Source organism: Tasmannia lanceolata, unplaced genomic scaffold (genome assembly GCF_043159265.1).
Source record: "Tasmannia lanceolata isolate RefF3 unplaced genomic scaffold, GAP_Taslan_0.1 ptg000004l, whole genome shotgun sequence".
In the NCBI taxonomy this organism is placed as follows: Eukaryota; Viridiplantae; Streptophyta; class Magnoliopsida; order Canellales; family Winteraceae; genus Tasmannia; species Tasmannia lanceolata.
The window spans coordinates 10,592,380-10,664,468 of record NW_027518681.1 but is presented as its reverse complement, the minus strand read 5'-3'; the positions used below and the strand labels follow the sequence as shown (position 1 = coordinate 10,664,468).

At 38.1% G+C, this 72,089-nt stretch overlaps 2 protein-coding genes, 1 long non-coding RNA gene and 2 pseudogenes across 6 annotated transcripts in view; 2 read left to right on the top strand and 3 right to left on the bottom strand.

The window, feature by feature from the left end:
• LOC143875435 (uncharacterized) overlaps positions 1–2,486 on the top strand; it is a 3,851-nt gene extending 1,365 nt beyond the window's left edge. For 2 of the 3 annotated variants that reach the window (XR_013250062.1, XR_013250061.1), the window contains one exon: positions 1,539–2,485. This is a non-coding gene — a long non-coding RNA (uncharacterized LOC143875435). Of the gene's footprint in view, positions 1–1,538 lie in introns of all 3 variants that reach the window. The other variant, XR_013250063.1, reaches the window with a different exon arrangement.
• Positions 2,487–28,648: 26,162 nt separating this feature from the next.
• On the top strand, positions 28,649–32,161 carry LOC143875909 (serpin-ZX-like; annotated as a pseudogene).
• Positions 32,162–43,523: 11,362 nt separating this feature from the next.
• Positions 43,524–45,731, bottom strand: LOC143875640 (uncharacterized). The gene has a single exon (XM_077377248.1). The coding sequence runs from the start codon at positions 45,342–45,344 to the stop codon at positions 43,524–43,526; it is 1,821 nt and encodes a 606-aa protein (XP_077233363.1). The 5' UTR covers positions 45,345–45,731.
• A 6,562-nt stretch (positions 45,732–52,293) lies between these two features.
• LOC143875639 (uncharacterized) lies at positions 52,294–63,197 on the bottom strand. Its single transcript, XM_077377247.1, has 4 exons — positions 62,690–63,197; positions 62,437–62,534; positions 56,328–56,405; positions 52,294–52,463 (listed from the first exon to the last, which is right to left on the bottom strand). Exons 1-4 carry the CDS (start codon positions 62,773–62,775, stop codon positions 52,294–52,296), a joined length of 432 nt encoding a protein of 143 aa, XP_077233362.1. The 5' UTR covers positions 62,776–63,197.
• Positions 63,198–71,656: 8,459 nt separating this feature from the next.
• The window catches only part of LOC143875638 (disease resistance protein ADR1-like), a 4,916-nt pseudogene continuing 4,483 nt past the window's right edge, over positions 71,657–72,089 (bottom strand). The window contains exon 4 of the transcript XR_013250162.1: positions 71,657–72,089. This exon is cut by the window's right edge and continues 609 nt beyond it. The product of XR_013250162.1 is annotated as a disease resistance protein ADR1-like (transcript).

Here is a 72,089-nt window from a genome sequence, read left to right as displayed (position 1 = left end):
TTGAATATTTTTTAATATTTCTTTTCTTTATTCATCACCATGCTTCTATTTTTGTTCTTATTAGTTTTATACTTACTCCTGGGCGTGAAATCTAACTTTTAGTTTCCCTTCAGGAGTAGAGAGTTTGAAAGAAAACAGTTTGAAAGAAAACAGCAAATGCTTTTTTAACTCATTGTAATGCAAACTCCTAAATATTCATGAATGTTGTATCACTGCCACTATAAAACTAAGGGGCCGTTTGGATACGCGGATTTTAGAATCCAGTTTTTTAGTTTGAAAACAGTGCAAAAGAGGGTCCATGATCAAGCTGCTGTATGCTGTCCTGACAGCGTTTCTTGGATTTTAAGTGAGAAATTCAGGTTTTAAAAATCCTTCCTGCATCCTAAGATTTCTAAAACCTAGAAATATGGGACGATCTGCTACTCTCTTGCTGACGGAAAGAAGGGAGAGAAGTCAAAAATGAGTCAAAAACGACCGCCGGTCTGCTTCTTCTCTCGTCTCTTAGCTACAATTTTGAAGAAATCTCGAATTCTAAAATCTGCGTATCCAAACGGCCCCTAAATGTCTAGACCTCTTTCTAAAGACTTGAATTGCAGATGATTTTTTGCGTCTACTTGCATTTGGTTTTGATTTTGTTTGGATCATTGGATCATCACCTTTTTTATTTTGACACTTTCCTAATCTCTGGGTACTCTTTTTTTTGTACATGAAGTCTTTTTCTTAAGGCAGATTCCTCAATTGTCTCTGCTCATGATCTGATTTTTAAGCCATTTGAAATCAGCCTTGTCCATTTCTAATCGGCCTTCTCCTTTAGTTTTGCCTTTTCATTTCCCCACCCAACACCCCAATCTTCACTTAGGGTCCGTTCCAAATGAAGTAAAACCCAGGTTAAAAAAAACATTTACGCCCTTACTTAATCCTATGGTGTTAAAATATGACAGCAAAGTCACTTTGGCCGAGTGGTAGCTTGTGACTTTCATGGGCTTTTCCACAAGAGGTTGAATCTTTCAGGGTACGAATTAAAGGGTTTATGAGTTAAATTAGCTTTTCTTTGCATTTAGTTTGGAAACCATATTTTAGAGGAAGCAAAAGAATAGAATTGAACTTTTAAGATTTAGTGATTCATTTGTTGACTTCGGCATTTATTCTTGACATTTATCATTTGAAAGAGCGGTACATCTTAATCATGTCCTGAACGAATAGAAAATGTTTTCCTGTAATTACTTAGTTCCATTTTACCACTTATCACCACTCATGATTGGCATTGTCTTGTTTTAGGTAGAATTTAAGTACATCGAATTCTTTAGACCAGGAGGCTTTTGGGTCCTCTCCATTTCACCACTTATCACCACTCATGTATTATGTGCAAATATGCCTTGCCATTTGCCAACTTGTCATTAATGTTTAGATGCACATGCTTATGATGCATGCAATTAATGCATACATGCCTACGCGCATATATGGAAATGATATATTCACCCTCTTCTTCTTACTGCTGCTTTTCTTCCGTGAGTAAACAATTTCAACTCCTTTGTCAGATGGATTTTCATTGAGTGATTGTATGTGCAATCATGACATGTGGCCCATGTGGCCTTGATGTTGAATGTCATATGAGCTTTTCATCAAGTGGGCGCAATGGTTATTCCTTATGGTCATCCATTACCTACGCAGTTATATGGCTGCTGTGGAATGAGAGGAATAATAGAATTTTTCATAATAAACAATAGACATGGCAGCATATCGCATTGGATTCTAAACTCGCGATGATATCTTGGTACAAGGCTAAAGCGAAGAGCCCGTATTCAGCTGGGGATATGCTTCGGAATTGGAATACGATCATCTCGGAACACCCCCTGAGGAAGAGCATTTCACCAAGATGGATGGCACCTCCCGCTGGATGGTTTAAATTGAATTTTGATGGGAGTTCCTTTGGAAATCCTGAACCGGCGGGTATTGGCGGAGTCCTTCGTAATGAGTTAGGGTACGAGATTATGTCCTTTTTTTGGTCCAATCGAGTTAGCGATGCAAATTCTGCGGAGGCCAGAGCACTATTGTTTGGACTTAAATGGTATACAGCTAACAATATGGCACCTCTCATTGTGGAGGGTGATTCGTCTAATGCTTTGGCCTGGGCTGCAAATTGGTCTTCTGGACCATGGCGTATTTCTTGTGTCCTTGATGAGATTCGCGATCTTGTTCGCATCATACCACCAAAACTATGCCATCAACACCGTACGGCCAATTCAAGAGCCGATGAACTTGCAAAGGCGGGGACTAGCTTGTCGGGGACCATTATCTCATATGTTGGTATGGATGGAAATGTGGGAGATTAAGTGATCATATCTTGCTTTGGCTTATCATTGATTAATATCTCCTGTAATCCTTGTAATTTGTTACAGGGACCTCTTGTCCCAGTCTTTGTAATTACTGGATTATTGGAATAAATCTTTGTTCTCTTTCAAAAAAATAAAAAAATCAAGTGATTGTATGTGGAATCATGACATTTGGCCTTGAAGTACAATGTTGTATGCGCTATTCATTCCATATTTTGGTTTTGGTTTGCACTGTGGAGGTCTATGTTGAATACTGTCCCATTTTATTGAATCCGATGCTGCATTGGATGAAATCTTGAAATCCTGTGTCTAGGCTTGTTGATAAGCTCCATCTTGAAAGAAACTGCATCATTGTAGTTAACAAGATTATTGAGACTTGCTACCCTTCTTCCTTTTGTTGCAGGCAGCATCACAAGGACGACTGGTATTTTTCCGCAACAAGTTTTTTTTAAATGATCCTAAGTTTTTACAAAAAATTATCTTGTACAATACCTTAATTCCATCTGCCCACTGCTTCCTTTTCCGCAACAGGTTTTTTTTAAATGGTCCCAAGTTTTTACAAAAAATTATCTTGTAAAATACCGTTGTTTCATCTGCCTACTGGTTCCTTTCAGCAACAGGATTTTTTAAATGATGCCAAGTGTTTTCTAAATTATCTTGTAAAATACCTTAGTTTCGCGTGCGTTCCTTTTACTAGTTAGTTCAAAAGCTTAAGCTGATGCCTTTTACTAGTTACTCCAAAAGCTTAAGCTGATGGAGAAGGTGTTACTTAATCTTTCATACTTTAACACTCCCTCTCATGTGTGGCTCCTCTTTTTAGCGTAGCACATGTGACCCCTCGTTTTCGGTTCGCCATTAGATGTGGGTTTTTAATATCAAGGGAGTTTGAGCTGAGGACCTTGGGCTTTGAAACCATGTGAAACAACCAAGTACTTACTTTAACAACTCCCCTCATTATTTTACGCTTTTCTAATCAGTTGTAAAATCGTATTGACAATTCACGAAAAGCTACCAACAGCCCTTCTCATTGGGGATTTGCTAGGCAATTCCATTTAGCATCTGACTTTTGAAGAAGAGAACAGCCACACAGGCTCACTTTTCAGCAGATTTTGTCTTATTCATTTAATTCATCTGAGGTGGCTGTTCTCTCCTGAAAAAGTCATCCATGAAATGGCTTTCCACAAAATTGCCTAGCAAATCCCTTCTCAGAAAAGTATATAATTGGGTGAGGGTAAGTTGATACCTGAGACTACCATTATCAAAACAACAAAATTTAGATAGTATTCCTCTCCTCATTCTAGGGGTGATATTTGTACCTTTATTTTGGCGCCTTCCACACTTACTCTAATTTAATTTCTTTCATTGGCTCATACAGCTCATTATTTACTTGACCAAAACTCATACCTAAACTGATTAGTTCTCTGAATCATTTCAGTCTCTACTTCTGCTTCCTTGTCATGCAACTCATTTAGTTCTTCTGTCATGTCCGGTGTTGGAAGCCTCCAGTTCCTAGCAGCAGCCACAAACACCTGAAAGAGAGAATTTTCTGTAGTTTATATATCGTAGCTATTTCAGGACCTCTTTGCATGTCTCTTTTTTTGGACGTAAAAAAATTTTACTTCCATTTTTAATTTTAGACCCCATTTCTTTCAACCTAAAAAGCACACAAAACAAATTTTACGCCCATTTTTTTAGGGTAATGATTTCAGCGCTACCATGTTTTGACAAAGATGCACGATGCATCTTGCCGTTTAGTGTTTAAAGGCTTGTAATAGCTTTTTTATAATTGTAATATTCTTCTGATAGCACTTTAAATACTAAACGTTAAGATGCTTCGCGCATCATTATCAAAACATGGTAGCGCTGAAATCATTTCCCTTTTTTTTTTTTTTCCCATTTCTTTCAATGTAAATTGAGCATGAAAAAATTTTTATGTCCATTTTTAAGTGGAAATGGGCATAAATTTTTCTTACACCAATTTTACGTTGAAAGAAACAGAATCTTTACTGAAAAATGACTATTTTCAGGAAAAGAGGAACCAAAGGAGGTAAAAATGTAGTCTTATTTACTAAATGACAAAAAAGAGAGGACAGATATGCTACAGAAGGAGGTGGAACTATAATTTCATTCCGCCTAATCTTATATGCATATGATTTTGAAGTTAAATATGATTATTTGCAAATAATGGTTATAAAAGTTTTAGAAATGGCATAGTCAATGGTTTCCAAATAGACCTTAATGTTGGGTTTGCGAATAAGATTAAATTAAAATAACATAATTAGACACACATATATCAAAGGTACATGTACCTGTAAGATTCGAAGGATTGGGCTTCCTTTCGGGACATTGTGCCAATAAAAAAACTTGCCCATGCATACAAACACAATGGTGAAGAAGAGGGCGATGCTACACACAGTGAAACCCCATTCCCATCCTATGTTGTCGCTGATCCACACCACAAATGTCACGCCTACTGCGGCTCCAATGGTAAGACTAAAGATGAACCAATTGAAGAAGCTTGAAAGAAGGGCGGCCTCCTTGGGGTCCCTCTCGTCAAATTGGTCAACCCCAAGGGAGGGCAGCCCCGCTTTGACACCACTCGTTCCCAGTGCAACCAAGTACAAGCCCAAGTAGAGGATCGCAGATTGGCCGACAGTAGCAACATCACAATGATTAGTGTTGTTTATATTTAATCCTTTGCAACGCCTGGGTCTTAGGGCGTGGAAGTGAGCTTGTAGAGTTAGCAAAAGGTACCCCTAGCAAAAAAAATGTGCACCCATGTGAATAGTTAATAACTTTAGCTCAATCAACTGAGCTTAATGTTTGAATTAAGAATTGTGTTATGAACTAATAAGAAAACCTTTTGTTTGGTCCGACGCTTGTTTGAACAACAAATTAAGTAAAGATTCATAGAGAAAATGACAATCAAGATAAAAGAACAAGTTTAATTCAATTTAATCAATGGTAGTAGTAATTCGATAGTTAATTAAGAGGGTTGAATGGCTAAATATATAAGGTAAGCACTGACTATATGTTCTGCGTGCAATACACTGTCATCTGATCTAGATATGGCTGTGATTGGATCGTGCCTCGTTGATTGATCACCATTAGATCATCATTGAAGAACATGTCAAAAGTTAGGGACAAAGTAAAGCAACATTGGCGAATCCTGACCGTCGAATCACTATGATGACCTACCTATAATTCTTGATTGTCAGTGCAAGGGAATCTTATTTGTATATTCTGTATTCAACCCTTGCTAAACAGTTCTTATGATGTCTGTTTTTGGTCACATAAAGCATTGGGCAGTAGATTAATGTATAGGGTTGTTGCAAGGGGCAAATCATGCCTGGCCCACATTTTAGAGTTTTATGCATGTCGTGTAGTGGAATATGTGCAGATGACCATCCTTAAAAAAAAATGTGAGAATTACTTTATATGTAACAAATTCAAAGAAGCATATGAACGAGGCTAATTTGTGGGAGATTCTCGTGTGAAGTTCAAAGATCCTTTCCCTGTTATAGTCTACTCCTATCTGCTTCAACGCCTAAATGCCCTCTGATCTAGCTTATCAGAAAGAAAAAGAAGATGTTCTTTAATATGGAAAGAAGATCTGGGTACATTTATAAGATCCAACCGTTCATATGGTTGTCACCAAATTTTGATACTCTTTTGGATCTGACTGTTTTCTTTGATGGGTAGCCACTATGAAATTTTGATGGGTAGCCACTATGAAAAAGGACCCCCAAGTTGTTATTACTTAGCAACCCTTTTAGGGGCCATTTGGGTACGTGGATTTTAGAATCTTGGATTTCCTCACAATCCTGGATGGGAGACGAGAAGAAGGAGACCGTCCGTTTGGCTCTTCTTTAGAATCTTGGATTTTAAGTAAGAAATCCAGGTTTTAGAAATCTCTCCCTCATCCTGAGATTTATAAAACCTAGAAACATGGGATGATCTTCTACTCTCTTGGTGATGGAAAGGAGGGCGAGAAATCAGAAAACGATGACCGGTCTCCTTGTTCTCTCATCTCCCATCTACCAATCTATGATTATGAGGAAATCCAAGATTCTAAAATCCACGTATCCAAATATCCCCTAAGGTCTTTAAAACCTCGTATGCAAATTTCAGGAGGAATTGCATAATGCTCTTCATGGATATTTTGTTAGGGATAGCATCTATATATGTGGGCCACACCTTTAGTTGATGCAACCCATTCATCTATTGGGCCCCATGGATTGGCAATATCCCTTATAAGCTAGATAGTCCATGTTCAATTTCAAATTAGGTTTGCTAGAGTCATCGTCGACTGGTACACAGCGTAGGAGGGGGTCGGCCCACTAAGTCAAACTATAGGACCTATTGTTTTTAGAAGACTTGTAGTTAGATAAACTGATCAATGTGCAGTTAGTTAGGAGTTGTGGTTAAATGTGTTAGAAGAATAGAAGTTGCAGTTAGAATAAGACACTGTGTTTTGTTTTATTTGCATGTTTTCTAGATATAGTAATAGGAAAAGGAACCGTCTAGTGGTTAGCTTATTACTTTATTGGTTTTGTTTTTAAGAAAGTGGGGGAGAAGTGCTTGGTTTCAAACTTTCAATCGAGTCTGTTTTTGTTTTTGTTTATATATTGGGAGCGGCAAAAACGTAAGTTATGACTTATGTGAGCGTTTGAGAGATTTTACATGGTGTGGGGCTGTATAGTCTAGTATTTTTCAAAATTAACTTTACTACCACTTCATAGGATGATCCAAACCATTCATTTGTTGGGCCACATCATAAATAGGTGTGTTCCAAAAATAATTTCCGTCTGATATATAGAGGTTTCCATAGCTCTATAAAAAAATGACGCTCGAGGTGGCCCAAATGTTCTTCGTCCTATAAAAGAAAGGATTATTTATCTTCTCTCATCAAAGCTCTAAAACCCCCAGTAGAACGAATGAGGGACTCGTTGAATTTTAGCATCCCTTGGAATACTCATAGAGATGAAGAGTTGCAGATCATCTAACAGCTTAGGCTTTTGGAGTAATTGGTTGCTTCAAATTGTATCAGAGCTATTGCATCGTCCTGAGTTTAAAACCTTACAAGTCCTTAATATTAAAAAATCCACGTATATGACCAATCCATGCTCTCCCCTGAGAGATGAATACCCTCTTACGGTGCTGAGTGGGGGCCCACCTATGTATAGGACTGGGTGGGACCCATCAGAAAGTTGAATGGGCCTTCAAAGTCTGGTTCAAAAACCATATTCCTAAACATGCCCTCACAACCTGGAAGGCTCTAAGCAATGGGCTTAGCACAAAAGATAAGCTCCCATTCCTATCCCCATCAGCAGATCTAAGATGTGTACTGTGTAGAGAAGAACCTGAATCTGTGAACCACCTCTTCTTCACCTGCAGTTACACAAGATGGATTTGGAAATCAGTTCTTTGGAGACTTGGATATCGGAGAAGCCCTGCATCTAGCTTGACCCAAGAAGTTAATTGGCTTGGCACCCACTTCAGGGGTTCTGGCCAGATAACCTCAACTGCCTTCATTTCTTTCGAAGCAGCAATCTTCAGAATCTGGTCTGAAAGGAATTCCTGCTTATTTGATGATTCGATGCACCACACAAAATTCATTTTGGCTGACATTTTAAGCACCACCAGGGCAAAAATTATGGGATTACAGAATAATGATGAGGACAACCCCAGAAACCAAACCATTGCCTTGGTTTCCCTCTTCGCCCGCATTGATCAGAAGATTCAGAACCTCAATTCTGCACCTGGTTAAAGCCGGACCCTGGTATCCTCAAGATCAACACTTATGCTTCCCTTAACCCAGATGGAGGAGGCATTGGTGGAGTTATCAGGGATGAAAATGCAATGGTGGTATCTATGTTCTCTTCCAACGTGGAGCGGGAAGAAATCTTTGAGCTGGAAATTCTCACGATCCTCAAGGGCGTCCATCTTGCAAAGAAGCTGGGAGTTAATTCCATTTGGATCGAAACTGACTCTAAGGTGGCCATGGATGTTATCAATGGCACCTCCCCGACCCCATGGCGCTGCTACAATCGCATCAGAGAAATTCGGAACATCCTCGCCCATTTCCAATCCTGGAATCTGTCTCATATCTGGAGAGAGGGAACAGAGTTGCTGATTTCCTTCCCAAGAGGAGCTGACGTTGTAAGAGATTTCCGATCCCTCCTTTTCTTTCCCCCTGTTCCCTTCTTCTCCTTCTAAATTGTGACAGGGACGGTATGCCCTTCCCAAGGCTGTAATCTCTTTGTTCATTAATATATTCTGGTCGGGGTCCTGCCTAACCCCAGCTTACCAAGCAAAAAAAAAAAGGAACGCCCCTGAGGCCCCCACTCAGGACTGTAACAGCAACATCCTTCGTGTTTTCACAATCAACATTCAATAGTGAAAGAAATGTGGGTGGAAATGTTGTTGTTGGAATTTATGCTTCTTCCCTAGCCAGATAAGAAGCCACTCATCCTCAAGCTGATGGTATTGGAGCTGATATCTTTTCTGTTTTGCTGCCTCATTTTATGAAAACACAGGATAACTGTGTAAATTTTCTATTTTCATTCATATATCTTTAAGGGATATTAATTCTTTTTTTTTTGCCCTTTGTCAGATTGGTGACTTTTAGTTTTATGACTTATGTAGGCTATAGATAAAGAGACTGATTTTTTTCATTATCGTGGTTTTTATCAGACCGAAGAACTTTAGTTTCACCGAAAATTGAAGGATATGCATTTTCTTGAAGCATGATTAGGAAATGGACTTTGGTAAAGTGAAGTGCTTGTAGGACGCTGCAGGGGGGATGACCTCTGGCTGTGTGCAATGGGTGTAGTTGGTTGGTGATTGATAGTATAATCAACTCTCTGTAGTTGGTTAGCGATTAAAGAAGTCGATTCTAAGCTAGTGATTGAGTCTTTACAAAGTGTGTGAACATGGTGATGGAGTCGAACTGCTTGGGTAAATGAGTGGTTAGAGAAAATCAATAATTGGAATCTACACATGTCTGTAGATCAACAACTTGGGATAGGAGACTCAGTGTTACTGCATTGATCCATCTTAGAAGAGTAAGGTGTATGCATTCCCATACTGCAAACTCCAGATTGGGTAGTACAAATCAATGGTATTTAGGAGAAATTGGGAGTGAATGAGGTTCCATCTACTGCCCTGAAAAGATCATGGCGACGACGGACGGGGAGAAGTTGAGTCCTCCATAGTAGAAAGTTATTTCTATCAAGATGAACAAACACTAAATGCATTATGTTCTGGATGAATGGAGGATGGAGGGTTGGTGAAAATAGACCTCTTATTGCTAAGAGGAATAAGAAGGGAAATGATATAGACTATCAGAAGTTATCGACCTTAGGTACCATGTAGAAACTTAGAAAACCAAAGGGAGAGAGAGAGCGAGGGTGAGACTTACAATGGGAAAATGACACAGCGGAAGCTGGAAGAGGGAAGGCGAAGATCACCGCCTTCAACCTGTTTGAACAACAATCCTTGAATCACAAGGAAAAGAAAAAAAAATTTAAACTTGTTTTTCTTATTCAATGAAGATATCAAATCCTGTATTTAGTCATATCAAATCCTTCTTCCCTTTTGAATCCTACTGAAACTCGTTCCCAAATTCTATACAAACTCTACACCTCTGGCCTAACTAAGACTAGGAGTCTAAATATAACCGTGCATCTTTTAAATTAAAAACCAAATTCTAATTAGAGTAGGACAAAGTCTACCCCAAAACAACCAAGAAATCTTAAGAAATAGAAACATCCTACATCATAAAAGAACTGCTCACTTTCATTGGGTGCAAGGTTTCCTATTTACAAGAAAGGGATTTTTGCCAAGGAGTCCGTAAATGGTAGAATATATGCCAATTGGTCATTCAAAATCACATATTATCTAAAGAGTTAGAAATTCAAAGGAGAATTTCTAAAACGTCCCTGAAACCAATTGCCTTCATGTGCTGTTATTTTTTATTATTATATTTGTTATTACAAATTTACTCTCCCTTTAGATTGTAAATTATGGCATGAGTTTTCTTAAGATGTCTTACTGTATCATTCTAAGGGTGGCTGTTTTTTATTATTAACAATTTGGATTTTCATTTAGTTCATCTGAGGTGGCTCTTCTCTCCTTCGAAAGTGAGCCGCGAACTGGCTTTCTGCAAAATTGCCTAGCAAATCCCAACAGATTAGTATTTTTTCCTAAATTTTGGGGTGATTAATTTGGCGAGTTCATGAATAGTGAATGTTTATTCCATTCCTAAATCTTGTAACCACTTCTAGAAGCCTTTCCAATATCAGATTTACAGCATTGATGTTTGTTTATTGCTAAATTTTGTCAACTTCGAGTGCATCCTCTTACTTGAGAATTTTTTTATTGTAATAGAAATTTATTTATGTTGTTTTCGTGTAATCTTATTAATTTTTCAATTTTTTTGTTGAAAAGGAATTTTTTTTTTTTAAATTGACAGAAATTTTCATTGATACTGTGACAGGTACATTGGGGACCAGAGGTCCCATCTAGCATTACATAGTATCAATAAAGCATGGCCAGAAGTATACTTCTGAACCATGAAGATAAAAGATAGCAAATAAGCAGAAAAATTCAGCATTGCCTCAATCAGGATCATGCCCACTTTAACTCCCCTCTTCACTAATCTTCACAACCAACAACTTCTAACATCAACCAATTCACTCCTTTTCTTGAAGTACTAGACCTCCAACACAACAAACAGCTAAAAAAGGCTTCCAGGAAAAAAATGCCTCACTAAGCGAAAAACCGTGGTCTCTCAAGCCATTATGGGTCCCTATCGATTGATTTTCCCCACTAGAATATATTGAAGCTCACCGACTGGACTGTTGTGATGGAAATTCATAAAGGCCTCCTGCCTAATAAGACTACTTCTTAATCTCAGATTCCAAATAATAACTTAAAATGCTTCCAGGAAACAATGCCTAACAGAGCGAAAGACCATGGTCTCTTAAGCCAACATGGCCTCTTTCAATTGATCTACCTGGAAAGCAATGGAGTTCACCGAATGGACCATTGTGATGGAAACATAAAGGCATCCCCGCCTAAGAGAACAACTTCTTAACCTCAAAATTCCAAACTAGAACAGAATACTACCACGCACCATCAATCATCCACCTTCTACAATCCTCTCCTTCTAGACACTTGTTACTTTAAGAAACTAGCAACCACTAATTCTTCCACCCGAAATTCTAAAAAATCGAAAATACCCAGAACCCTCCAACCCTAAACAGCTAAAGACTGATCTTCCAAAGCCTAACTTTACAACTAAAGGCAATTCCAGCCATCCAAACATGGCAAATGACTGAAAAACGGCACAGAAAGACCCCTAAACAAAAAAACTATTGCAAAGGGGGAATAGACTTTTAAATTAATGGGATCAAAAGGGTCTCCCTTGACCCCACGCTGAAATTTACTAACTTCCTCTTCCTTGCTCTGAACTTTAGCCTCCTCTTCCAAGAGCCTCCTCTTTTCCTCTTCTAATTGCTCGTCAACTCCAGTTCCAAGACATTGCCAATAGCCGGAATTTCCTCAGCAGTCATAATGTCCTCCTCAGTTTGATGGCTCCTAGCCTCCCCCTTTTATCCTTCTGCTCAGACTCCCATCGCATTCTCCTTTCCTTCCTTTCTTCTTCTAAAGCCTTTTGAAAATGCGGGAATTTATAAACTGGAATACAAGCTTTCTTAACATATCTCTTTCCTGTTAGACGAAAAAATTCTTCTCCATTCTCTCTAGCCGATTTTTTGAACTCTTTCCACTCTTGCTTTAGAATTTCCATCTCTCTCTCTCTTTTGGCGTTTGAGGACCTTCATAAGTCCTTAACTTCTTGACCTTAGATACATTTTTTACAGTCCTCGGCCTGATCTTCCCATCCTACCTTCCTTTTACCTTTTTAGTCCTCCCCATTTCCTTCACCTGGTGCAGAGATGTCACTAGGCTTATTGAGATTTTCCATTATCTTTCATATTTCTGATACAAACGTTTTTTCCTCTTCTCGGCCCTTATTAAGCTGCCCTGTAACTTCCTTTTAAAGAGGGAAAGACCTCCTTTAGTAGCCCGGAGCGTCGATTGTTTGAAATAATGATTATTTCCTTCGGGATTGAGTTCACATCCATTTCATTTTAGATTGTGACCACTAATTTTGAGTCCAATGATTGATCTGGGGCTCACAATGGGTTGTCACAATCTAAAACGAATAGGGCCTAACCATGTTTTTTCATGTTTGCATTTATCTAGACGTTCTTTTATTATGTGTTTTTTTTACCCATGCAGTATTGAACGAATAGTTTTTTATTATGTTTTTTGAGCCAATGACGTATTAAACTCGATTTTTTCCAATCGTGTTTTATTGGGGTATCACATTTTGCTAACTGTGTCCCAACCCCATAGTCCCCGTTTGTTTTGATCCCAATAATCAGTTTTGGACTCAAAATTGGATGGTCGCTTTATGATAACAGAGAGAAGAAAGCTTCTCCATTACGGCAACTTTTCAGCTTCTGCACTGAAGTGACATGGTTCCTTAGGTTAAGGCACCTGTCAGCCTCACCCTAGGTTAAGGCACTTGTCAGCCTCACCCCTATTATGTTCTCCTAAATCCCTTTTGTAGCTATCTTTACATTTCCTTGAGCCCATCAAAATTCCTGGCGGTTGTGTATACTTACTTATACTTATTTGATTTCTATTGAGCTCCCTTTGAATGCCACATGTCCTAACTATTAATGATCTCTGATTGTCCTTTGGATCAGGTTTTCCTCCTTTTTTTTAGGGCTCGACTTTCGATTCCCTGAGACCTGTGGTTCGATCAGGGATACCCTTCACAATTCAAATTCAAGAGCTTGGTTCAATGACTCTTTTTCATCTTCTTTTTCTTTTTCAGGAAATACTTTTCCTTTAGTATCACGGATTAGTTTTTCCTTTGGCAATTGTTTTTCGGTGCTGTGTTCATCTTCCTCCTCTCGGGGGACAATGATTTCCTCTTCTCTGCGAAAGTTTCCTAGGTGTTGTTTTTCATTGACAGTCACCTCTTCGTCTACCGCCTTAGTACTTATCAGGAAGGTTCTTGTTCCTACCTGAAGGTGATAAATGGAATCTGGTATTTCTAGTCCGAGGTAAGAACTTTAGCCGAGGTAAAAGCCAAATAATGGTCATGATTCCCCCGTCAGCTAGACCTCAATCACCTGCCCAAAGTGTTTCCCAAGGCCTCAATTGTTGAGGGGGTCCAACCGTGTAGCGGGATATCATAAAATCTAATCCATTTAGCTTTTGTACCAGTGTTAAGCTTTGGACTCCAAGTCTGTAGCAAATCTGGTATTTTTAAGCCGCTTAAGGTGAGGAGGCATTTGTAAAAAGTCACAACGTTTCAGTGGTATTTAATTCGATAGGGCGTGGGGGAAACAGGGGCGCAAGGGATGCGACAGAAGCGGAAGGGATGGGAATAGGGTTTGGTTTTATCTCGACGAAGGGGTGCATATGGAGATATCGACAGATAAGGTTGGAGAGGATCTGATTTTAGAAAATCACCCCTTTAACGTTTTTCATTGCCTAACGTTACGGGGGATTTTATAATATCCCAAGAATTTTTAGGACCTGATTTTTAGGGGTTTAAACTGCTTCCATTTAGAAAATAGAGGGTCGTGTAAAAAACTAAATATGGTACCAGAAGTGGCGTATCCAAATAAATATGGTAAAGTAGTAGATTTTTAAGGACCTAATTTTTAGGGGTTTAAACGATTTACATTTAGAAAATAAAGGGACGTGTAAAAGGCTAAATATGGTATAGGAAGGGGCGTATTAAAAGAAATATGGTTGGAATTTCTTCCGCAATCAGGAACTTGGATGTGGTTGCATGATGGTTTTCTCGGACTGGTTTTAACCGGGAAGATTAGTGGGATCTTTTGGCTACTTCGATCGGTGTGTCTAAACAAGGGTTGGGGATCCGGATAGATTACCTCTTGTGGGATTCAAGATGGGATAGGTTGGGTTTTGCAATTTGGAAATTAGGATTGGTGACTTTTGACTATTTCTGTCTTCACGTGAACAAGAAATTACATTGTTGAATTTTTTTTCTGAAATGCCTTGCTTCATTTCTTCCTGGCTTCATTTACCACCACATTTTTTATCCACACGCCATACTCATTTTCCAATCATCTATGTTTGGTTTTTGCAGGTAAGGAAAGCTGCATATAGAGTTGGCAGCTCAAGCAATCCCATAGGCATGGTATTGTGAATCTTGCAGCCCAACAATCATCCTTTGTTGTAATTTTCCAAACAATTTATCAAAGCTTGGGCATCCACAAGATCATATTTGCAGGGGAAATGTGCACATGCCATATAACTCCTCTTAAGGATGGGCCGTGATTTATTTTTTATTTTTGGGTGGGTAAGCTGGGGTTAGGCAATACCCCGGCCAGATTTGAATTTATGAAGTAAGAATTGCAACCGAGTGAAGGGGATTCCAGAAGAATCCCTAATTGCAAGCTGTTTGAGGGGTGATTTGGGTTTTGTTCTATGTTCTTTGTTATAATTTTTTTCCTTCGTTGGGTTGGGTTTTCAATTTTTCGCTTCTATGTTTTCTTATGAATTATAATGCTTCATCTGATAATATTTCTTATGATTAGACTGCTTCATCTTAATGGACTCATCTGATAGTATTTGATATTGGACATTTTCTTTAGTATACACTTTCCTGGAGGAATTTTAATGTGCTGTGTAGTCTTGGAAGCAGAGTTCCCAAATTGCATTTGTGTATATTTTACTTTTGCTATTTCAGTTCAATTTCATGTTTTTGTTTTTAATCTCTATGTTGAACTTGATAGCTTTATATTCAATATTAGATTCCCTGTCAAATGAAGCCATGAATTGGCTTCATGGATGTTCTGTTCTCTACAACTAAAAGCAATGCTCAACTCCTACTATGTGGATACTACAAACCCCCATTGCAACTCTTTTAATGAAACTTATAATCCTAGATGTATATCCGAAGTGTACCCAAAAAACTAAATGCAAGTCAAGTTTATGGGAATGCATGTCATTTGCTCAAAATGTTAGTTACATCTTACAGTTTTCCCTTTTTGACAAGCTAAATATTGTATATTGCTACTATTACAGACACATGCAGTCCACCAGTCTGAGGTTGGAAGAAATGAGGGTGAAAAGGCAAGATTTATAACGATGGATGTCTCACGGCTTGGTTCTTGCTGAGAGCCTGGGGGAGTGAAAATTTGGTGGTCTTTTAAGGAGGAGAATCTATTCCTCTTGACATAGAGCATCTTGCTGTTATTTTTTGTTATGTTTTTTTTGAAGCTCTACTCTTTTTTTGTGTATCACCGCAGTTGATGTAATTTGCGATATTTGGGTACATCTTTGCGCCTTTGTCTTCACATTTAGGATTCTAATAAGATTTATTTCAAAATAGCATTACTTGACTGATTCATTTACATTTTCGCCCTTTTGTGGCTGATTTCATACTAACAATGCCGAGCGTTGCTCCAAGGGCTGCTCTTCGACTAGGGGGACTTTAAGAGCCCAACTATTAGGAGAAATTTTGAGGATGATCTTCCTTTTTGGCATGGGAAAGTTTGAAGGGATCTGTCAGATATAATGTAGCTTTCATGGCACTAAATTTGGCGGTTGATAGATTAGGAACCTCCAATCTATGTGTTGCTGGCCATTCTTTAGGAGCTGGCTTTATCCTCCAAGTGGGTACAGCTTTGACCGAACAAGGGGTGTTTGTGGAGTCTCATCTGTTCAACCCACCATACCAAGGTTAATGATCTCTTTATAGTGCTTGAATAACCAACTGTATGGATCATTATCAGCAAAACAGTATTTCCTTTCGATCATTGTCACTTTTGTCCTAAATGGTATGTATTTTGAAATTTGGATCATAGGAGTTACTTATTTAAAATTTATGCTTATTGATAAAGAAATAAAATCTTCTAATGCTTCCGTAGTTGCATTTCTGCTTTTTGATAAAAAAAAGGAAATCTTCTAATCCTTGAGTTGCGGTTGGAGAGGTCTACTCACAAAGAATGACAGTTGCTTCGGTGGAGTAGAGTGGCAAATTGACGTTTCATCTTATTTCATCACTTACGAACAAGAGACACTGTTCACCACTTGAACTTTCTGTTGATAGTCTGGCTTTGATTTGTTGGCTTAGAAGTTGGGATTTTCATTCTGTTTATGTTTACGAAACTGAATTTGTAATTCCTTCCTCTTTTCAAGAAAATGAATTTGTTATTCTTTCCTCCTCCATTTTCATGTCCATTTTTAAATATATAATTTATAAGAGATATTACTCTTTTGTCACATGTTTTGAGGCAACTAATGCATATTTCTGTCTTTAAAACAATTTTAAGCCAAACTTTTTTTTTTGCCCTTACTAGTAATATCATATCCCAAAATAATTATGTAAAGAAACTGTGAAGATTACACGTGTTATAAATGAGGAGACTAACATTAAAACTCACCTTTGGTCAATCTGGACGGTCACATTGTCATAGGCCCACCTTGGCCTGGAACCATCCAAAAACACATAGAGCGAATGACTCTAACCATCTAATTAAGACCATACAAATGGATGATCAACAAAAGAAAAAAAGCAAAGATCCATATTTAGTTGAAAAAAGTATATTTTTGGCTAGGCAATTTCGCAGAAACCAATTTCGCGGCTGGCTTTTGCATATGAGAAACTCTAATTACTTCAAATTGTAATTTCAAAAGTTGGTTGAAAGTCTAGCAAAACTATTCAAAATTCTGCAATTTCGAAATTACGGAAACTATCCATATTCCATAATTTGAGGCCTATATATCGCACTCAAATCAATACAATTAGATATATAAGAAAATTCCATGAATCCATGTACAATAATAAAATTCAGAACGTTGTATAAGAGAATCCAATCTATGAGAGCATTCCTTCGTCCTTCCAAGAGAGAGTTCCTGCGTTCTTGTGGAGCAGAGTTAAATAACACTTGATCTTTAGAAATTTTCCCCTACTTTTGGATTGTGAACTTTAGAAAAAATAATAATCTTAGGAGTACTGTCACTACAACAATAAGCCCATATTTAGTTATATCTATTAGTGTATTTGCTGCCTTTTGAATAGTAAATTTCCGTTATTACATTAGGAACTGAGGGTGTGTTTGGCAACAATTCTAATTCTGTTTCTTGATTTTAATTTTGTTTTTAATTCTGATTGTGATTTAAAAAAACCGAATCGCGTTTGGTAACTCACATAAAAAAAAATCAATTTGTAACATCTCCTATATCAAGATAGCAGATTTCAGCTGCCATCAACCATGAAAAGTGAAGGTAGAAAAGCTCACTTGCTGAATATTAATTAAAACCCTGACAAAGTTTTTAATCCATACTGAAAAGAAGTTTAACACAAAGGTCTCTATAAGACTTTAATTATGAGAATGTAGCACAGGCCTTATCTCAAACACCTTGAGTGCATATATGAGAGAGCCAGCCACCACATATACTTCTGTAATTGCTGATCAAATGAAAGCCTTAAAATATTTAACTTTGGACCTAATTTTGTCAATCCCATTAAGATTAAAACCCTTAGGTCAAATCAAACAGCCATTTCACCAGCTTTCATGCAGCTAACACACGAGCACAAGTACAGATACCCAAATCAAAATAAGAACTCGAGGAACGGCTTTCCACGAAGTTAGGGTTTCTCCTGCTTCTGACGGCCAGGTCAATTTGGCTCTGAGTCGGAGAAAACGGGGCTGCTTCTTTATGAGAGAGAGGGCGGTGGAGAGCCTTAGATGGAATCAGATGTAGCCAAAAATTTTTTATTAAATTCACGTTGGATAGATAGAATGGTGGGTACAATGATGGATTTTCTATGTTCAATTACATGTCTATTTGGTCAGTTTTATTCAATTAGGCTTAATTCAATAAAGAATGAAAGCATTCTAGAGTTACATATTTGTTGCATCATGAATTTCAGAAACATGGAGATCAAAATCCATGCAAATGGATCTGAGTCTGGATTTTGATGATTCAAGATCACAATCTTTTAGTTATTCATGCAATCACAAATGGCATTAGAACAATTTCGTATGAATGCCGGGCATCACTATACCATCTGAGTCTGCAGAGCCGATGCCGTTTGATTCCATATTCATGCCTCAACTCAATCGATAAGTCACTTTTATTACCATTTGATTCTTATATTACTTTCTTGCCATCAATTACTTCATTTTCGCCATTGATTAGTAAAATCCAAAATGCTAAGCTAGGGAGTAAAATTTTCACTATAGCTGTACAAAGTATGTCTATCATATGTTGTAGTGTGGATAACAACAAAGTCTACAATGAAAGTATGTCTTAGGTGTGGATCTCCACGCTAAGAAAACCATACTAGATAAGGTATGGATATCCACCCTTGTTTTTCAAAATCAACCGTACAGCCCACACCATAGGATGCTCCAAAGTGTCCATTTGATGGGCCACACCGTCAATAGATTGTGTCCCAAAAAATCATTTCCACAGGATGATCCTAGCCCTCCGATCAAATGAGAAACTGCATATTATGGAAATCTCTATAGATCGGAGGGTTGCGATCATCCTATGGAAATGATTTGGGAGCATGACCTATTTACGTTGTGGCCCATCAAATGGACAGCTCAAAACATCCTATGGTATGGACCGTGCACTTCATTTTGAAAAATATGGGTGGGGCCTACAATTGGGCCTTAATGTTACTGCAGGACCCACACCATAGGATGATCTAAGCCCGTCCATTTGATGGGCCACAATAAAAATAGGTTGTGCCCCCAAAATCATTTCCATAGGATGATCGCAACCCTCCACTCTATAGAGGTTTCCATAATATGCCGTTTCTGTTTAGATCGGAGGCTAGGATCATCCTATGGAAATGATATTTTGAGGCGCAACCTATTTATGTTGTGGTCCATCAAATGGACGGTTTGGATCGTCCTATAGTGTGGGCATACAGATCAGTTTGAAAAATATGGGTGGAGCCTACCTTGTTCAAAGATCTCCACAAATTAATTGTTGAGCTGAAGGCCGGTTGGAGTGGTGTCGTACCGGCTGTGGAGTAGAAGCGGGAGGGGTTATATCACTGCCCTATTGATTTGAAAATAACTTTAAGTGAAGATGCATGCATAAATTACTTCCCATAATAAGGACCACTGTCCACCAATCGAGGAGCTCTTCCCACTTGGTAAAGGGACACTTTCGAAGTTATATTCCAGATAAACCCTCCTTTCTTTTTGGCTAATGACAACGGCACTAAAATAAGGGTGCTGATATCCCCCCGCCGGCCCTTGTAGGCTATTTTCCACCCCCCCTTGACGGCTGGCTAACGTTAAAGGTTAGGAAATGTCACTTTCCCACCATTTGACCGGTCTCTCTCTCACTCTCTCCACACACACAACAGGAACAGTTGGTGGGCCCAACAGAAACCGTTGCTGGACGGGTGGGCCCATCTTTAAACAACGTAGGCCCCGCCCATACCACCGTAGGATAATCCAAACTGTCCATTTGATAGGCCATAAATGTAAATAGGTTGCGTCCCAAAATATCATTTCTATAGGTTGATCCTAGCCCTCTGATCTAAATAGAAACTACATCTTATGCAACCTCTATAGATTGTAGGGTTGTGATCATCCTATGGGAATGATTTTTGGGGCACAACCTATTTACATTGTGGCCCATCAAATGAATGGTTTGGATCATTCTATGGAGTTGGTCGTAAAGTAACATTAAGGCCCGTCCACAACATAGGACGATCCAAGCCGTCCATGGTTTGGATAATCATATGGAGTTGGTCGTACAGTAACATTAAGGACCAATTGTAGGCCCCACCAATTTTTTTCAAATGTAAGCGTACCGTCCACAACATAGGATGATCCAAGCCGTCCATGGTTTGGATCCTCCTATGGTGTGGTTCGTACAGTAACATTAAGGCCCAATTTAGGCCCCACCCATATTTTGAAAATGAAGTGTACCGTTCAAACCATAGGATGATCCGAGCCATCCATTTGATGGGCCTTAACGTAAATGGGTTGTGCCCCCAAAAGGGTTGGCCCATCAAATGAATGGTTTGGATCATCCTGTGGTCGTACAGTAACATTAAGGCCCGCCCACAACATAGGATGATCCAAGCCGTCCATGGTTTGGATAATCCTATGGAGTTGGTCGTAAACTAACATTAAGGCCCAATCGTAGGCCCTACCGATATTTTTCAAATTGAAGCGTACCGTCCACAACATAGGATGATCCAAGCCGTCCATGGTTTGGATCATCCTATGGTGTGGTTGTTACCAATTTAGGCCCCACCCATATTTTTGAAAATGAAGTGTACCGTCCAGACCATAGGATGATCCGAGCCGTCCATTTAATGGGCCACAATGTAAATAGGTTGTGCCCCAAAAATCATTTCCGTGGGATGATCACAACCCTACAATCTATAGAGGTTGCATAAGATGTAGTTTCTATTCAGATCGGAGGGCTAGGATCCGCCTATGGAAAAATATTTTGGGACGCAACCTATTTACGTTTATGGCGCATCAAATGGACGGTTTGGATTATCCTATGGAGTGGTATGGGCGGGGCCTACGTTGTTCAAAGATGGGCCCACCATTCCACCAACGGTTTCTGTTGGGCCTACCAACTGTTCCTGTTGTGTGTTTGGAGAGAGAGAGAGAGACCGGTCAAATGGTGGGAATACGTTAGCCAGCCGTCAGGGGAGGAGAAATAGCCTACAAGGGGGGTGGCAATATCAGCAATAATTGCACGAACCGAGCTTGTCTTTTTTAAATGGGCTATGGAGAGCCTTTTGGGAACTGTCGTAACATTTGACAGCTACTTAAATTATAAAAGACAAGGTGAGTTCGTATAATTATCAAACATGATAGTGCCAATATCATTAGTTTTCCTTTTTTCACTCCCTTATTTTCCTTTCAAAAATAGATTGACATACAGGAGAAAGCTAAATACAAAACCTTTTTACTTTGTTTGTAAACCCTCTGAAAATTTCCGGCAATGGATCTAAGAAAATCAGTCGGCAACCAAACAGATTTTTCTCTGAGAATCGCAAAGCACATCCTGCTGAAAGAAGGGACCAATCTCGTGTTTTCTCCATCATCGATCCATATCGTATTGAGTCTGATCTCTGGTGGGTCGAAGGGAAAAACCCTAGAACAGTTGCTTTCCTTTTTAAGATCAGAAAGCAGCGAAGAACTCAACACCCTCTCTTCTCAGCTCGTTGCTCTCATCTTCACTGACGCATCTCAGAGTGGTGGGCCCCGTATCTCTTTCGTTAATGGGTTTGGGTTGAGAAATCTCTCCCTCTCAGACCCTCATTTGCAGAGATCGCTAATAAGCTTTATAAAACAGAAGCTAAGCTAGTAGATTTTCAGACCCAGGTCAGATTTTCTTTCATTTCTCAAACCCTCATTTGAAGAATACCCATATGGCCTTTGTTGTGAATTACTTGATGAAGGGTATAAAAGTAATTTTGCTCTTGAAAGATCTTTTGTTTTAGATTGGTGTTTTCTTCTTGAAACTATTGTTTAATTAGCTGCTTTATGATTATAATATTTGGTGGGCTAGTTCTTTGCTTTGGCTTTGCAAATTTATATTATTGTTTCCTTCTTGAAACTAGTGTTCACTTAGCTGCTTTGGGAGTATATTTAGGTGGGCTGATTCCATGCTTACTGCTTAGGCTTCACTAATTTGGTGTTTTCAAGATTCTAAATGGACTAGAAGTTCTTCGTGCTTTTTGAGTTTATGTTGCTAGTGTTGCATTTTTCTCTTTGTATTAGACGTTCATCTTAGTTCTTTGGGAAGGTTGAGATTTTTGTAGTCTTTAAGGTGTATATATGATCTACTAAAATATTTAACATTAATAATTTAATATCCAAGCAAAATTATGCTACATCTGCTTAGACTAGACTGTCGAACATATACAATTTTAGTAGCACTTATTGTGCTGATATGCTGATGGTACATTATTATTCAGCAGCCCAGGCCCCTGCAATTTACAAAAACTTTACGGCAGTGATCAGATGCTACAAAACAATATCTGGTCAAAGAGTGAACTTTGCCAAATCGGTGGTCATGGGGGTTGTGCTGGGAAATTTCATAGCTATAGTATTAGGCTAAATTATTGGGTTGCAAGATGGGTTCTATCCCTAATACATACTTAGGCCTTCCTCCATGTACATGAAGACTGTCAAAAAGGCTTTGGGAACAGTGATTGAACGCGTTGAAAGGAGACTCTCCTCTTGGTAAAAAAGGATTGTTGTCTTTAGGGGGGAGAATCACCTTACTCAAGGCAGTCTTGGCTAGCCTTCCACTCTATTTTATGTTGACCTCTTCTTTCCGACTTCCATCGATAATATAACTGAACAACTTCAAAGGAATTTTTTATAGATCAATAAGGAAGAAAGTAGGAACTATCATTTGATCAGTGTGTGTACGACTTGTAGGTAGGGAAGGCTTGGGATTAGAAGGCTGAAAGCAATGAACAAGGTGTTAATTGGGAAATGGCTCTAAAATTTTGGCAATGATAGAGATATGCAATGGAGAAGGGTTATTAAGGCAAAATATGGTTCTGGCTCCAGAGAGTAGTCCCCTTTAGATGAGTATAGATCTATCGGGACTACACTATGGAGAGATTATGAAATTCTCAAGTTTCATTCAAAAAGGATTATGATTCAGGATAGGAGATGGGGAAATGATTAGATTTTGGTTCGATAACTTGTGTGGGTATGGAACATTAATGGAGGACTTTCCAACATTATTTAAGGCAGCCTTGCAATGATATTTTGGTGGTTAAATCTCTGTGCAGGGTTAATGATATAGTAGATTGTAATTTCAGATTCAGGAGGAATTTCTTTGAGCAAGAAATGAGAGAATTTACATCCTTTCAATGAAGAATTAACTCAATCTAAATAAAACATGAAGAAAAGAACAAAAGAGTTTGGCAATGGACCTCGATGGGCATGTTGACCTTCAAATCTTTCTATAAACACTTGTTCCTGAGTCATAATTCATCACTACCGCAGCTAGTTTGGGAATTTAAAACCCCTTCAAGAATGAATGTATACTATTAGTCCACTTGTTTTCATAAAATCCTCACTGTGGATCTGCTTCTTAATAGACAAAATATTATAGTTAACCATTCTGCCATTTATCTTTCAGTCGACTCCGTTGACCACTTTCTTCTTCACTATCAATTTACTCGTGAGTTGTGGTAATTTATCGGTGTCTCTTTAGAGTTTATTGGGTTCTCCCATATCATATTGAGTCATGGAGTTTTGCCCCTTGACCCTCCAGATGTAGGACTTTATAAACCCTATTCCTAGATGCCACTTTATGGCTGGTATGGAAGGAAAGAAACATGAGAGTTCTTTAAAGGTACTTCTAGAGGCATGCAAAGTTTACACAGACAAATTTTCTCAGTAATTGTTCGGTGGGCATCAATCCTTTCTATGTTCAGTGGAGTTTTGATAACATCTTTGCATAGGTCATGGGAAGCATTCACTCGAAGCACCCCAAGTCCAATGGACCCCTCGACCTCGTGGGAGGTTAAGACTGTACTTTTGATGGTTCAAGTATTGGTAATGTTGGTCTGACATGCATTGGGGAGCTGTTGAGAAATGCAAACAAAGAAGTAATTTGGGATTCAATATGCTTCTTAGGAGCAGATTCAACATATGATCATTGAAGGAGACTCCCTTAATGTGGTCAAATAGGTGAGAGACGAGATTAACTACCCATGGAGCTTCGTGGATGCCATAGAGGAGATTAGGGATTCTTTGGAAGGACTTGATACTGAGTTACTATGGCTGATTCGCTATTGCGATCGGGGGTTAGCTGAGAGGAGACCCCATTTTCATACAACTTACCAGCTTCAGAGTGTATAGTTTGGTGACAAATAATCTCTTGTAGGTTTTCTTTGTTTTTGGTTACTTCTACCCTCGATCTTTCCTTCTTTTCCTGTTCTCTTTATTATTGGATTGTGCCTTTAAATCATCTCGGTTGTTGGGCTATACATTTCTTCTCTTAATAAAGCATTCACCTTTCTATATTGAAAAAACTAATTGTGTTGATAGGCGACTATGACCTTGTTTTCTTGTATTTGTAGGCAGCCACGCAGGTCCCATAGTATTTTTCTATACTTCACACACAACCTAGAAAGTTGATTGAGAGTGGTGTGGTCGATGATGTATTCTTTACCCTTTGATTATTTAAGGTTGCTAGAAGTACAAGAACTTGAGTTGGTAATGCGGTACGTATAAGTCCAAAGCTGGTTAGTAAAATACTAAAATTAGATAAAATGATACTGTGAAGGAGAAAAGAAGAGAGATACCATCCGACGTGGGGAGAGTGACTCATTAATTTCGAAGATAAGACATACAATGACTTATATACAATACTCTGTAAAATATCTAAAATACTCCTTTGTGGTATTTTTTAACATTCCTCAAGCTGAAATGCTCCTTTGAACATTCTTAGCTTGCTAATCAGGTAATGTCGGTCGGAGTTGCCCCCTTTTGTGAATGCATCGCCAAGCGGATCTTGACTAGATACATTTAAAGGAAGCACTCCACTGCTACCAACTTACTTTTGAACAAGGTGATAGTCAATCTCGATGTATTTGGTTCTAGCACGGAGACTGAGATTTTGGGACATCTTGATTGCACTTTGATTGTTGCACAAAAGAGGTTATATATGCAACTTCCAATGCAGTTTGTGTAGGAGATGTCATATCCATGTAAGTTCAGTTCTGGTTGATGCCATGCACTTATATTCGCCTTTTGCACTGGGACATGCTACAGTTTGGTGCATTCTAGTGCTCAATTATACAATGTGGCCATTCACAAGCACAAAAAAACCAGTTACAAATTGGTGCTTATCGGAGTGACTAGCCCAGCTTGCATCAGTATACCTTTCTACATGAACTTGTTGAGAAGATCAAATGTATGCTTTCTTTGGGTTAAAGCCATTCCTTAATTATTATAATTTTTTTTAATGGTTAATCTTGACACCAGGGAAGTAATTAAGCTAACCCAGAATTTTCATATCAAGCTCTTCGTCTGAGTTTCAGCAATGGCACTTTCAATAATTATAAAATTGTCAACTTAAACTTAAACTAGTATCATACATGAGCTTGTGTACTAAGAAAAGAATGATTGATCACATTTAATGCGCTTGTAATTCTACTATCTAAGTGGTTGATAAGCTTTTCAAACCATCTTTCTCTGAGTTTTATCAATAGCACTTCCAATAGTTATAATATTGTGAACTTAAACTTAAACTAGTACCATACACGAACTTGTGTATTGAGCAAAGCGAATAATCACATTGGCTGCACTTGTAATATCCTAACCCTCTTGACTCTTGTAAGTCTCTAGCCTTGGAGAATAACCTCATGACCATTACGAGTTTTAAACTTTCATCGTCTAATTTCTGCAATGGTCCCAGGCAATTTTTTTGTACAATCAAGGTCATATGAAGAAGGAGCTCCTCACTAGTGCTACTCCAAGGTCGAAGGCCTGCACCCTTGATGCAAAGAAATGGGATGCTGACAACTATATCATTTTTGGATAGCTCTTCGACTCTATGGAGATGTCGCTTACTCAGGTTTATATTTTGTATGACTTCAACTCGAGGTTATAGAACAAAATGGTTGTTGCATTCACACCTAATAAGCATAATCATCGCATTTGTCAACTCGTGCAAGCCATTGCCGCATGTAAGCATGGAGATCCTAGTATAGGAGAGCATTATGGCTCTCTATAGTGTATGTGGGAGGAGCTTAGTCAATATGAGTCCCTATTGGAATTTCTAGTAGACATTACGGCTAATGTAGCCCAATGTACGAAGAGGCATCCGATATACACCTTTCTTGGTGGCCTACGTCTTGAGTCCAAGCAGATGCAGGTGGTTGATTCTATCAACATGGCGTCTTCCTCCCCCAACATTGTATGTCTTTCTTTTTGCTGAGGAAGAGCGTCGCTCTATTATAGTTAGCCTTCTAATGATTCTTGAGATGCATCCAGAGTCCAGAGCGTACTGCATTTGTCTCAGTTACTCACTTTTTCCCTGTTGTTGGTCATGGTAGAGTCACTTGTGGCGAGGGTAGAGGCCCTTGAGGTGGTCGTGGTCGTTGGTGATCCTCATTTACATGTACGTACTATGGTGGGTCAAGATATGAGTATGATTACTGCTACAAGCTCAATGGCTATCATCTTATACCTTGGACCTTTGACAAATCCCTCTGCTCCTTTGATCCAAACTTGGGTTTGGATACTATAGAGTCTAGCGGCTCTTATACCATTGATCTAAGATGCAACAGACAAGATCCCTCTTGTGGACCCATGGGTTATAGGAAAACAAAATACTACTCGGTTTCTGTAGAATCAAGACAACTACAGTAGTTTTGGAGGCAGTTCGCGGCCTGTAGTTGGGAGTGGCTTCAATTTGAGGGTGAATGGTGTTCTTAATTATAGGATCACCCCAAAAATGGATCACGCGCAAAAGTAGCTTACGGTTTTTAACAACCCATAAACTAATATTTTGCATTTCTCCGGTTTTACATAAGGTAAGATAAAGGAAGAGGAGAGAAGCCAATTGACCGTCTCCACCTATTCCTTTCATCATTTAGTTGGCTAATTGACTCTAGCGCGACCAATGATATGAGTGGTGAGTCTGGTAGTCCGTTTTTGTCTTCTCTACCTTTCACACCTACTTGGGTTTGTTTGGCTAATGTTTCTCCAGTCCTATGAAGGTGTTGGAACCATTCTCATATCCTCTTCTTTTTCACTTTCTAGAGTTTTGTGTGTTCCTCATCTCTCCGCTATCCTAGTAGGGGCGATGACTCCCCCTCCCCGGCATAGGATTATGCGCCCCCATTTTCACGTGATTTGACGTCAGTAAGCGTTAAAGTCTGCCACGATTCACGTGAAAGGAGTGGGTGGGGGGGGGGGAGGCGAAAAATCATTGTGTGATGTTTTACCGATTTCAATGCATCTTTTAGGAAATTTTACTATTTTGTTACTGATTTAGGATGTCTTGTTGCTACAACTATTGATTCTACTGCACTGCCTCCAGTTTCTATTTCTTGCTTTTCTTTTCATATTGTAGCTAGTCATGAAACTATTTTGTGGTATGCCATATTGGGGCATATGTAGGATTTCAATCTCTATGTACTGAGATTCCCATATTTAGATTCTTACATAAAATGGTCAGGTTTTATTGCGATACTTTTATGAGTTGTTGAAACATATTCACACTGTTTATCATTTTCAAATGCATAGATGTAGGTCTTCTTTTGGTTTGACTCACTCCGATATGCGTGAATCATCTCCAATCACCTTCTTTGATGATTTTTACTGTTTCTTTTTTTTGACCTTTATCGATTTTTACTCTCGTATGACATGGGTGTATGGAATGAAATCTAAGGATGAAGCATTTTTCATTTTTCATATGGTATATGCCATGATCCATACACAGTATGGGGGCCTTATCAAAGCCCTCTGATGTGGTAAAGACGGCGAGTACACCTCTTGTTCCCTTGCTTAACTTTTGTCAGAACAGAGTATTGCTCATCATTTTCTTGCCCATAAACCCACAGGCTGAGAGCAAGTATAGGCACCTTATAGGTGCTACTCTACCCTCTTACATCTTTTTATACCACTATGGATGTTACTTTTCAGGACACTCCTTTTTGCCCTTTTGCCTGCCTATGATCTTTCAGTGCCTGTGGGTGCTCTACATGTGTCTCTGCCCATTACATGACCTATTGTCTCAGCGCAATCTTCTGCACTTGCACCTCCTACTCCTTCGCCCCAGGGGCTAGTTGCTTATGTTCCTTTGACATCATGATCTTCCCGGTCTTGTTGCTTCCTCTTTCCTCTACGCAAGAAGTTCCTCTAGGTATATCTCTTTCATCTTTACTATATATTCTTGTTGCTTCTACTTACCATCATGTTGTGTTGGACCTTGACTTCCCTGTAGTACCTCACAAAGGGGTGCACCGGTGTGCTTCTGCACATCCTATTGCCCACTTTGTGTCCTACACTCTGTGTTAGCGCTCCTTCCTCACTGTTGTTGATTCTCTCTCTATTCCTTATACTATTAATGTTGCCTCGAGTCATCCTGCATGGAAGGCTGCTATTGTTGAAGAGATGGCGTCACTTCAGCACAACCATACTTCGGTTCTCATCTCTCCTCCTCCTAGGAAGAAATCTGTAGCCTGCAGATGGTCTTTACAGTGAGGCATCGCTATGATGGCATTGTTGGGAGGTATAAGGTGCTTCTTGTTGCTTGGGCATTTACTCATGCGTATGACTTTGATTAAAGTTCCACTTTTGCCCATGCGTTTAAGTTGGCAATGGTTCGGGCGTTCTGGCGATTGCTGCCAACCAGGGTTGGCCTCTTCAACAGCTTTATGTGAAGAATGCCTTCTTGCATAGGACTCACATAGAGGAAGTACACATGACTCCTCCTGGTTCTCTGCTTCAAGGAGAGGATGGAAAGGTGTGTCACCGAGTCTATCTATGACTAGTCACTACGAGCATGGTTTCACCATTTTGACACAATGATTCGCGACAGAGGCTTTCACCAATGCGAATCTGTTCACACGATATTTACTCACGACGACACAATTGGCAGGGCGATAGTTTATGTTGATGCTCACATATTAAGTTCTATCTGCTTGTTGTAATTTTGACATCAAATAGTGTTTGCCACAACTCCCAGACAGATATTTGATTTGATTCTCTTTTTAAGATAAAGTGTATAATCCCAGAAGCTTCAAGATTCAGATCTCATTATATTTATTACTGGAATGAAGGAATAAATCTTGGTAACTAATGTGGAATTCAAGTTGGTAAATAATACATGGAGAAGATTTTGGGGAGATCTTATTTATAATTGTACAGAATATACAAAAGACAACAAAAAAAAAGTCTTTCCTTCTAGATCATTTCTCTTTTCCAAAGCCCACTGCAACCCCTTTCTCGTGCAAGATAGCCTTCCCATAGCCTTCCCATTTCAGCAAATGTACAAAAATCTTAACAAATCTGCCAACTCATGCAAATCTGTAGGATAAGCTTTCCATATAAGAAGATTTTACCAACTTGTATGAATCTTGGTAGTTCATATGCCCACATCATCTAGGCAACAACTAGTTTCAACTAGCTATCAGGAAAAAAAAAAGCCGAAGCACCTTTAAGTAGTGTTTAAAAACTCGTTAACACAACAAGGAACTCGCCGGAGTCGAGAAGGATTTTTCTTGGCCGCGTTCCGTGTTGCACCACATCCACATTCCGCGTTTTGCCATACGGAGTCAATAAAAACTCCTTTGACTCTCCCGAGTTATGACTGCGTAACCGCCTCAACCGCATTCTTGACTGCGTCCGCGCTGAGTCGACAAGGATTTTTCTTCGCCGCATTTTGCATTATATCCGTGTTTTTAAACACTACCTTTAACATCCATTGGCCCTTGCTTGGAAGGTTTCTGAGCTGCATCAAGAACAAATTAGTGTTTGGAAAGGACTTCAGTATCCATCCAGAATAAATATATTTGATCTACAAGACTTGTTGAATAATTGAAGCTGCTTTTTCTTATAGGGTTATGATGCAACTATCATAGCGTTCATCACCAATGATGTATTTAGGTGATGCCATATTAACAAAATTCTTGTTACCTTTAAGAAATGACTTGCTGAATAATAAAGAGGGAGTTGCTATACTTTACGATAAGTCTTAGGACAATCCTCTAGAGCCATAATACTGTATACACGTTTTATTGACACAGATTGCCTAGCACGAGGCATCTATGTCTATATTTACACGGAAAATGGTTTAAATGTCTTTACTACAATGTACTACAATGTGTTGGAGAGAATGTAGGTAATTTGCCATTCAAAAAAGAAATTGTTCAAGATAATTTAAGCAACATAACCAGTTAAGTCTATGCCCATTCTTAGGTTGCATAAAGCAATCTATAATATTTTAAATTTTGCAATAATCTGTTAAACAGGAGCACCTTGTCTGGAACTTTGTGTAGTGATGGAACTTAATTTTGGTCCCCGATTTCATTCAAATTTAATGAATTTCTGAAAAACAAACAGAGGCTTGAAACAAGCACCGCTTCATATGAACATAACGTGTGGTCACCATCATTTGAAGTCCCTTGACATAGAACTTAATCAACTTATCTGAAGTGACCTCAGGAGGATTAGCAGTGTGTATGGTTCAGTCCAACTACCAGATGACACTAAATTGCATTCCTATTTATTTGTTGCAGTGTGCCCCAGAGATAACTAACTTTACCCAGATACCTCATTTTAAATCCTTTACTAATATATTCCTTGAGAGCTTGTCAAAAGCATACACATAATATTGAAGTAAATTCCGAGAAAGATCATCTAACAGAATTATGATTGGTAGGAGTTACCCTAATCCATGTACTTGTTATGCAAACCATCTCTTCATCATCTCTCCATACAGTGAAATCTCGTAATCTGCGCCATTTCTATGAAATGATGATAAACTGCAAGAACTTGTCATCATTAAATGCTGAGCTGTATAGAAATAGATTATTTTGGCCTTTGGGCATGTGTATGCAAAAATAACTAACATGATTTTCCAAATTGATACAGATTAATGTGTTTTAGTTTTAGTTGACGACTCCATTTCCTTTATGTTGGAGGCCTTCTGACATAAAAACTGAGGCATGAACATATGATAATAATTGTACAATTCTTGGTGTGTTTTTCTTAAATGACTTTTCATTCAAGCTTTAGAAACCTCCATTTTTTTCCATTTTTAATGATATAATTCTCTCAAGATTATTTTGGTCTTTAGAATGGTGTTACTGACTATGCTAATGTTGGTGATATGATTTTTATGCATGCATGATTCACATGCCATTGTGTCATTGATATTGTTGATGTTGATGAATTGAATATGTTTGTCGTTGTGTTCTTGAAGGCTGCCCAAGTAGTGAAGTGAACTCATGGGCCGAAAATGAGACCAATGGCCTTATCAAAGATCTTCTTCCTGCCACATCAGTTGACAATTTGACTAAACTAATCTTTGCAAATGCACTCTATTTTAAAGGAGCTTGGAATGAGAAGTTTGATAGCTCTAAAACCAAAGACTTTGACTTCCACCTTCTTGATGGTGGCTCTGTTCAAGTGCCTTTCATGACCAGCAAGAAGAAGCAATTTCTCAGCTCCTTCAATGGGTTCAAACTTTGAAGTCCTTACACTTCCTTGCAAACAAGGCACAGATAAGAGGCAGTTCTCCATGTATTTTTTTTCTTCCTGATGAGAGAGACGGGCTGCAAAATTTCGTAGAGAAGTTGGGTTCTGATTCTGGATTCATAGATCGTCATCTACCAGTCCAAAAAAGTCCAAGTTGGGAAGTTTAAGATTCCAAAGTTCAAATTCTCATTTGGGTTTGAAGTTTCTACAGTTCTGAAGGAATTAGGACTGGCGTTGCCCTTCTCCGATGGAGGTGATCTAACTGAGATGGTGGATTCACATCTGAGCCGGAGCCTATATGTTTCGAGCATTTCCCATAAATCCGTAATCGAAGTAAATGAAGAAGGAACTGAAGCAGCCGCTGCTTCTGCTGCTGTGGTAACCTTGAGGTCTTTTTCTCCCAAAGAGCCCATGGACTTCAGAGCTGATCACCCATTTGTGTTTCTGATCAGAGAAGATATGACTGGAGTGGTTCTTTTCATTGGACATGTTCTCAATCCCCGCCTGGCTAGTTAAGTTATATGGGAGTTGAAGATCAACCTCAGGTAAAGTTATAGTTATCTAATGTTCCACGTTGTTTTGCAATGCTTATCCTGATATTCATAGATTGTATACTCTTCTAAATCTTAAATATGGTGTGATATCCAAGGTCCTTACTATTTTTTTTTGGTCTTTTTTTTTCTTAATGAGCTGCATTAACCAATATGTTGCTATGACAAAAAATTTGCCATTCTCTTGTCTGTAAGAACCTGATTTATTCGCTTTTCAGGCAGTGGGTTTACCTAATATGTAACCCATGAAGAAAACGTTATAGGAACATTGGTTCAATGGGAGAGTGAAATATGTTTGTTTGGTTTGGTAATTGATGTGACTTGTTGTGAGTTGATCCTTTGGCAATTGGTTTTTGTCGAATAAGTAAATCCCACTTTATTCCGATCGAACCCCAATTAGGTTCGGTATGATACTCTTATTAGTTATTGGGAGAACCTAAGGACTCTCTTTCTTATTCATGAAAGCATTCTCAGAGGTCTTTTTCCCTTTAGGAAGATGCAGGAGTGAGTATAGTACACCATATATCTTTTTCATGAAAGCATTCTCAGTGATCTTTTTTAAGGTATTTTTATACTAGGGATAGTTTTGTACTTTCATGAATTAGGGTTTTTCCCTTCATTGTAACGCATCTCAGAACGCCATATAAAAGGGTGTGATATCAGGAGCTACCCGAGAGAAGGTTGTGAGGGCTTTTGTAATCTCTTCTTCAGAATAGTGGAATCGTTGGCTTGTCGCTCTGCCGTGGACATAGCCCATACCATACTGGTTAGGGGAACCTCGTAAATCTGTGTGAATTTTCGTTTATCTTTTTCATATCGTTATTCTGCTGCATTGTTAAATCCCTAACAAATTCCACCAATGGTGAGATTTGCAAGCTGTTAATGGTGTCTGGGCCCTTACCAGGTGGGTCACACCTCTAGACTCCCGTAATTGACTGGATGGTCTTATGCTTTGCTTTATCCTGCTGAATAACTGTTGATTACATTTTCGATAAGGACCAACTATCATTGTCGAAGCTACTAGCTGTTGATTATATTTTTTAAGGACCAACTATCATTGTTGAAGCTATTAAAAGTTGCCAAGGTTTTAAAGAAACTACCAATACACCAAGTTTAAAGGGTAAAAATAACAAATTTCCTTCCTTCTAAAATCTTTTTATTCAAGATTTTAAGGGTTTTTTTTCCTCAGGGAATAAGAAGAAGAAGAAGAAGAAAACAGAAAAAATCATAAAACCCTCATAATAGAACAAGGAGGAGGAAAGAAAGAAGAAAAATAGAAAAAAGGAGAAAATTACAAAAAATACTTTAGTATTGGGAAAGAAGATGAAGAAGAAAATAAGCGAAAAATACAGAAAAAAAAGAATGAAGAGGAGGAAATTAGGGGGGGAAATAGAGGGACAAATAGGCATATACATGGGATAGAATTTAAAACATAGATATAACACTTGTTTCCATTCAAAGATCACATCTAGCATTTTGTAAAGAAAGGTTTGGGTGTTGCCTTGACCAAAATGATTAGGCTTGATATATATTTGAAGATAAAAGTTTGATGATGATTTGACACTGTAAACGAGAGATTAGGTGAGGTGAGAATGCAGGTTCTAATTTTTCAATCAAAACTATTTATTACCTCAAGTGGACTCTTTGTTACCTCAAGCTATTGTGGATTTTCAGATCTACAAGCTGAGATTTGATTTCTCTTTTGAATTTTTTTTCATTGGTAGTGTTACGTGCTTAGATATGTTCCACTTAAGGTAGAATAAATTAGTTTATATTTTTTATAACTTTTGAAATTTTCTCTCTAGCTGTTTGGTATGGATAGGAGACTTAGAGATAAGGGTTATCTAGATTAGCTTGGGTAGGAGTTTTAGAGGAAGTGGTCAACTGGGTTTTCTATAAATAACAACCAGTCTTTTTCAAATGGATGAATAAATTTCTTTTTGAAATTGTGTCTTTGAGTACAAAGGAGGACTGACCCTTCCCTCGAAGTGGGTTAGGAGGAAGACTAACCCTTCCCTCAATGTGGGTCAAGAGGCCGATCTTCCTTATAAGAAGATCAATCACATTGCAAACTAATTTGAGTTCATAACAATTGGTATTAGAGCAACACGATCTTGCGGCCTCAGGTAGAAACAAATCTGAGCAACAATGAATAATTGAGAGGAGACAATGAGAGAGATCAAAAGGCATCTTGCTTTACTAAATGCCAATTGCGATTGAATGGCATCGACATTCTGTCTAACTCTGGAGGAACCTCCATGTTTGAATAAGCTGAGCGAAGAGTTTAATTTATGCACCAAGAGCAATGTCGAGAAGGCTTCCACGAAAAAAAGAAGCAAAAGAAGAAAAGAAAAAAAAGAGAGAGATAAAGAAATCTGATAGAAGAAAAAAGAGAAAAAAACCCACAAAAAAAAGGCGTCGATGATTATCAAGGTTGTCAATTCCGACAATGTCGTCATCGAAAACTCTACTATTTTGCTCAAATTTCTCAACCCCATCAAGAAGATCTTCACCCACAATCATCCGTCCATCGACATTTCAATCATTCCAAAAAAATACAACAGAGAAGCTTTGATAAACGACACAATGAGATCAGTTTAAAAATGGAGATGCCTCAGTTGATGATCATGACATACCAAATGGTGACTAATTGCAAGAAGAAGAGAAGAAGAGGGGAGGGGGATAAGCAAAGGAGAAGAGAGAAGGATTTCAAAAAGTTTTGCACAAGATCTCGTTTTTCACTAATTGGCAAGCTCTTAATCCCCAACCTTGAAGACAATGCTGATTTCGAGGCGGTGGAATGTTACGTGCCTAGATAGGTCTCACTTAGCGTAGAATAAATTATTTTATATTTTTTATAGCTCTTGGAATTTTCTCTCTAGTTGTTTGGTATGAATAGGAGTCCTAGAGATAAGAGTTATCTAGATTGGCTTGGGTAGGAGTTTTAGAGGAAGTGGTCAAGTGGGTTTTCTATAAATAACACGTAAGTACTCTTTCTTAAATAAATAGAGAAATTTATCCCAAAAATTGTGTGTTTAAGCACAAAGGTGGTTTGACCCTTCCCTCAATGTGGGTCAAGAGGTTGATCTTCCCTCTAAGAAGATCAATCACGTTGCGAACTGATTTGAGATCGTAACAGGCAGAATGTTGCTTGTGCACATCATGTAGATAGTTGTAGTGAAATATCTCCTCCATGACCTAAAAGGTAGGCTATTCATTTTGTAGATGAAGGGTGAAGATCACTAGTCCTTATCTCCCTTATCACACACACACACACACACACACCCTTTAACCATGCGGAATGTCTGTCAACGGTGAGGGTGTCAATTTTGGCTCGGGCTCGGAAGCTCGCTTGAGCTCAGCTCGGAAAAAGCTCGGCTTGAATCCTTAACGAGCCGAGCTGAGCCGGCTGGCCCGGCTCGTTAAGCTTAACGAGCCGAGCCCGAGCTAGGCCAGGCTCGGCTCGGCTCAACTCGTTAAGGCTCGTTAAGAATTTAATATATTTAAATTATATATTATATATTAATATATACGCTAAAAGGATTGTCCATGGAGTGAAAGGAGGAGGCAAAATATGTCACTTCTTTTTTGGAACCCCATTTGTTACTTGGACCACCCCCGTAGTGTAAAAAGAGTAGTCAAATTACACTAGATAGGGCTGTCCAGGGAAGATGAGGGGTGTGAAATTAATATAACCCGAGCTCGATAAGGCTCGCGAGCCTGGCCGAGCCTGACCAAGCCTGCATCGAGCCCGAGCCGAGCTTTTGAGCTTAACGAGCCGAGCCGAGCCTGGCCAAGCTCGGCTCGGCTCGGCTCGTTTACACCCCTAGTCAACGGTGACAAATGTTGTTTGCACAACATTAGTCATTCCATCATAACTGTTTTTCTTGCAGTCCAAAGAGGGCCTTAAAGAATCCAAGACAAAAAATACAAGTTTCATCCATTATTTTTTTATCTTAGTTGAGCCAAAAAATAACCTGATTTGCAAAATCTCAATTAATACATTTGAATTACATAAGAAATGATATTGTACAATTAGAGAAAACAAATAATACCTTCTGGCATAACCCATCCAGCAATTTGATTCCAAGCCAAATCCAGCAACTCCAATTCCTTGAATTGGGCAAACAGAGTAGCATTTGGATACCATGCTTCCAGTGCTTCCCCTCTCGCAAATGAAATATCAATTTTAGTCACAAGAGAAGAAGAAGAAGAAGCACATGATATTCCTTTCCATTGACAACAATGCTTTGCAACCCAATCCCCAGTCACAAAATAAGAAGCATTATTTGCATAGTTGATATAATCTTTTAATTGCAAAAGGGCTTTTCTCTCTTCCTCCAAACAAGCTTGGCATCCATAAAAACAGCAACAAACACTCATAATCAGCACCACCACCCCAATACTACATGCACTTAAAATACTCATGATTTTAACACCTTTATGCCCAAACCCAAAACTCCAACTAAAAGATCAACTTTAATTACCCTCCGATCATAACATAAGATATATGTAGAGAAAGAAAGGTGGAATGAGGATCGAAATTTCAAAGTCTTCCACTCGGACTAACTGTCCTCCACTGTCCAAACTTCAAAGAAAAAGCTCAGCTTACACAAAAGAAGAAACCCAACTTTTGTTTGTTTTCCAAACCAATCTCTCTATTACTAGAGACAACTCCCATGGTATTCTAAAATCGTGCGACACAGGGTGTCTTTCGTAACCACACCTCTAAAGTCTTCCGGTGAGGGTGAGAAAGGGAAAGATGATCAACCTTATAATAATTATTTTCTAATATCGTTTCAACACGGGTCAAAGATATCGGCAGGGGATCATTAGTAAACTAAGAGTCAAAAGAGTCGGCAATAAACTCATTACACCCACACGACCCATCTTTGGTAAGTCTAGACCATTAAATTATTGTGGGCCCACCTTGATCTACAACCAAACACTTGCCGGAATTTTTTTGGTTCTTGGGATTTTTGTGGAACAAAAAACTTCCTGGAAGATTGGTGGGAAAAAAAACTCCCTGGAAGTATCCCGGTAAAATAAATTCCCATGTTTGGTTGACCGGACTATCGTAGTAGCTTTGTTTGGTTGCTTGAACTGTTGGGAAGAAAAAAATTCTTCTACAAGCTTATTTTTAGTTCCTGGGATTATTTTGGTTCCTAGGAGTATTTTTTTTCCTTCCTGGGGTTTCGTGCGGGGTTATTTCGGTTCCTAGGATTATTTTGAGCCCACCAACCAAACGTGCGTTTCCTGCAAAAATTCCACAAAAGTCCCAAGACTAAAAAAAATTTCGGCAACCAAACGGGAGTTCAAAGCTTTGTGGTGCCTTGCCTACCTCTCTCTCCTATTCTGATTCTTTGTTCTAAAGAGTCGCTTTGTTCATCCACCATTACAATTTGTCACAACATGAAATGGGCGATTTAGATAGACCTAAGTTGGGACCTACTATGTCCTCGTGGGGCATGCCCCTCGGTCATACAATGAGGTGTGCCCAAATGATGCACATTAACAATATAATTACTCTACTCTATCGTGAATTGAGTATTGGTTTGGTGGCATATTTCTTACTCGGTTTTCTTGCATTTTTTTCCCTTCCTTTTGTTTCCTTTAAAAATCAAACAAAGTTTGGAAATGCAATCGTTTTTAGGAAAAGATAAACGAAAATGGGTGAAAATATTGGAAAAGAATGGAAACAATATCATTTCCCAGATATACTGAAAAGAGGACCCACAATTTCAAGGAAAGGTCATCTCTTAATCTCCATTTCAATTATCCATCTATGCCATGTTATACACTTCAGACGACCATCTGAATCACTACCCACCAAGTTTCCCACCTTACATTCATGGGTGGTGGTCCCACTAATTAGCAATTGTGTATTCCACATTCTCTTTTTGAAGGGAAATGATATCTAGCCCCTTTTTCTTCAGTGGCCACCCCTGTTGAAAAGAGTAGTCATAAATGCACTAGAGGGGTGGCCCGAGGAAGAAAAGGGGACGAATATATCACTTCCCATATAAGGACACTAAAGGTCATTTCCAATCCACCATTTTCATCGCCATCGGACATGAGGCAATGTTGCAGGCATGGGATCCAGAGGAAACTACAAAAGTGGGGTGAATCTCTCATATATACAACACCATCGTCTCAATCACTCATCAGATCGTCATGGGCCCACCTTGATCTACAACCCTGCAAAAAGCACACATCTAATCATCGTAACCATCAGGTCAAGATCCTAGAAATGGATGATCAAGAAAAGAACAGAAGAAATAATGATAAAAAATACATTTGTAGAAATAGTTAAGATTCTTGGTCCAACGGTAAGGTTACTCCCTTGTGACCTAGTGGTCATGGGTTCGAGTCATGGAAACAGTCTCTCTGCAAAGCAGCGGGAGCCTCATGCACTGTGCCGCCTTTTAGAAATAGTTAAGATTATGTGAGTGTATTGATCTGTTACATGGTCTAGATTAAATGATATGGGTGGGACCTACATATCCTGATACATGTAGGTTAATAACACTTCATTTAGGAAAGTACAAGGCAAAGGTAAGTAAATGAAATAAAACTTCACCAAACCCTGCTCAATCGAAAATAAATACGCATGCGAAAGATGACCAACATTAAAACCATGTTTGGATTGCAAGAAAATATTTCCGAATGAAAATATTTTCTTCAATTTTTTTCTTTCTATGACCCTGTTTGGTTAATTTAGAGGGATACTATCATAAATTGAGGGTCCCTACGTAAAAATTGAATAGGGTTGGTTTGTCTAAAAAAAAAGGTTGGAATTTTTTGAAATATTTTTCCTTTCCATACTTTTCCGAAAAATTCTTGCAATCCAAACAGGGCCTAAATGGAAATGGAAAATGCTAAAATGAAAGACACTTTTTATGGGCTGAAACGGTGGGAGACATTAAAACCTATTAATGAGGGAAAGTGGAAATGTTAAGAGGGCTTTTAGGACGGGTGGAGACGTTTCATGTTTATTCTTCCCTACAAAATCTCTCTTTCGATAATAATCTCAAAAAGGGAGAACGACCACTTTCTGGTGAGGTCTCTTCATCTCTATAAAAGCTATCTGTTTTCTTCTCTAGAAACTCCATTGATTCATTTTTGGTTGCATCTTTTATCATCTTTTGTGGCACGGATGGTGATGAGTTCGAGGGATCGTGTCAAACAACCAGTTGCTTCAAAAGCTTAAGCGGTTAGAGAAGGCATTATTTAATCTTTTATACTTTACACCCCCCTCACTTGTGGCCCCTCTTTTAGGGTTGGCCTACATGTTGCACATGTGGCCCCTCTTTTGGATTTGGCCATTGCATATGGATTTTTGTTATCAAGGAGGTTTGAACTAGGGACCCTTGCATCTGATACCATGTCAAACAATTAGTGGTATCAATGGCAGGCCGTGGTAACCCTGGTGTGCCTCCGAGGACGGAAAATCCCTCAGAAAAGATCTCGGTAATCCCGGTATGCCTCTGAGAATGGTAAAATATCCCTCAAGGAAGATCTCGTAGTTCCCGTGTTGTCTCCACAGGGAGGGGGAGATTGTTGGGGGATCCACGTGAAAGAAAAGATCCCACATCGGAAGTGTAATAGATGTGGATGGGCTTTATAAGGGAATGGCCACCCTCCCGTTAATGGCTAGCTTTTAAAGTGAGCTCTACCCGCATCCCTACATATCGATTCTGGAAGAGACCCTTTGGATAGTTGTATCTTGGGAGCTAAACGCCGATTAACCCAGTGCAGAAGGGGGTGCATTGTCTCCAAGGGTAGCGCGTTTTCCGAGGTTTGGGTAGCGTGTTTTCAATTGCTTTGATTTGGAATATCATTCCGGGGCTTGGGTAGCGAGTTGTCCGGGCCGGGTCAGGTTAATTTAGCTGCTTTAGCATAAGCTATCATTATGGAAACATTTCAAAACAGTTTTTTAACATAACTTTTCATTAATCGTGTCTCTTTAATTTTTTGAAATATTCGATCGAAAATACGTAAAAGTTGTTCTAGAATATGTTTGTTCTTTCCCTGCTTCTCTTGTAAAGTTTGCTTCCTTTTCCGTTCTATTTTTTTTATCATGGCAAACATAATCATGTTCTCAAGGCGTCCAGGCTGTGTGAGTGCACAACTCTGAGCGGAGTCGTTGTATCCTGGAGGCATGCATTGGAGATCCCATATATACCGTCGATTTGTCGTTTATGACGGCAATATTTGCCTTATGGATAGCAGATTCAAATTCATGTCTCAACTCATTCGATAAGTCACTTCTTTACCATTTGATTCTTACATTACTTTCTCGTGATCAATTACTTCATTTCCACCATTTATTAGTATAATCCTAACGCCCATGCTCATTTTCAATCACAAGTAGGATCTTATAGGCAGTAAAATTTTCACTATAGGTGTAGAAAGCTATAGTGTGTACAACCACTGAAAATATGTACTATAGTGAATAGTTATACTTAAAATGTTATTAGTATGGATAATCACACCCAAAATTTACGATTGTGTGGACACCCACACTGAGTATTTTATAAAGTGCGGATGGATTCAGTGAAAAAAGCTAAGCTAGTGAGGATGGCTGTCATATGTTCTAGTGTGGATAACTACAATAAAAGTATTTCTTAGGTGTGGATCTCCACACTAACAAAACCATACTGGATAAGGTATGGATAGCCACAATGAAGGAAAGAATACAAGAAGAACAGATGAAAGCAGAGAACAAATTACAAATAAGAGTACAATTTTCCTTCCCTATCTGACTGGATTATTTCCATGAGCATTGGAGAGATGAGGGGAAGAGGGACATCTTCTCCCTTGCATGGGCAACCTCACTTTGAGAGGAAGTCTGCGTCCGAGTTTGCTTCCCTCGACATGTGAGTTATGCACCAGGCTTTCAAAGTGTTGAGGATTTCTCGAATGTAGGTTATCATTAGGATTTTTTTCCACGGGGCTTGAATTTTCACCGTAATTACATCTACTGCAAATAATCAATCGTCTTCAATCCATAGATTTGGGGTTCCCCATTTTTGCACCATTTTCACTCCCACGTAAATGGCTGAGAGTGCTAGTCCAAAAATCTCTTCTTTCATGACTTCAATGGAGAATAAACCAAGAACCATTCCTTTGTTGTCTCGAAGAATTCCACCAATTCCAGCTCCTTCAATTTCAGAGGCATCTGTATTAATCTTGAGCTCTCTTGGACCAGGATTCTGCCATTTGCACTCATTGCTGTTCCTCTGTCTTGGGTGGAAGTTGTACCCAAAATGAGTTACTGCGTTTTAGTTGGTTTGATTTGGAATACCCTTCCAACGATACTGTCTGGTGTTAGAGCGTGTAGCAGTTCTAACCCGTCAACTACTAGCATTAGCTAGCAGACTTACGCCAGTCTTTAGGAAGTGTTGTATTTTTTAGGTGCCTTGAAGTCCTTCTTTGGAATGTATTACACTTGTGTTAGAATATGTGAGATCCATTGGATTGAGGGTAGATCACCATTGGATTTTCTTGAATAATTTGCAATGAAGTAAGAGTGTTTAAATAGAACACTAAAAGGAACATGGAAAGATATAATCACAATCTAATCTACTTTTCTAACAAACCTACGTACATTATTAATATGCAACCAAATCAAATCAAATCTAATATCCAAATTTATTTGGCTTGCCCCATCTAACTTACATACTAATTTAATCTAAGTGCCTCATCTTGGCCAAATTGCCACATTTAACCAACATGCCTAATCTACCACCAAGATGATCCAATGGTGAATCTCAACCCGTTTGGACCGCAAGAAAAACATTTCAGATGGAAAAAACTTTCTTGGAAAATTTTCTCCTTTCCACAATTTAGAAGGAAATGAAATGATTATGGTTAATTTGGAAGGATATTATTATAAATTGTAAGTTCCTCTAAATAAAATTTGAATATTGACGGTTCCAATTAGCTTTTTCATTTGTAAAACAAGTAGGAAATTTTAGAAATATTTTTCCCTTCCAAACTTTTCCACAAAATTATTGCCATCTAAACAGGGCCTAAAGGATTTCAAGCCTGCTAGCAAGAGCTTGAAGTCTTTTGGAAGTTTTAGAAAGCTTTCATAAGCAAGCAAAGGTTATTACTTTCCTTTTTTTTCTTCGGTAGGTAAGCTGGGATTGAACTGCCGACAGGTTATCATGTGCAGTTGTAGATATACTATAACAATTTGACCTCAACCATTTTGGCATATTTTGTGGATTTACTATGGGGTGATGATAAATTCTCACTCCCTGTAGGATGATTCACACCCTTTAACGTGAATTGACGTCAAAAAGCGTTAAAGTCTAACGCTTTTTTATGCTTTTGGACATTTTTTGTTGTCAATTCAGCTTAAAGGGGTGCGAATCATCATGCCGGGGGTGCAAATTTATCATCTCCCTTTTCTATATTCCAATGACTAAGGTAAATGATATATATCTTGATGAGTGTGTACGATGTGCCAGATAATCAGTTGATATATCTGACACATAACATCCACATTGGATGTGGCAATCTGTGGAACATGACGAGAACAAGGTTTATAAAGCCCTATTTTACACATTTATCTTTTCTTCATACTTAGAAAATTTTTATATGAAGAAATTGAGCTATCTTTTCTCAAATATTTGAGAAAAATAATAGCTTTCTTCCTTAGACTATTAAAAGAAAGCATCGAATTTTATTTTTTCAAACTTTCTACTTTAAAACAGAAAAACTAAATGTCAATTGTTTATTGTCTAGGACTAGATCTATGCACCCTTTGGCTGCATATTACTATTTCCTCCTCTTCTTCCACTTCCGGGTTTTATCGTAGTCGGCGGTGCAACGAGCACAATTGCAGGAGATGAAAATATAGAAAAAATTATATGAGAAGAAGAGGACCAAAATGGTGAACTGTGAGACACGCCTCCTAGGTCAATAGTTTTTAAACTACCATTCATACAAAAATTCAAAAACTTTGGGTAATTACTTAGTAAAATGTCTGTATGTCAAAGATATCTCAGCTATCACTCTAGAGAGGATGTTCTAGTCTAAAGAGATTGCTAGGAACATCCAACACAATCTGGAAGATCCTCACAATGCAGGTGATGATTATCTAACAATAACTTAATAAAAGTTCGAGCAGTTGTTTTTTTGTGCCATCCCAACTATATAATTGTTGATATGGAGTGATCGCCACCATTGCTTTGGGTAACCTGGTTTGATCTTTATGGTCATAAGCCATTCATTGCAAAAATAGCAAATTATTGCCTTAAAACTCAAGATAATGCTTATTATTAGTTCCAACAATCATTTTGCATTACAACTAAAGGAAAATTGTACCATTACTTGAAACAACAATTTTTCAAGTAACTATGGAATTCAGAGAGCTTCTTGGTCGACCGGTCAATATATGCATCCATAGCTCTGAAGTATTTATGCCTCCAATTTTTGTTGAGGATGAGAAAGCCGATGACTCCCCAAAATCCCAAAGCATATGACATTGCCACGAATGAGTAGAAAATCACAGGATTATCAAGAACCTTAGAATTTTTTCCCTCATCTCTAGGAGGTTGTGAAGGGATTTTCGAGCAATTTCTTTCTAGTGGTGGTCCACAAAGATCTTGATTTCCCTCATAGCTATCCTTACCAAATGTGGTAAGGTGTTTCTCAAAAGGGATCTTACCGAATAGGTTATTGTAGGCGACAGAGAAAGCACCAAGTGAATCCAGTTGAGACAATTCATAAGGGATTCTCCCAACTAACTTGTTGTGAGAAAGATCCAAACTCTCCAAGCTTTTTAGGTTTTGAAAGGATTGTGGAAGACGGCCAGTTAGCAGGTTGTTGGAAAAATTTAATGAGCGAAGCTCTCCCAAGTCTCCTATTTGGAATGGAATATCACCCTCCAATTGATTCATGGACAAATCAATTCCAGTCATCAAGCTAAAAGGAAGGCCCTCGTAAAAGTAAGTTATACCCTTTGTGGTGAAAGAAGTTGAAGGCCTAGGATCGTAAAGGTTAGTTATGTCTTTTGTGGTGAAAGAAGGCAGAGAGAATGTAAGATTGAATTGAACATCAGAAATTTGGATTTGCTCTGTTTTTTTCCATGAACTTATATTGTTGAGACAAGAAGGTATATTTCCAGAAAAATAATTGTTTGAGAGATCCAAGGTATGGAGGTTACTTAGTTGACACAATTGTATTGGAATATGTCCTCGAAAGAAATTATGCCCTAAAAGAATTGATACCAATTTTGGTAGGGAGAATAACCAACTAGGAATAGTATCGGATAGGGTATTTTTTTGCATATCAAGAATCACCAAGTCAGTGCTATTTAACAGGCTAGATGGAATTATTCCAGTGAAGTTATTATTGCTGACAAGTAAATATTGCAATCGTGTCAAGATAGCATCAATTGGGAGAACGTTTCCTTGCAATCTATTATTTGATACGTTTAGGTAAACCAACTGAGTGCAGTTTTTGCTGAGTTGATGTGGCATTTCCCCTGAAAGGTTGTTGCTAGATAGATCCAATATCTTTAAGTGTTTTATTTCACCCATGGATGATGGGATCCTACCTTGCAAAATATTTTTGGATAGGTTGAAGTAATTCAATTGAGGGAAGAGTGTGCCGATGTTTGTAGGAAGTGGCTCAGACAGATTGTTGTCAGAGATATCTAGAAAAACGACAGATGTTGTAGTGTTGCGGGTAGACTGAGGAATTGAGCCTTCGAACAAGTTACCGCTCAACAACAAGGCCTGACATGATGTATTGTACAATAGCCAAGATGGGATGGTCCCTTTAAGAGAGTTATGACCCAAATTTAAATTGTATAAATTAAGCTGAGTTGAAATGAAGCTAGGAATGGTACGATTGCTCAGTTGGTTGAGGTTGCAATTTTCTAAACTCAAGTAATTGAGTTGAAAAGTAGGAACCCAATGTGGGTGTTGGGTTTCGACCACTAATGGCATATTGTTTGAAAGGTCAACAATTGAAAGCCGGGAGAGGTTGGCAAAACAAGAAAATGAGAACACACCCATGAACTGATTATTTGAAAGATCAATGGAGTTTATCTTCGTTAGGTTGTTGAAAATGAATGAAGGAATCTTCCCTGTAAAACGATTGTCGGAGAGAGAAAGCTCTTGCAGGTTATACATGCCTTCCATACATGGATGAATACCAACCTCAATTGAATTGTTCCTGAGATCCAAGAAACTTAAGCTCCTTAGCTTGCAAATCCCTGTAAGAATAAGAGAGAGAAAATGGTGACAAAATTAGATTGATGTCGCAAAATGATAATGAGGAAGCCCCGTTGTATGATTATGAGGCAAGCTAAAATTCTTCGTTGAAAAATAAGTTTCTCATAAAATTCTTTTTTTCTTTTTTTCCAATTTATTAGTGTAAATGTAAATAGTCATATTTTGGGAAATAATATTCTCACACCTTGACTCAATGTAAGGCCTATCAAATGTATGGACAAGATCAATCAAAGGTGGGACCCTCAAGACCACCAACTTCCTCCGGATGATACCGTCCTACATCAAATCTCCAAGTTGGGGGGGTCCCATTCGCTATTTCTTCCCTTTGTCATTTTTTTGCTTATCTTCCCCATAATTTTTTTTTTATATATTTAGTTGAATGAATTGGATAGCCAAACAATGGACCCCGCCTTACAACGAAGACAATTGACCTATGACCACATTTGGATACCCATGAGATTTAGATTTGGATTTTTCACATTTGCAATTGAGATTTGGAATTGGATCAGATCCTTAGATTTCTAAAATAGCTGCAACAGTGAAAAATTTTGATTTTCAAATCTATTCTGCAAGACTTTATTTGGAAATCAATATTTGTGGCAGTTACCTTCACCCTCGCTACTCCTCGACCTTGCTGGGAGCAGCAGCCACACGTCCCTCCCTCCCTCTCTACTCTCAATCGAATTCATACAGCATAAGCATGAGGATGATTGATGTATTTTGTATCCAAACTCAAATCCAAATCCAAATACAAAAACATGAGGTATCCAAACGTGGCCTAAGTGTATTTGTGTTATTTGACTTTCTTTTTTTTTATAAAGGTAATGAATTTTATTAATACCCAAAACACAACTGCCGGGGACAAGACGTCCCCAAAACACTAAGTATTACAAATTTACTCGATATTCAGGATAATGTTTACAATGTATGATCTCCCACCGGAGCCGCGTCCCCAATAATGGTATGTAGGGAGGTTATCATGCTTTGTCATGTGTGTAACGTTACAGTCATAATTAGTTTTGAAGACAAAAATATACCTCTTGCTAGGAAAATGAAAAAACATTCCCTTATGTTTGAGAAAATTGTGAAAGAATCACTAGAAAGATAGCTAAAAATATACAGTGATACTAACCAATCAAGCCTTGTTTTAAGGATTCTATTGAAAGAAGCTAAAGCTTTGATATTTGTAGGACTTAATCTGACGAATGGGATCTCAGTTAGGCATAAGACTTGGACAATATGGGTTGCCTCATGATGGTCCACTTGATCAACGGTCTTGATTACACCCCTGACCATATGTGGAACTCAATGTTGACCCTAGGCTTGATCCCTAACCATGTGGATTTGATATTTCCACACTCCTTGCTATTAGAGGGGCTAGAGGAAGTTTCTCCAGACCGGTCTGGAGCCAACCATGACCACTCAAAATAATAACATAATTAGTCCTGTAAACATGTGGAGATGATATACCTTATTTTTTATTTAGTAGAGATGATATACCTATAAGATATGGCAGTTATTGTATTGATTGTCTCTGGGTTGTGACCATTGATATCCAAAGATCTTAAAAGAGGGGGTGGGAATATCATTTTCTTTAATAAATCTATAGTTTACTTTTCTTAAAGCGGTTACTATGCAGAAAAATAACAGAATCCTGTCAATAAATACCCCACACATCATCATTTTGGGCGAGGAAAAGCTATTGCCATGTACCTGTTGATATGAATGTCAGATTATTCTCTGATAAATCCAGATCTTCCAGGGAGGAGAGGTTGCCTAGACATGATGGAAGACTTTGATCGTGAAGATTGTTATGGCCAAGATCTAACACCGTGAGTCTCTTCAAGCCACATAAACCTACAAGAAAAATGATCAAGACATAAAAACCCATAACCCATTTCATTTATTGCTAAACAACACATTGCTCTCAATGCAAGGGAGAAATCTCAAAGTTTTATATTACTTATATGAAAAATGCTAAAAAAATCACCCTTAGATATTTTTTTATTTTCTCACCTCAAAGTTTCATAAGATTTCTTTTGTTGGTGTTTTCTTTGTGTTTTTTGTGGCTGCTTGTAATAAATTTTCACTAGTTCAAAAAAAAAAGGTAAAAAGGACAACTTTAGAATAGCATAACAATAATATGTAGGGAGGTTATCATGCTTTGTCATGTGTGTAACGTTACATGGAAATTATGAGATAAGTGAAAGTGAAGAGAAAAACTACTTTAACCATCATCATTTCGTACCTGTTGACATGCCACGTGGATTTCTAAGATTATTATATGATAAATCTAAATCTTCCAGGGACGAAAGGTTTCCTAGACATGATGGAAGACTTCCATCATCAAGTTGGTTAAAGCCGAGATTTAGAGTCTTGAGTCTTTTCAAGCTGCATAAACCTACAAGAAAATGATGAAGACAAAAACATATGAACACATTTCATTTATTACCCAAAAAACAAATTCCTTTCGATGCAAAGGAAAAAAATCGGATTTTTATATTACTTAAAAGAAAAAAGCTAAGAAAGTGATTCTGAGGCCTTGTTTTCTTTTGGATAGACACATTGTGAGATGTTAGGAGTATCCGTTTGGAGTGACACTTGGGTTTTTGGAGAACTAAAGTAATTCTGACGAAGTAAACGGATTAGATCAATCAAAGGTGTGACTCATGACCACCAACCTCCCTGCGATGATGCCTGCATGCATCAAAGCCTCTAAGTTTAACATAAAATGCCTCAATAGTAGATTTTTAATAGCATTGATCTACCAACATATGGGCATGAGTTGAATGACATGGATAGCCAAAAAATGGACCCCACCTTACAACAAAAGTATGGTGTTTTAGCTCAAACCGAATAGACAATTGAAGGAAGGAAAATTTGTTACTTTTGCCAAGAGACATGATACTAGGATCTTTAACCAACCCTCGTTTTAAGGTTCAAAAAAAAAAAGTTAACTTTGTATTATTATATTTTCATAGTTTACGAGAAAAATAGTCATTATCAAATCCTCGTATCAACGAAGACATATCACTTCCTGGGCCCGCCACTTGTGCCCCGGAGATGTGATTTGTTTCGTTAATTAACTGGCAAACACAAACCTGGACCATTATTGTTTTCCCAACCTTGATTGAATGGTACTAGCACTTGAGTATTAGGCTTCATTGAGGTTTTCCCTATCAGATGCTAAAGCTTTGATTATTTATAGTAGTTAATTGGGTGAATGGGATGTCCATTAGGTGCGGGACTAGGGTCCGAAATATTGTATGCGACCCGTTTTATGTGTTTTTCGGCCCAATAAGACTAACTTAAAGCCCGCTTTATATAAAGGGGCTTTTAGGGCTTATTTTGTTAGCAAGTCTTGTAAAGAGGGTTGAGAGCTCTAAAGAAAAGGGAAAAGGGTGTGCTAGGGTTTCTAGTGGGTTTGGTGAGAGAGAGACCGATCTTCTCTTGTAATCTCTGAATCTTATAGTGGATTTTCTCATCGCCTCTGCCGTGGAGTAGGCTTATGCCGAACCACGTAAATCTTTGTGTCTTTGTGTGATTGCTTGTGTTTATTCTTTTGTTTTACTTTGCCATTGAAATCACATATTGCTATTTGGAGTTTTTCACAACGTCCCCAGATACCCTAAGGCCTATAACAAGAGCGTATTATATGCATCATCTTATCATTGAAATTATGAGATAAGTGAAAGTCAAGAGAAAAATAATTTAACAATCATTATTTCGGATGAGAAAATACTATTGCCACTCCGTACCTGTTGACATGCCACGTGGATTTCTAAGATTATTATATGATAAATCTAAATATTCCAGGGACGAAAGGTTTCCTAGACATGATGGAAGACTTCGATCATCAAGTTGGTTATTATCTAGATATAGAGCCTTGAGTCTCTTCAAGCTGCATAAACCTACAAGAAAATGACGAAAGACAAAAACATAAGAGCACATTTCGTTTATTACCAAAAAAACAAATTCCTTTCAATGCAAAGGAAAAAAATCAAATCAAATTTCTATATTACTTGTAAGAAAAATGCTAAAAATAGTGATTCTTAGGCCCTGTTTTCTTTTGAATAGACACTTGGGTTTTGGGAGAACTAAAGCAATTCTGAAGAAATAAACGGATTAGATCAATCAAAGGTGTGACTCTCATGACCACCAACCTCCCTGCGATGATGCCTGCATGCATCAAAGCCCCCAAGTTTAATATAAAATGCCTCCATAGTAGATTTTGATTATGTGTGGGCCAATGGACCCACGTTCCATTTCTTCCCCTATTATTCCCTTTTTCTTTTCTTTTTTCTCTTTCTTTTTTTTTGCATAATTTGTCCAAGAATAAAATTCTTTTTAATAGCAATGATCTACCAACATATGAGCATGAGTGGAATGACATGGATAGCCAAAAAAATGGACCCCACCTTACAACAAAAGTATGGTGTTTTAGCTAAAACCGAATAGACAATTGAAGAAAGGAAAAATTGTTACTTTTGCCAAGGGACATGATACTAGAGTCTTTAACCAACCCTTATTTTTAAGGTTTCCGAAAAAAAAATTAACTTTGTATTATTATATTTTCATAGCCTACATGATAAATAGTCATTATCCAATCTTCGCATCCATGAAGACATATCACTTCCTGTGCCCGCCACTTGTGCCCTGTGGATGTGATCTGTTTTGTTAACAAACTGGTGAACACAAACCTGGCCCATTATTGTTTGTCTAACCTTGATTGAATGATCCTAACACTTGAGTATTAGGATTCGTTAAGGTTTTCCCTATTAGAAGCTAAAGCTTTGATTATTTATAGCAGTTAATTGGGTGAATGGGATGTTCGTTAGGTACGGGACTAGAACCATATGGGTTTTCCTCATCATGTTTCACCAGATCAATGACATGATGTTGACGTTAGGCTTGATCATAAGTCTCATTTGAGGTTTTGCTAGAGCGATATTCTGTTTAAGGATCAGTCACAAAAGGCTAACCTGCTAATTTTCTCTTATAAATTGAATACCTCGATTATATGAAGTCTACTTTAGGGTATATATGTCCTCCTACTTATGTGGAAGGAGGGCAATCTCATCTCATAGAAAACCTGAAGCACTAGTGTCAGATCTTTTCTTCTAGTATGGAGGCAGACTTTGTTCCGTGCTACAAGACTGCGATACGAGCACTATGGTTGCAGAATTTTATCACAAGGCTTGGAGTCGTGCACTTATATCTCTAGGCTATATGTTATTTATTAGGATAATTCTACAGTAGGTTTCTTCTCTAAGATGTAAGAAGGGTGACAATGAAAGTAGGCATAATTACATATAGTATCATATCGTTAGAGAGAACATTAGGGATCATCAGTTGGCTGTTAAGCACATATACATTGTGATGATAGTTGCATACCAAGTGACAAAAAAAGGCTTCCGTACATATCACATAAGGGGCATGTAGAGCATATGGGATTGATTAGTTCATTTAGGCCCTGTTTGTTTTGGTTTTGAAGAATCATTTGTGAGTCCCAAAGTGATTATTGGACTCAAAATTACTTTTAATTTTTAGTCCAGTAATCAGTTTTGAACTCACAATCCATTCTCAAAATCTAAAATAAACAGGACCTTAGTGTTTGATCACGATTAGGAGACACTTTTAAATTTAATGTTGAAACTACATTTGGTGATTCGTATCATATGTAAAGTGTATACATTTGGATATACTCAAAGGAAGATTAACCACGAGCACAAAATAAAGTTGGAATGGAATGGATATTAGTTAGTTTTATCATAAAGAGTGCACCACATTAAGTACTCATAAAAGGAAATCATTATTTCTTTGTTATATGGAATGAAATGCTCATTATTTGGGTATTTGCTACCATGATCTATATATTTAGTTCTCTTTACATGAATGTACATTTAGTTCCCTAAATGACTAGACTAAAGAGATTATTTGTTAAAGGAAATGCTGTAAGTCCATACTTCAGAAATTTAAAGTGTCCAAAGCCCTGTCTTTTTTTACCCAGAACATAAAAGTGTCAATATGGACCACTGGGAGAATGCTGGAATTATATCTTGTGAGATCTAATAGGGTAGCCGACATTGCCACCTAGATTTTTTACTAATCCGTGTTTACGATTTTTGCAAAAATGGATTTTAGATAAATTAAAGATTAAATCTATTAGAAGTTCAACTTTAAGAAGGATGTGTTTCACTAGGACGATTAACCCTAATCACTTTTATTAATATGGGTTTCTGATTGATGGGAGCAAGAGATATTCAGATCTCAGGATTTCTTATGATTTTTCTTTGATATACCAAGGTAAGGCCAAAGATTCTATTGATCTGAGCATCACGACTTGGCTTTATTGCAAAATCATTCCACTGATCAACAATACTCGAAGAGGTAAGGCCAAAGATTCTATTGATCTGAGCATCACGACTTGGCTATATTGCAAAATCATTCCAGCGATCAACAGATCAACAATACTCGAAGATAGGAGCATTTTCAACAGTAGCATATATCATAAAGCAATGTCAATATGATCATCATGGCAAGAGGTACTATCAATTTTCCACATTTCTTATTTGACTTAGATACTAACACAAATTTCTGTATCACTTCTATGAAAAATGCTAAAAATGTTAACTTTTTATTATTATATTTTTCATAGGCCTATGACAGTCATTATATGTCGTGATCAGTTTGCCTTCGTGAAAATTGAAAACGGGTGCAGCTGCTGAAGATTCCCAGATACCCTAAGGTCTATAACAAGAGCGTATTATATGCATCATCTTATCATTGAAATTATGAGATAAGTGAAAGTGAAGAGAAAAATAATTTAACCATCATCATTTCGGATGAGAAAATACTATTGCCACTCCGTACCTGTTGACATGCTACGTGGATTTCTAAGATTATTATTTGATAATCCTAAATCTTCCAGGGACGAAAGGTTTCCTAGACATGATGGAAGACTTCGATCATCAAGTTGGTTAAAGCCGAGATGTAGAGTCTTGAGTCTTTTCAAGCTGCATAAACCTACAAGAAAATGATGAAGACAAAAACATATGAGCACATTTCATTTATTACCCAAAAAACAAATTCCTTTCAATGCAAAGGAAAAAATCAGATTTTTATATTACTTAAAAGAAAAAAGCTAAGAAAGTGATTCTGAGGCCTTGTTTTCTTTTGGATAGACACATTGTGAGATGTTAGGAGTATCCGTTTGGAGTGACACTTGGGTTTTTGGAGAAGTAAAGTAATTCTGACGAAATAAACGGATTAGATCAAAGGCCCCAAGTTTTAAGGTTTTTTTTTAAAAAAAAAAGGTTAACTTTGTATTATTATATTTTCATAGTTTACGAGATAAATAGTCATTATCAAATCCTCGCATCAACGAAGACATATCACTTCCTGGGCTCACATCCTTGGCCCTCCACTTGTGCTATATTGCAAAATCATTCCACTGATCAACAATACTCGAAGAGGTAAGGCCCAAGATTCTATTGACCTGAGCATCACGACTTGGCTATATTGCAAAATCATTATAGCGATCAACAATACTCGAAGATAGGAGCATTTTCAACGGTAGCATATATCATAAAGCAATGTCAATATGATCATCATGGCAAGAGGTACTATCAATTTTCCACATTTCTTATTTGACTTAGATACTAACACAAATTTGTACATCACTTCTATGAAAAACGCTAAAAATGTCACCCATAATTTTTTCCCCTAATGGTTACTTTATGCCCTACTGACATGATCAACTCCGGGTTTCTTTTTAGCATAGAGATGACAAGTGTGAAGAGAAATTAAGGAATCTCCATTAGCTTCCATGTACTAAATCAGTTTTGCATCCATAGTGACCAGAGCCGATCATTTCCCTAAGCGATCTGTGGACTAAGAAAATTAAATAAATGTTGTTTAATGAGTTGGAGTTAACGTTCCGTTTTAAGCCTTTCTTTTCAGCCGATCGATTCCGAGTTGTTATTGATAAATCCTCATCTATAACAATCTTCCAAGATATAGTGTGGTGGTGCCCACAACACCACAGATCGCTTAAAAGGGATTCAACTCTGGGTGTCCACAACTACGGGGAGGAGTTTGTAACTATGCTTGCAACAGTCGGCGTACCAGGTTATAGGGGGTGTATTTATCAATAGGGGGTCTTGATTTTTAAGCTTTGCTTCGGAACAAATTCACTTACAAGTACTATAATATCGACACGTGTCCTGAAACAGCTGGTTAATTTGGCATGATTTTCTGGAAAATGGAAAAGTAGAGTTATAAGGGCGATGATAAATTCGCACCCACTGTAGGGTAATTCGCACCCCCTGCAAGATATTTGAAGGAACGTTTTTTAACGTCAATTGACGGACCAGGGATGCGAATTATTCTACAGCAGGTGCGAATTTATCATTTCCCGATATTAATTGCCAGACAACCACTCGCTGCGAGGCCAGAAATCAGAGTGAAATTTTCCTTTCCACAAGGGAATGGGACACCGACACGTGTCAACCAGCGTATGGGTCCCACTAACGGCTTAATGTTTAGGAGTCGTTGTCCCAGGGTGTCAATGGACCGGACGGCCCAATGGATCCCAAGGATCCGTACCTTTAATGAACCGGAATTGGGCATTACAGCTGGATCCAACCGTGTCTATTGGATCCATATCCTAGGGCCTGAAATTAGGCCCTGTTTAGATTGAGGGAATTTTGTAGTGAAGTTTGTAAAAGAAAATTTTTGCCTTTCGATTTAAATCTTTGAGATGATAATAAATTCCTAAGAATTTTTTTTCACAAGGAATATTTTTCTTGCCATCCTGACAGGGCCTCATTTTAGATCATGACCCAAACCAACTACAAAATCCAATGGAGCGTCTAGATCAGAATAGAAGGTTCCAATGTATGAAAAAACTCTTTAAAAAAATCTTTATGTCACATTCAAAAGCCCACTAAAGCCCACTACTTGGAAATGGGAATACATGCGCGGAGACAAAATCCCCTTGGAATCACCAACTAAAATCACAAAACAAAAAAGGCGATGAAATTCCCACCCCCTACAGGAGGCACGCGTCCCCCTTATAACATGATTTGACGTCAAAAAGCGTTAATGTTGCCAACTGTTCATGTCAAATTAGGTTATAAGGGGGGCGCATGCGTACTGCAAGGGGGAGTACTGAAAATATCATCTCCCTTAACTCTATTCAAAATACGATAGAGTATTCCGTCACCCTCATCTCAGTCGTGCTCTCTCAAATCTAAAAATTCCAGGACATGGAGATAAAGACAAGGTATCATCAAAAGTAGCCTGGTGGTGCAATACACCATTGACAAGGAGGCAAGGTGTTGACACGGATAGGCCTTGGGCGAAGGTCCTTGTTAAAGAAAGCTTTGTCTTTGACCCAGGAATTGGCTTCATTGCATCGGCCAAACAAAGGGCACGGAGCCCTAGAACCGAGCACGAGGGCAAGCTCTTTTTTCTTTTGTGTGTGTGTGTGCAGGTACGGCCGAGGAGCGCAGGTTTCTTTCTAGCATAAAGTAGTCATAATTTTTACTTTCCTTTGTGTGTACATGGGATTAAATGTAGTAATGTCAATGTTGTAATATGAGAGGCAATATAGGGTCGAAAGGATGGTTGAGCATAATCGGTTTGGAGGACTGCTTGTTGAAATGCTTTGGGGCTGCAAGTTTGCCACTTCAGCAGCCATGTGGCAACTAGAGGGTTCCATAAAGAAGTGGGACTGCTTTGAAAGCACAAGAACACACCATGTGTCAATCAATTGGGAGCTTAGAGAAAGGGGACCATTTGGGCAAGAAGGGACCACGTGATTGGGAGCCTTACAAGAATCCATGTGGCATGCCACCTCAGCAAGCAAGCTGGCTTGAGCTATCACAAGATGGCAGCATCTTCTAGAAGGCTTCTCTCCCTCTATAAATAGAGAGTTTCATTTTTGGCAGTTTTCGAAGGTAAGATTGGAAGTTTTGGTGAGAGTTTAGAAGAGCTTCTTGCTCTAAGGAGTGAGAGTTTCCTTCCAAGTAAGGTGCTCCATTTCTTCTTCTTTATCTTGAATTTCTTTGAATGTAATCAGTCCCAAGCTCTTAAAATTTCTCTTTCAAGTCAACTTTGAATCTGCAAGGGTCTTTCCCATCTATGTTCAAATGACAAGTGTGAAGAGAAATTAAGGAATCTCCATTAGCTTCCACCTACTAAATCAGTTCTGCATCCATAGTGATCAGATCTGATGATTTCCCTAAGCGATCTATGGGCTAAGAAAATTAGAAACATGTTCTTTAATGAGTTGGAGTTCACGTTCTGTTTTAATTTTTTCTTTTCAGCCGATCGGTTCTGAGTTGTTATTGATAAATCCTCATCCATAACAATGTTCCAAGATAGAGTTTGTTGTTTTCTAAAAATTAAACTTGAATTTTGCCAAAAACACCTCAATCCATAGAGATCAAAGTTGTTCAGCTTAAGACCCATTTCTTACTCAACTGTTCCACATCACTAATTCTAAATGGAAAAAATCTACTCTTTGATTTTTTCACTGCTTCAACAAACACATAAATGAAATGGTAAAATGCAGAATACCAGGTAAGTCTCCTTTCAGGTTATTCACATATAAGGACAATTCTTCCAATGCAGAGAAATTGCTCAGCTGACACGATGGAAGTGCTTCAAAATTGTTGTAGCTAAGATCCAAATATAGTAGCTTTTTCAAACCACATAATCATGCAAGAAATGAGCAAATTATAGTGAAAACAAGCTTTTTACAAATGAGAAAACCAAGAAGAAAAGAAGAGAAGATGTTTCATACAAATCATAAAGGTGATTCAATTTCCATCCAAGGCATGTCGTTAGAATATGAGTTTGTAAAATTCGATCTTGACTCGATACCTGACAAGGATTGGCTGCTTTGGTTTAGCATATTCCCCCCAAGATACAATGCCTTTAAGTTTTTCATTTGAATGAACCCTGCAAAAAGGAAGAGATGATGAGAGTGTGAGGTGCTGATGACTATATTTTCTCCCCTTTTATAATAATACTAAAAAATATATGTGCCTCATGCCGGTAATGATTGTTGGATACCACTGTTTTCAAATTACCATTTGTCCATTGTTGTTTTTGTTCTTTTTCCTCTTGGAGAATTCCAAAAATATATATAGACGGTGAATCCATTTTAGGTCTTTGTTGAACTAAAAGAAAAACTGATTTGCGAAACATCCATCAATATCTTTGAATTGCCTAAGAAAAGAAGAGATTGAGGGTTTTTATGCAATTTGAGGAAGGATTTTATAAATTGGAGGAAACGAGTATTACCTTCTGGCATAACCCATCCACCGATCTGATTAAACCTCAAATCTACTGCCTCCAATTCTTTGAATTGGGCAAACAGAGTAGCATTAGGATACCACACTCCAAACGCACGATCCCTTACAAATTCAAGGTCGATTTCTATCACACGAGATGAAGAATTAGAGCATGATACACGAACCCATTGACAGCAATCCTCTCCAACCCAATATTTAAAGACAGAATAAGTAGCATTATTTGAATAGTCGTTGATGGAATCTTTCAATTGCAAGAGAGCTTTTCTCTCTTCCACCAAACATGCTTGGCCCCCGTAAAAGCAGCAACACACACTCACAAACCACAACACCCCAACAATACTATACGCGTGTAAACCCCTCATATTTTTAACAAGCTCATCTCCAAACTAAAAGCTCGGTTGTAGTTTCACTCTAAGCTTAAACATAGATATATATGTAGAGAAGGAAAGGTGGATGGTGGATCCAAAGTCTTCCCAGTCTTCGCCACCTCACCGTTCATAAATCCAGACCGTCGAAATGTCTAAAGTAGAAACTGAGGTCACAAATAAGGGAAAAACGTGTAGTAATAGTGACATCTCATAAAGAGTGAGACCTACAAGTGTGACAGGAAAGGTCGTCTCTTTTTCTATCCGTCTAACATGAGAGTCAAGAGAATACTTCCACTGCGTGCCTCACACTCTGAATCACTCATCAATACCTCACACTCTAAATCACTCATCAATAATTCCTTCACCTTACATTAAAGGATGGTAGGTCTCACACTCATTATTTATTTATTTTCTATTTATTTAAAGAAGATGCAGGTATATATATTACAAAATGAGAATTAGATCAGACACTTTTGGTCAATCTACACCGTCAAAAAACTACTGAGCTGTCCATGATACTAACTCACATTGTCTTGTACTATTCAACCAGCTGTCAATGGCTATGACAATTTCAAAAAAATGCTATAGAAGCAAAATATGAAATAAAAGACAAGGTAACTTAGTGCAAATATCAAAACCCAGTAGTGCCAAAATCAATAGCCTTCTTATAAACTACATATTAAAAACTGGTGGGACTGATATCTCCACGACAATGATTTCCCTCGGACCGTACATTCAATTTTATAATCCATAATTGTTCAAAATCAGGCCATCCATTGGATTGTTAAATATCTTAATGCAGAATGCTAGGTTGATAACCCATGGACAATATTTATGTGCGGATTATGCACACATGTAAGTAGGAAAAGATGGCGACATGACCATCATAATCACTCGTCTCTTCTTACCTTCATTGATAACAGGCCCACATGACTCAAAGTAGTCTCCACGGTATCTAAAATCCAAGAGATATTTTGGGTATGATCAAGAGAGTATAATTATTTTATTTACCTTCCAATTTGATTTTTTAGGCCGTTTAGCTAGTTAGGGAGGAGTGGAGTCGGTTCGACTTTTTATTCTTATTACTATACGCATGTAAACCCCTCATATTTTTTACAAGTTTATCTCCAAACTAAAAGCTCGGTTGTAGTTTCACTCTAAGCTTAAACATAGATATATGTAGAGAAGGAAGGTGGAAGGTTGATCCAAAGTCTTCCCTGTCTTCGCCACCTCACCATTCATAAATCTGGACCGTCCAAAATGTCTAAAGTAGAAGCTCAGGTCACAAATAAGGTAAAAACGCGTACTAATAGTGACATCTCTTAAAGAGTGAGACCCACAACCGTGACAGGAAAGGTCATCTCTTTCTCTATCCATTTAACATGAGAGTCAAGAGAATACATCCACTACGAGCTACACACTCAACACGACCATCTCAATCACTCCTCAATAATTTCTTCACTGCCTTACATTGAAGGATGGTAGGTCCCACCCATTATTATTTTGTGTAATCTTTATCTAATTTGTAATTATTTAAAAGAATAGGTGAAGATGTCGGTTTGGTACAAAATGAGAGTTAGATCAAAGTTACTTTTGGTCAATCTAGACCGTAAAAAAACTATAGAGCTGATAGTGATCCTAACTATCAAACCCAGCCAATGGATTATCTAAAAAGGGACCGTTAGGATTGTTTGAATATAGGCTGTGTTTGGATCGCAGGAATTCTTTCCTTTCAGGAAAATAGAGGAAAATGATACGGTTACGGCTTATTTAGAAGAATACCATCATAAATTGAAAGTTTGTTTTTCACTAAAACTTGAATGGGTTCAAGTTATTTTTTTCATACAAAATCAGACAATGGAAAACAAGGAAAAATTGGATAAGTGTTTCCTTTCATTTTTCATAAAATTCCTGCAATCCTAACCGGGCCATCATGATTTGGTCCAGATTGAACAAGGTGGATGGCATATACATATGTTTTTTTTTTTTGATAGGTATGGCATATACATATTGTAATACATGCCATGGTTTTTAATTTCGGTTTCGGTACCAGTTTCGGACCCCACCGAAATTGAAATTTCGGCCAAAATCCGTCGAAACAAGGTAAATACTATTTTATTCCATACAAGAAATTACCAAACTGAAATTTCATTAAAATATTTAATTTATTAAAAAACAGTTTTTAAGGTGAAATTTTGAAATTTCAACCGAAATTCTGAAATTTCGGACGAAATAAAATACCATTTTGGGTATATGTGATTTCGGTCGAAATTTAAAACCATGATACATGCATGCAAGAAAGATTTCGGTTGGGAAAAGTGCATGGTAGTGAGTTCCACCTTTGATTAATTTAGACCATCCATTAGGGTGAGCTCATCTTGTCCTCTCAAATTGCCTTGTGATCCATGTATCATTGTTCAGAGTTGAGCGGAGAAAAATTAAAACATTAATTTTCATATCCATTAATCTATCAGATCGAATGGTTTGGATTACACAGACTTTGTTGATTGTTATGATTAAACTCGATCAAATTGTATTAAAAGTTTACCCTCATACACAATCCAAATAACGTCTCTTTAATATGATTTAGCGGCGGAAAAAATTGCCCGTAAAAGGTAACGCAAAACTTTTAAGGAGTTTCCACGCGATCTTGCCTTTCTTTAGCCACGGTTTCTTAGACCGCCTCTACAAAACTGCCACTATAGATCTCTTTTGTTGTAGTGACACAAACTCTTTTGATCTGCATTCTATAAATATGTGTTGCATTTGATGGGAATAATACACATACGTTATAGCAAAAGTCCATCATAAAGAGGGTACCTAATCTGAGAGGAAAATATGTGCCTGCGATTCCATCATCAAGCCCTAAGGTCTTCTCAAGATTAGAAGATCTCGCTTCTCTTGTTTGTGCACAGTGGTTCGTGTTCGTGGATCGCAAAGCTTGGAGGATTCTTGATCTTGTTTCTAATTGCCATGGCCAGAGGTAAGTTCCTCGTTAATTTTGAATTAAATAAAGTTTTACACCTGTGACTATTATGGGTCGTGAATAGTGTAAAATTTGAGAGGCTAGAGCCTTTTTCTCCAATTTAAAAAATGAAGATGAAGAAAAGAAAACAGATGAAGGGAGACACACGTGCTCTCTATCAATACAAATGGGAGAAGGTGGCTCCTCCCCAGTTCAAATCTCGTATCTTTTCAATAGGATTTAGATGATGTGGATTTGTTTGGCTGCAGGTAGTTACCTTGACAATTAGTGGTATAAGTAATCTATAGGGAGGAGAGAAACATTTGATTTACCTTGTAGAATATTGATAAGTAGTGTTCGGTTACCAAACTCGTAGAATTTGACTTGGAGAACGATGCTCTCTCTTTCTTCTCTTTCGCTCTTCTTTTTCTATATTGGAAATGACACCCCCTCCCACTACCAGGTTGGGAACAAACACCAAAGGGTATTTGGATACGCGGATTTTAGAATCCTGGATTTTTTTAAAAATCCTTGATGGAAGATGACAGAAGAAGGAGACCGTTGTCGTTTCCAGATTTGACGCCCTTCTTTCCGTCAAGCCAAAGAGCAGGAGATCATCCCATGATTCCAGGTTTTAGAAATCTCAGGATGAGGGAGAGATTTCTAAAACCTGGATTTCTCACTTAAAGTGCAAGATTTCTCATTAAAACGAGGTTTTAGTTTGAAAAATAGTGTAAAAGAGGGTTCATGGTCAAGCTGATGTATGCTGTCCTGAGAGCGTTTCTTGGATTTTAAGTGAGAAATCCAGGTTTTAGAAATCTCTCCCCCATCCCGAGATTTCTAAAACCTGAAATCATGGGACGATCTCATGCTCTCTTGTTGTCGGAAAGAAGGGCGAGAAATCAGAAAACGACGGCTGGCTCTTGTCTCCCATCTGCAATCTTTAAGAAATCCAAGATTCTAAAATCCCTTAGGGGCCGTTTGGATAAGCAGATTTTAGAAACTTGGATTTCTTCAAAATTGGATTTTAAGTAAGAAATTAGGAGATAAGAGAAGAAGGAGACCGTCTGTTTCGCTTCTCTTTAGAATCTTGGATTTTAAGTAAGAAATCTCTCTCCCCCATCCTGAGATTTTTAAAACCTAGAAACATGGGATGATTTCCTACTCTCTTTGCTAACGGAAAGACGGGCGAGAAATCAGAAAACGACGGATGGTCTGCTTCTTCTCTTGTCTCCAATCTACAATTTTGAAGAAATCCAAGATTCTAAACCCGCGTATCCAAATGGCCCCTAATTATCACTATCCTACAAGGTAAATTCTAGGTAAATCAAATGTCTGTCTCCTCTAGTTATACTACTAATCTACAAGGTAACTAGTTGTAGCCTTCTAGATATGCAGCTCTACCAATGGAACACATTGGTCAAAGACCGGTCTCGGCAATAGACATAAGACAGCTACATCATTGGGATGAGGCTGCCCTACATAAGAGAAGTTTGTAAATGCCGGTGCCTTCCGAAGCAAACCCATTTTCTAGGGAATAGATTGCTGCCATCTATATGTAGTTGCACATTAAGCATAACCAAAATGTAATCAGGGAAATGTACATCCAGAAAACCAGCAATTTCTAAGCATGTTTTGAAACATGAACTGAAGAAATAAAGGCCATCATGAATCATACAAACAAAGCTTGCAAAAATGCTTAAACTGAAGAGCTATGAACAAGCAAAAATTGTGAGTTTCGAAGAGATAAAAGCATGGACCTTTCCCAAAGCAAGAACGTAAATGGAGGAAATGACCACCTTTGGTAAAATTACATGATTGCACGAACCAGGAAATCAAAAAACAAAGTCTAACAAATTTTTAGTGGTGGCTAGTAAGAAGAGACGAGATGAGGCATACATAGAAATTGGAGGAGCAGAGGGATTGGAGTCCAACAATTAGTTTTTAACTCACAATCGGCACTTGAAATCGAAAACAAACAGGTCCTTCCAATATTTGCAGCTCACACTTTCAATTCGGCAAAAATATCAGAAGCTCAAACGCGAACAGTATCAAGAGTGAAGAATAGGGAACACATATTGTCATGAATGCAATGCAAAATACATGAGAGAGACAGAGAGAACCAGATTTAAGTTTCATTTCTATTCCAAAATAGAAAAACTAACATTCTCAAGAATCTATCAATCTGTAAAACCGAAAATCCATTATCTCATATAAGCAAAATGCAGGGGCTAATCCATTATCCCATAAGCAAAACGCAGGGACTAATGCCCTTTTTGGTTTGCAGGTAAAACCTAAAATCCATTATCTACAATCAGACGAAAATGCAGGAATATATATACCTGAGAAATGCGAAGATGGAGAAAACCCTAGGATCGAAGAAAACCCAATGCTCCTTTTTTTCTTCCATGAAACCCTAAGTCTTGCAAAGGGTAAAACCCTAAATAAAACCACACAAAACCAAATAACACAGAAAGCCCTGAGTCTTTCAAAGGGGAAACCCTAAATAAAAGCACACAAAACCTAATAAAACAGAAAAACTTGGATAAACATACACAAATAAAAAATAAACAAAAAAAAATTGCAGAGACATACCAGAAAAAGGAAAAAACCAGAGTAGGGAACGGAGTTTTGCTTTCTCGATGAAGGAGACGCACGGACTTTGCGTTTTCTCGAGGCATGATATGTTATGTGTATTTTCTTACGTTGTATGTGGGGTTAGTTAGCGCACAGTAGTTGGAGTTTTTATACGATAAAGAGCCTTAGAAAGCAGTATGACATACCATCCTTGATACTTTGATCTAACAGCAGCTCGCTTGGAGGATTCTTGATCTTGTTTCTAATTGCTATGGCTGGAGGTAAGTTCCGCGTTAATTTTAAATTACATAAAGTTTTACACCTATGAATATTATGGGTCGTGAATAGTGTAAAATTTGAGAGGGTAGAGCCTTTTTCTCCAATTTTAAAAATGAAGATGAAGAAAAGAAAAATAGATGAAGGGAGACACACGTGCTCTCTATCAATACAAATGGGAGAAGGTGGCTCCTCCCCAGTTCAAATCTCGTATCTTTTCAATAGGATTTTGATGATGTGGATTTGTTTGGCTGCAGGTAGTTACCTTGATAATTAGTGGTATAAGTAATCTATAGGGAGGAGAGAAACATTTGATTTACCTTGTAGAATATTGATAAGTAGTGTTTGGTTACCAAACTCGTAGAATTTGACTTGGAGAACGACGCTCTCTCTTTCTTCTCTCTCCCTCTTCTTTTTCTATATTGGTAATGAGACCCCCTCCCACTACGAGGTTGGGAACAAACACCAAAGGGTGTTTGGATACACGGATTTTAGAATCCAAGATTTTTTTAAAATCCTGGATGGAAGATGACAGAAGAGGGAGGCCGTTTATCGTTTTCAAATTTGACGCCCTTCTTTCTGTCAAGCCAGAGAGCAGGAGATCGTCCCATGATTCCAATTTTTAGAAATCTAAGGATGAAGGAGAGATTTCTAAAACCTGGATTTCTCATTTAAACTGCAAGATTTCTAATTATAATGAGGTTTTAGTTTGAAAATAGTGTAAAAGAGGGTTCATGGTCAAGCTGATGTATGCTGTCCGGAGAGCGTTTCTTGGATTGTAACTGAGAAATTCAGGTTTTAGAAATCTCTCCCCCATCCCGAGATTTCTAAAGCCTAGAATCATGGGACGATCTCATGCTCTCTTGTTGTCGGAAAGAAGGGTGAGAAATCAGAAAACGACGGCCGGCTCTTGTCTCCCATCTACAATTTTTAAGAAATCCAAGATTCTAAAATCCCTTAGGGGTTGTTTGGATATGCAGATTTTAGAATCTTGGATTTCTTCAAAATTGGATTTTAAGTAAGAAATTAGGAGATAAGAGAAGAAGGAGACCATCTGTTTCGCTTCTCTTTAGAATCTTGGATTTTAAGTAAGAAATCTAGGTTTAAGAAATCTCTCTCCCCCATCCTGAGATTTTTAAAACCTGGAAACATGGGATGATTTCCTACTCTCTTGCTAACGGAAAGAAGGTAAATTCTAGGTAAATCAAATGTCTGTCTCCTCTAGTTATACTACTAATCTACAAGGTAACTACTTGTAGCCTTCTAGATATTCAGCTCTACCAATGGAACACATCGGTGAAAGACCGGTCTCGCGGCACTAGACATAAGGCATGGGCTGATTCTCAGCTAGACCCACTGCGCCATGGCAAAACACAAAGTTACCTGGCTCATACATAAAAGTGCACTTTCGAGATTATACTCAAAATCAATCCTCATTGTCACAGCCTATTTTCTTCTTAGTCACTCCATTATTTTCCTTTCGAAAAACAGAGTGACATAAAGCAGAAATCTAAATTAAGTTTTGATTCTAAACCTCTGAAAATTTCCGGCAATGGATCTAAGAAAATCAATCGGCAACCAAACAGATTTTTCACTGAGAATCGCAACGCACATCCTGCTGAAAGAAGGGACCAATCTCGTGTTTTCTCCATCATCGATCCATATAGTCTTGAGTCTGATCTCTGAAGGGTCGAAGGGAAAAACCCTAGAACAGTTGCTTTCCTTTTCAAGATCAGAAAGCAACGAAGAACTCAACACCGTCTCTTCTCAGCTCGTTACTCTCATCTTCACTGACGCATCTCAGAGTGGTGGGCCCCGTGTCTCTTTCGTTAATGGGGTTTGGGTTGAGAAATCTCTCCCTCTCAAACCCTCATTTGAAGAGACTGCTAATAAGCTTTATAAAACAGAAGCTAAGCTAGTAGATTTTCAGACCCAGGTCAGATTTTCTTTCATTTCTCTCTTAATGGTCTCGCATTTCATTCATTCTCTTTGTATTGGGGAAGCGTTAGGAACAAATGCCTTTAAATTGAGCAGAAATTACGACAATTTCTGGGTTTTTTTTCCCGAATTTCAATATCCCACCTTGGAGAAAACACGCCAAGAATACCCATATGGGCTTTGTTGTGAATTACTTGATGAAGGGTATAAAAAGTAATTTTTCCCTTGAAAGATCTTTTGTTTTAGATTGGTGTTATTTTTTTTTCTTGAAACTATTGTTTAATTAGCTGCTTTAAGATTATAATATTTGGTGGGCTAGTTCTTTGCTTATAATATTTAGTGGGCTAGTTCTTTTCTTTGGCTTTGCAAATTTATATTGCTGTTTCCTTCTTGAAACTAGTGTTCAATTAGCTGCTTTGGGAATATATTTAGGTGGGTTGATTCCATGCTTTTTTTTTATGCTTCTCTAACTTGGTGTTTTCAAGATTCTAAATGGACTAGAAGTTCTTCGTGCTTTTAGAGTTTATGTTGCTAGTGTTGCATTTTTCTCTTTGTATTAGACGTTCATCTGAGTTCTTTGGGAAGGTTGTGATTCTTGTAGTCTTTAAGGTGTACATCCAGATCACAGACACATATATTAACTACTAAACATTTGGCATTAATAATTTAATATAAGAACATAATTATGCTACATCTGATCAGACTAGACTGTCGAACATATACATTTTTAGCAGTGCTAATTGTGCTGATATGCAGGTGATACAATATTATTTAGCCGGTAAAAGTTAAAAAAAATATTCTTAAGGTAGTGATCAGATGCAATGAAGCAATACCTGGTCAAAGAGTAAACTTCACCAAATTGGTATTAGGTTGCAAGATGGGTTCTATCCCTGATACATACGTAGGCCTTCCGTCATGTACAGGAAGACCACAGAGGAATTGAGAACCAGTGATTGAATGTGTGGAAAGGCGACTGTTCTCTTAGAAAAAAGGAGAGTTGTCTTTAGGGAGAGAATTACCTTACTCAAGGAAGTCTTGGCTAGCCTGACACTCTATTTTACGTCGACCTCTGTTGTCCAACTTCCTTCGTTAATAGAATTGACCAACTTCAAAGAAATTTTTTATGGAACAATAAAGAAGAAAATAGAAACTATCATTTGGTCAGTTTGGATGCAACTAATTAAGGGTCGCAGTAATCATTTTTATATGGAACAATAAGGAATAAAATAACCTGACACTCTATTATGAAATTCTAGAGTCTCATTCAAAAAAGATTATGATTAATGATAGGAGATGGGGAAATGATTAGATTCTGGTTAGATAACTTGTGTGGGGATGGAACATTAATGTAGGACTTTCCAACATTATTTAAGGCAGCATCTCCCATTGATATTTTGGTGGTTGAATCTTTTTTCAGGGTTAATGATATGGTAGATTGGAATTTCAGATTCAAGAGGAATTTCTTTGAGCAAGAAATGAGAGAAGTTACATCCTCTCAATGAAGAATTAACTCAATCTCAATAAAACGCGAGGAAAAAGACATAAGAGTTTGGCAATGGATCTCAGTGGGCATGTTGTGAGTCAAATCTTTCTATAAATACTTGGTCCTGAGTCATAATTCATCACTAGCATGGCTAGTTTGGGAAGTTAAAACCCCTTCGAGAATTAATGCATTCTATTTTGCCCACTTGTTTTCATAAGATCCTCACCGTGGATCACCTTCGTAATACACAAAATATTATGGTTAACCATTCTGCCATTGTCTTTCAGACGTCGAGTCCGTTGACCACCGTCTTCTTCATTGCCAATTTACTCATGAGTTGTGGTAATTTGTCTGTGTCTCTTTAGACTTTGTTGGGTTCTTCCTGATCATATTGAATCATGGAGTTTTGCCCCTTGGCCCTCTAGATGTAAGACTTTATAAACCCTATTCCTGGCTGCCACTTTCTTTCCAGTATGGAAGGAAAGAAACATGAGAGTTCTTTAAAGATACTTTCAGAGGCATGCGAAGTTTACAGAAAAAATTTCTCGGTAATTGTTCGGTGGGCATCAGTCCTCTCTATGTTCAGTGGAGTTTCGGTAACATCTTTGCATAGGTTGTGGGAGGTGATTAGGCTAAGCAACATTCACTCGGAGCGCCCCGAGCCCAATGAACCCCTCAACCTTGTCGGTTAAGACTGTACTTTGATGGTTCAAGTATTGGTAATCTTGGTCTGACATGCATTGGGGAGCTGTTGAGAAATGCAAACAAAGAGGTAATTTGGGCTTTTTTGAGCTCAATTGGTAATAGCGATGCTACCAAGGCAGAGGATATGATGCTTCTTAGTGGGATTCAATACGCTTCTTAAGAGCTGATTCAACATATGATCATTGAAAGAGACTCCCTCAATGTGGACAAATGGGTGAGAATCGAGATTAACTACCCATGGAGCTTCGTGGATGCCGTAGAGGATATTAGGGATTCTTTGGAAGGACTTGATACCGAGATTCAATATGTGGAGATCAGCTAATGCTAGTGTCAGGGGTTAGCTGAGAGCAGGCCCCATTTTCATACAACTTACCAGCTTGAGAGTGTATAATTTCGTGGCAAATAATCTTTTGTGGATTTTCTTTGTTTTTTGTTACTTCTACCCTGCATCTTTTCTTCTTTTTCTGTTCTCTTTGTCATTGGATTGTGCCTTTAAACCATCTCAGTCGTTGGGTTATGCCTTCTCTTAATAAAGCATTCACCGTTCTATATTAAAAAAACTAATTGTGCCAATAGGCGACTATGGCCTTGTTTTCTTGTATTTGCAGGCAGGCACACAGGTCGCATAGTAGTTTTTTCTGTTTCACACAAAGCCTAGAAAGTTGATTGAGAGAGGTGTGGTCAGTGGTGTATTCTTTACTGCCCCTTTGATTGTTTAAGGTTGCTAGAAGTCCAAGAACTTGAGCTGGTAATGTGATACGTTAGTATAGGACTATAGGTCCAAAGCGTGTGGTAAGTAAAATTAGATAAAATGATACTGTGAAGGAGAAAAGACGAGTGATACCATCCGATACCATCACACGTGGGCAGTGACTCATTAATTTCGAAATAAGACATACGATGACTTATATACAATACTTCGTAAAATATCTAAAATACTCCTTTGTGGTATTTTTTAACATTCCTCAAGCTGAAATGTTCCTTTGAACATTCTCAGCTTGCTAATCAGGTTATGATGTTGGTCTGAGTTGCCCCTTTTTGTGAATGCATCGCCAAGCGGATCTTGACTATATACATTTAAAGGAAGCACTCCACTGCTGCCAACCAACTCTTGAATAAAGTAGTAGTCAATCTCGATGTATTTGGTTCTAGCACGATGAATGAGACTTTGGGACATCTTGATTGCACTTCGATAGTTGCACAAAAGAGGTCGTATATGCAACTTCAAATGCAGTTCATGTAGGAGATGTCGTATTCACATAAATCCTGTTTGGTGCATTCAAGTGCTCAATGATACAGTGCAGCCATTCACAAGCACAGAAAAACTAGTTAGAAATTGGCGTTTATCGGAGTGACTAGACTAGCCTACATCAGTATACCATTCTACATGAATATGTACCCATTTTGTGTGCCATAATGTAGTCCATAATCATTTGTGCCCGAACATATCGAAGAATCTATGCTGATTACTAGGAAGAAAAATATTTCAAAGAATCCTCTTGGCTGCTTGAAAGTTTTCATAGTTGGGGTCATGAAGATGTTGAAAGACCTGATTCATTGCATAAGTGATATCTGTTGTGGTGAAGGTTACGTTATGTAATGTGCCAATGATGTTGTAGTTTTTAATCGGATCAATGAACTTCACACTTTACCACTCGTATTTGTTGTTGAATACCGCAGGATTACTGACTAGTTTACAATTCATCATCTTGAACTTGTTGAGAAGTTCAAATGTATACTTTCTTTGGGTTAAATCCATTCCTTAATTATTTTAATCTCGACACCTGGGAAGTAATTAAGGTAATCCAAAATTTTCATATCGAACTCTTCGTCTGAGTTTTAGCAATGGTACTTTCAATAATTATAAAATTGTCAACTTAAACATAAAACTGGAACCATACATGAGCTTGTGTACTGAGAAAAGAGTGAGTAATCACATTTAACGCGCTTGTAATTCTGTCATCTAAGCAATTTATAATCTTTTCAAACCATCTTCATCCAAGTTTTAACAATAGCACTTCCAAGAATCATAAAATTGTCAGCTTAAACTTAAACTGGTACCATACACAAGCTTGTGTACTGAGCAAAGAGTGAGTAATCACATTTACTGCACTTGTAATAGCCTAACCCTCTTGACTCCTGTAAGTCTCTAGCCTCGGAGAATAACCCCACGACCATTATGGGCGTCAAACTATTATCATCTAATTGTCTGCAGTGGGCCTAGGCAATTACTTTGTATGTTCATGGTCATATGAAGATGGAGCTCCTTGCTAGGGCTACTCCAAGGTCGAAGGCCGAAGGCCGGCGCCCTTGATGGAATGAAATGGGATGCTGACAATATCATTTTTGGATGGCTCTTCAACTCTATGGAGTCGTCCCTTGCTCAGGTTCATATTTTGTACAACTCGGCCTCGATGTTATTGAACAAAATGGTTGTTTTATTCACACTTAGTAAGCGTGATCACCACATTTATCAGCTCATGCAAGCCATTGCTGCATTTAAGCAGGAAGATCATAGTATAGGAGAGTATTATGACTCTCTATAATGTATGTGGGAGGAGCTTAGTCACTATCATCCCCTATTGGAATTTCCAGTAGACATTGCAAAGAGGCATCAGATATACACCTTTCTTGGTTGCCTACATGTTCAGTCCGAGCATACGCGGGCGTAGATTCTATCCACATGGTGTCTTCCTCCTCCTAGCATTGTATATGTCAGTCATTTTTCCGGGGAAGAGCATCACTATATTATAATTAGCCTTCCATTGATTCCTGAGACACATCCAGAGCATACTGCAATTGTACTGGCCCTTTCCCTGTTGGTGGTCATGGTAGTTTGCTTCCTTCCATATGTGGGAAATTGTCCATTTTTTGAATAGGGAGAGCTGATCATGAACTTGCGAAATTATGTTCTTCTTCTTCCATTGGCATGGACTGATTCCTTTAACAACATTTACTGCTGTCAAAGGATCAGGGATATTGTCATGTGATGAAGATTATTAATGATCACAATCTTTTCATCATGGATCTATGAACGAGGGCAAATGACCACACAATCTAAAAGTATTTATATATGACACTGATTTACATTTATTAACATTATAAAGAGAGATACATTGTATTTGCACAAAGAGTTTCTTTGTAATTCTAGATATATTGTCTAGGTATGATTTTAGACAATATTGGCATGATTGACTGCCTGCCTTCTATAATTATGAAATGGTATTCTGCTAATAACATATAAAATAAAAGAATGATTAGATATAGGGAAATGAATTTTCACCCCCTTAAAATGACTGTTTCCAACCCGTGGTTTGCCATTTTGACGACCGGACAAACAAAAAGACGTGAAAATAACAAAAGTAATTTCAGAAGGGAGGTGATATATTCGCCCCCCGGGGAAGAAAAGGGAGTGAATATATTACATTCCTTTCAGAAACAAAGTGTTTGCCATTTTTCGTTCACCTTCTTTTAAACTGAACCTTCTTCTACTCCTACTGCTTTAAATCATGTGCTTCTAGAGAAAGATTCTCAAGAGATAAACCTGGTTTAAAGAAAACCCACAAACAACCAAACAAGTTACCGTATAAACCCGACAAATGCTATGTTTAAATCAACATCAAATCCCTGAAGTATATCAAAACAGAAACAAAGTCTCTTTCATCAGTCTGGAAGGAAGAGTTGGGTCAAATTTTTTTGGCATTAATGGTTCTTAGATGCATGGATTGAGAACCAAGTTTCAGATTACATGGACCCACACGGCTATGTAAGATGTGAATATGTGATTGATTGTTATGGCATTCTTCTATGGTGGGCCCATTGACTTCACTTTTGGCACATATTGCCAAAGTTTCACATGCACTGAGTCTTCGGTTTTTATATATGTTGACTGAAATTCTGAAACGAGCTCAAAAGAAAGTGAATAAGTTTGGGTGGAGCAATGTAAAAGTGGGTCCTACGTGAAACTAATCTAAGAGACTAAGACCATCTTCTTTTACCATATGTTGTGTTTGGCCCAGCAGGCACTTATCTTACTCAACCTTCGCCAAACTACTAGAAAAACACACAAAAAAAGTTATTTTGTTGGGCTTCACGAAACAACTAGAAAATCAATATTTTCCACTTTTCCAACATTCTACTAGCCCTTTACATGACTGCCAAACAACACTTGAGAAGTCTACTCAAAGACTACTTAAAGACAACTTAACCAAAATTTTACCCGAAAAAGAACTAAACAGACCCTAGGTCCTATATTGCCCGTTTTGCTGTAGGGCATGTCGTGGTATGAACCGGTTGGTAATATAGTTCATGATAATACTAAAACCAGCAAATTTCGGACCAGCATGAAATATATGTGGTTATATGCCTAATTTTAACTTCCTAGTCAAAGATTTTCATTTCTTATTTATTTATCATCTTCATCTTCCACTTTTGTTTATCTATTCGCATCCTAGTGAATTTATGGATTTGAGAAGGATTTGAATGTTTTTCTTAAATACAATCAAAGATTGATTCAAAAGCATGCCAATCTAACTAATAGAAGTGAACCAAAGAAGCCCACCCATAAAAAATGGAGTTTGTGTAACAATTTTTTTCTTATGGATGACTTGTTTGTATAATATATACAAAAGAGGAGTGTAGCTAACATAATTGTCTTTCTGAGGTGAAATGTTGAAGAAGGGACCAAATGTTTATGTTCTTTTGTTCTTTCCTAAGCTAAAAAGAATTTTCAGATGTCATAAACAAATTTACACAGAAACTTAAACATAAGCATTAGCATGGAAGACTAATTCACTCCACAAGCCAGTCCAGAGTATGGCACACCTCTGCAACCTGAACCCGAAGCTCTGGTATCGCCTTTTCCGCTTCTTTCCAGGAAAAGGCAATATCTTCGTCGCATATTACACGTACCAGATACCTCAATGACGCCACCGAAGAAGGAAGATAACTTATCTGCAAACACTCCCTCATGTCAATCTTCTCCAAACTAATCAACTGACCCATCCCTTCAGGGAG

Excerpts from the sequence above, each read along its gene's own strand:
- LOC143875639 (XM_077377247.1), bottom strand. The coding sequence starts at position 62,775 with ATGCCTCGAGAAAACGCAAAGTCCGTGCGTCTCCTTCATCGAGAAAGC. Across the intron at positions 62,535-62,689 it reads CTGGTTTTTTCCTTTTTCTG|GGTTTTACCCTTTGCAAGAC; the intron begins GTATGTCTCTGC and ends GGTTTTATTTAG. Across the intron at positions 56,406-62,436 it reads TCCATCTTCGCATTTCTCAG|GGTTCATTCAAATGAAAAAC; the intron begins GTATATATATTC and ends TCCTTTTTGCAG.
- LOC143875640 (XM_077377248.1), bottom strand. The coding sequence starts at position 45,344 with ATGGAAGGCATGTATAACCTGCAAGAGCTTTCTCTCTCCGACAATCGT.